Source organism: Coffea eugenioides, chromosome 2, assembly GCF_003713205.1.
Source record: "Coffea eugenioides isolate CCC68of chromosome 2, Ceug_1.0, whole genome shotgun sequence".
Classification (NCBI taxonomy): Eukaryota; Viridiplantae; Streptophyta; class Magnoliopsida; order Gentianales; family Rubiaceae; genus Coffea; species Coffea eugenioides.
In genome coordinates this window covers 53,489,021-53,558,616 of record NC_040036.1, presented here as the reverse complement: position 1 = coordinate 53,558,616, position 69,596 = coordinate 53,489,021, and the positions used below count along the sequence as shown (strand labels likewise).

The following is a 69,596-nucleotide window of genomic DNA, read 5'->3' as shown; positions in this document are numbered from 1 at the left end:
TTTGATTTTGACTTAACAATAACGTCTTTTTAATAGCATTTGATTATTTTTAATGAAAGTCTGTTATAACCATAGAATTTGACTTTTGTTATTTTCAATTAATGATGTACTTTAGTGCTGTAATTATAAAAGTATATTTTCACTTATATGTAATTAACAAATTTTGCCACCTATATTGATGAAAATTTGTGTTTTTGTACTAAAAAATAAAGAATAATACTATAGCAATAAAATCTATGCTTCAAACCAAATAAAAAATAAAAAAAAGCATGAGTTTTTTAAAATTTGATGATTTATTAACTATGACTTTATTTAATTGTGAGCCTCAATATTAATTTAAATTTTTTTTAAATTTGATGATTTATTAAAGTAGTCATAGTTACTTAAATATTAATTTAATTTTTTTAAAAATTTGATGATTTATTAAACTAGTCATAGTTACTCAATAGGTTTTAACTGAAAAAAATTAATGAAAGTTTCTAGTTAGAACAACTATCTAAACTATTACAACTTGAGAAAGAATATATTTACTAGTTCTTTGAATTTAGCAAAAAATTTTCATCCATTATAATTTTTTGATAAATATGTTAAGAAGTAGTGATTAGAAATACATTAGTAAATTTAATTAAAATTTGAAGCTAAAAATTCACTTGTAATATTAATATCGGATCAACTGTTTGATGTCATAAAAAATTAACTATTTGAAGCAGATCCAAGGTGCATTTACCGCTTGTAATATTTCAACATAATTTTCTCATCCATTATGAATATTTTCACAAAAATATTTAAAAGTAGCAAGTAATATTATATTTGTAAAATATTAATTCAACTAAAATGTTGGAAACTAAAAAACGTTGATTGAAATTTTGGTACTGAACCAGGGGGAAATCTAAGGAATTGAAATTTCATTCAAAGTCAATATTTTGAGGAGAGGCGCGGAAACACTTAGAACACTTAGAACGAAATAGCCAACACTACCTGCAGTATCCTAAAGCCAACACTACCAGTATCACCGAACAAAACACACACTATCAGTATCCTAAAGCCAACAGCTAACACTTAGAACCAACCGTAGCACACTGCTCCTCGCCATCTCCTCGCCGAAACATCTCCTCGCCCGTCTCCTCGCCATCTCCTAATTGATCTTGGCTCGGAAATTATCAAATAGAAGACCACATTTAGCAGCAACTCTCTACCAAAAAAGGTATGCCGATTCTCTTTTTCCTCCCTAATTTTCCCCCAAATGTTTTGCCGTAATTTTTTTTTTGCAAAGTGGTCATATTGTTTTGCTCACATTATAGTGATTAATGGTTTTGTTTGAACCCCTGCAACAAGATGAAACCTTTTGGTTGTTGCAACTGTTTCCGGTACTCTTTTTTTTTTTAATCTTTTTTTGCCTTTCGGTCGCTGAGATAGCGTTTGATGTGATGCTGTGTTTGTTGTTTGATCCAAAGGTTTTAACTTTCTCCAATCTGGTAAGCCAAAGACTACATCTTTGGTCCTTATTTAAAGCAAAGTTGCTGTCACTCCCCCCCTGCCCGCGGTTAGAGTAGCTGGACAGAGACTTGCTCCTCTAGTCCACCTTGACTGTCTGAATCTCATAAAACAAACATTTGCCTTCCCAAAATAAGGGAAGATTTAGTTGGAATTTGACTGCTTCACTTTCTGCAGAAATGAAGAAAACAAAGGATTGATGGATGGTTTTAATTAATTTGGCTGGAGAACAGGTCATTGAAATCTTGACGAGTTGACTACTTGTTTTGGAAGTCTCTGTTTGGAATGTACGCTACGTTATGTTAGGCACAATCTTGATTTGACATCTGTCCCTGAATCATAGTATTCCTACATGAAAGTGTAGACTGAGCGGCTTTGTACATTCTGATCCCTATAAATAGACTGGATCTTGGTTTTGGCACAAGTTTTGTAACGTATCCCTCTGTTTTAGGGGTAACATGGAAATGTGTATAGTAGCAAAAGGATTTGTTGAATGGTATCCATTGGAATTTTATTGAAAGACCTATTATATGGTATTCTTCCAGTGGATCTTTTTGGAAGCATACACTGGGGAATTTTTCTGGCCCTGAGTTAATTAGATTTTTTTTTCCTTCTTTTTTTTGGGGGGGGGAAGGGTGTGGTGCGTGGGGTTTATCTGGTCAAGTGGTGTTCACAGTTAATACACTGAAGTTATACAGTGCAAGTTTTTATAGGAAAATTTAACTTGAGGTGGTTGGTAACTTTGTTTCGTCTTGAGTAGTTTTAGGGTTTATTGAATGGAAGGCTGTATGAAACTTAGTAGAAGTCCTGTAAATGGATGTTTTAGGTTGAGTATAGACCTTTTTGGAACTGGTTTCTGGGGACTTTTTCTGGCTCGAAGTAAGTACATGTGATAAGTACTCAAAACTTTCCTTTGTTGTCCATATCCTTCATTTGAAAACTATGAATCGGTGGACTTGCAAATCCATCGATATGCTACTGAAATTCCTCATTCAAGTCTTCCCCATGGCATCAATTCCTAGCTCAAAAAAACAAAAAAAAAAAAAAAAAAAAAAAAAAAAAAAAAAAAAAAAGAAAAGAAAAAAAAAAATAAAAAAAAAAAAAAATACTAATGAATGCAAAATTTTAATCGTCGGTGGACTCCAAGTGTGAAAAAAAATACATGCATGTGAAAATGATTGTGCACTTTATTGGAAAGAAAATGAAAGCCTCGATCACTGCCCAAATGAAAAATGTAAAGCACCTCGTTATAAATCCCCGGGTTCTAAAATTCCTAGAAAAGTGCTTCGCTATTTCCCCTTAAAATCAAGGTTACAAAGACTATTCATAAACAAGGAGATAGCTCAAGATATGAGGTGGCATAAAGAGAGACGCGTTCCCAAGGAAAACACAATGACACACCCTGCTGACTCAATAGCTTGGAAGGAGTTTGATAACAGTCACCCATCTTTTGCCGAAGATCCTCGTAATGTTAGGTTGGGGCTTTCAACTGATGGTTTCAATCCCTATGGAAACATGAATAATGCATATAGTATATGGCCTGTAATCCTTGTTCATTACAATCTACCACCTTGGAAATGCTTAAAGGACCCTTTTTTCCTGTTATCAATGATTATTCCAGGTCCTAAGTGCATAGGAAATGATATGGATATATTTTTTAGGCCTCTAATTGATGAGTTGAAAGAGTTTTTTGACACTGGCTTTGAGACTTATGATGCAACCGTGGGAGAAAAATTTATGTTACGGGCTGCTCTATTGTGGACTATAAGTGATTTTCCAGCATATGCATATTTGTCAGGGTGGAGTACGAAAGGTTATAAGGCCTGCCCTATTTGTTTAGATGATACAACCAGTGTATATCTGAGAAATGGATTAAAATGTTGCTATATGGGGCACCGGCGATTTTTGCCAGCGGACCATAAATGGCGCAGAGAAAGAAAGTCATTTGATGGCAAGAGTGATCTTAGACAGCTTGTTAGAACTTGATCCGGTGAAGAAATCTTTGAACAACTTCAAGAGTTTGATCAAATGGTGTTTGGTAAGGCACCTGAATTGCTTAAAGAGAAGAAAAGAAAACGCATGCAAAATCAGTCAAATTGGTTGAAGAAAAGCATTTTTTTTGAGCTGCCATATTGGAGTACTAACAAAATTAGACACAACTTGGACATTATGCATATCGTGAAGAATGTGTGTGAAATTTTGTTGGCTACAGTGATGGGTACGGGACACAAAAATAGGGACACTTGGCAAGCTAGAGAGGATTTGAAGGAAATGAGATTGAGGGAAGAATTGCATCTTCAAACTCAAGGGGATTCAAGGGTGATGCCCGCTGCATGCTACACTCTTTCACACAGCGAAAGACAAAAACTATGCCAGTTTTTGAGCTCACTCAAGTTCCCCGATGGATTTGCCTCAAACATATCTCATTGTGTTAAGCCAAAAGAGTGCCAAATTTCAGGGATGAAGAGTCATGATTATCATGTATTCTTGCAACGTCTACTTCCATTAGCAATTAGAGGCATGCTGCCAAAGGATGTTTCCCAAACTTTGGTAGAACTAAGCAATTTTTTAGGAAAATTTGTTCCAGGACTCTTTATGTAGATGAGTTAGATGCACAGGAGAAAAACATTGTTGTAATACTCTGCAAACTTGAAAAAATTTTCCCTCCAAATTCCTTCGATGTAATGGTCCATTTAATGGTCCATTTACCTGCTGAAGCAAAACTTGCTGGCCCAGCACAATACCGGTGGATGTTCCCATTTGAGAGGTAGTGTAAAGGCTATTTTAAGACTGAATCTTCCTTTGCTTCATAGGGTCGTACTGCTGTGACATCTTATGGCTGCATTTTTGTGACACAGAAAAATGGGTCAATACAAAGGTTATGTGCACAACAGAGCTCGACCGGAAGGATGCATTGTTGAGCGTTACTTGGATGATGAATGTCTAACATTCATTTCTAGGTACTTGCACAATGTTCCTACTTAGAAGGAATGCTAAAACTTGTTAATGTAAGTGAAATTGTTTTGAAGGCTTGTTTTTCTTCTTGACTTGGTAACAACTAGTTCTGCAACAGGTCATTTATGCACTTTTTCTGACATTTACAATAAATTTTTCACTCATATTTCAGAATAGTTTTGCTTATGATGAAGGAGAACATGTTAAGCCAGCACTTCTTAAGCAGTTAAATACACAGTACAGAAGTCGACGATACAATTTTCACAAGATTTTCAAGAAATTTAGTACAAAAGAGGAAGCACTTGCAAATCGTCCACAATATGTTGAAGAATCTGATTGGATTTACCTTTGTGACTATTTCTGTAGTCTAAATTTTATGGTATAGAGGCCGACTTTTGATCATTTACTATTGTTCTTTCTCATGTTTTTTGTGTGTTAAATTTTGATCACAGCTGAACTTGATAAGTGCAGAAGATAAGTGAGAGGAACAAGATCAATAGATCAAAGCAAAAAACTGCTCATACAGCTGGAACAAAATCCTTTCTTCGTCATAAAGCTGACCGGGTATTTGATTATCTTGAAGACATGTCTTTTGGATTGTTTAGGCAGGTTATTTAACTTCTTATTGTAACAGGAAACATAAGAAGGGAGGGAAGTTGGACCAATAGAACTTTATGACATCACCCATTACAGCAAGAAGAAGAATGCAATGGTTGACGAAACATCTGCTATGAACTTAGTAAGAAAAATGGAATTGGTACTCTAATATTGTTGTACAACTCTTATGAAAGTCTAACTTCAGAATTTACCTTTGTGACAGAGCATGATGAAGGAGAAAAAGTTGGAATCTGAATCCAGTGGTGCAAATAGGACTGAAGAAGACATTTCCATTGAAGTAACTGGACGTGTAACCGGATACGTACATGGTCGTGGTCCCTCCAAAGCTGGAATAATTGCCCAAAAGCTTGCAGAGATAGATGATTTCAAGAAAAGAGCAGAACAAGCGGAGAAGCGCTCAGCTGAGTTGGAAATAACAGTCCAATCTCAACAACAACTTATGGAGAAGCTTGTGAACCAGCAAAGTGAAATGCAGAACCAACAAAGTGAAATGCAAGATCTCCTTAAATCTTTGAAAGCACAGCTGCAAGCCAACAAGTAAGACGATGAAGGCACATCTGAACGAACTGATTGGTAAGCAATTTTCAACTATATATACTTGTCTAAATAGATATAATGGCTGCTATGGTTTAAAGTTAACATAAGTTATTGCAAATTAGTTATTGGTAGGTGACAATATTAACTTGTAATATCAAGACTGAGGAGGGACATTTAAGAATTACTTCTGTCAACACAAGGTTCTAATCAGATGGTGTTTTGATCCTGGGAGTACATTTGTGGCTTTATCATAGCTTTGTTATCATGAAACAATAACATTACACAAAAAAAAAGCTTCAATAGTGTTTCTGTTTCATGATATTAATTTGAGGAGCACAGAAGGGCTAAAGAATAGAAAAGATTATTATTGTCATTTGGCCAATGAGTTAGCTAAAAAATTTTCATGGCCAATGAGTTAGCTAAAAACTTTTGACGGAACAAGATATACAGTCCCAAGTGTTAAGTGAACAATTTAATCAATCTCCGACTTGTGTTGGGATGGGAGAATACTGCATTTGATTACGTGAACATTTTATCAATCGCTGACTTGTATTGTAAGATTACTGATTTGATTACGTGACTATTCTAAAAGGAATATTCCTCTTGTATAGCAGAGTGGTAGTATAGTAGTGATGGACGAACAAAACAGAAGATTTATTCATCTTTGACAGTATTTTGACAGATTAAAGAAACATTGCTGATGCCAAAATTGGTCTTCATTTGTGACAAACCTCCTCTTTACAACCGTTAACAGTCCTTGTTCTTTGGTAGTCAACCAAGGCATCTTGTGTAGTAGATAAGGCCTGCAATTATCACAGTTCCCAGTTTTTCCCTGTTTCCATCCATTGCAGCAAAAACATATCATTTCTTGACATCCAGGCAAAATTTGCAGAAACAAGATTTTTCTACCCCACCGATGTCTTCAGCAATCATATTCGGATCATCAATCCAATCCACCAACTCTTTCCTCCTACACACACTCCTGTGCACTAATTTTTTTTTCCACAGACCATCAATCCATTTACAATCCTCCAGATGGCATGCAGGGTGGAATCCGATTCAGCTCTACAGACTTCAGTTCTAAAGATTGCTTTTTCTTCATTGGGGTAAACAGTTTTGTTATGTCTTACCAGTCATGAGAAGAACTGCCACCTACCTACCTAGTCCTCCTTGCTCACCTGTTACACATACTCTCCCCTTCTCCATCTTCTCCCCTTCCATTAATTTGTGTCTGTCTAGCCTTTAATACCAGTATAGTACTGTTTGGTCTCTCTGCAGTAGATTGTCAGTTTCAACTTGAAGAATTAATGTATTTCTAGTATAGTATTTCACTTGAAGAATACCAGTATAGTACATGCGAAATGTATTTCCTTCAAGTAGTTAAAGGGAATCTTCCTTGTTAGTTAGACTGTTGTGCTGAGTCAACAATCAAGTAGTTATTTTGTTATTCTTGAGCTGTATAAGAATGCAGAAATCTGGATTGGGCAACATGGAAAAATCATTTTGAATAATATCTCTCTTTCTTCTTCCTCAAGTCTAGTTTCTCTCCCCCTTATCACTCTATTTCTGCTGCAATTGCTGCATTCATTACGGTGGTATCAGATTAATGAATGCTTGTTACTTTTGTTGTTTATTTAGCAATTAGAGACTGTTTTGCTTTTGTCACCTGATAATTTTACTAATAACTTTACTACTTTATTGCAGATATATTGCTCATTTTGGAGGTTTCGAAGAAGATTAGCAGTACGGCTTACATGTCGGCTCAAAAACTGTGGTTATAGTGCTGTCTTAAGTTTAGAAAATGTTTCAGAAGCGCAGGAAATGTTTTGGGACTTGGAATATGTTTTTTAGTGCAGCCTTGACTTATATTAGTATTTGTTCTACTCAAACTTATGAAACTATTTGTACTATGATGTTGCACTTATTTATGACATTTGAATATTTAATATATTATTTTGGCATATTCTATTGTAACGGGTGCCTACATTTGTTATTTATTAAACATTGCTGATATTTTCATTTTTTAGATATTATTGTAGTAGGAAAGTCATGTGTAAGGTGTTGTAAATGAGTAGTATTTTTCTAGGCAGGATGTCTTTATTGACAATTGTTATTGTCACTCAATCAAAACTGTCTATTGATAAGGGAATGTTGCCACAGTTGATCAAGGGTTTATTGACAACAAAGTCGTCACTAATTCCCCTATCCCCTCAATACCGTGGCTTCATGCATCACTTGCATCACTGACAAGAGAAGGTGTTGTCACTAGATTTACAGCTTTTACTGATGACATATGTTGTCATAAAAAGTTTCATTCAGTGACGACTCTAAGGGTGCCACAGTTGATCAGGGGTTTATTGACAACAAAGTCGTCACTAATTCCCCTATCCCCTCACTATCGTGGCTTCATGCATCACTTGCATCACTGACAAGAGAAGGTGTTGTCACTATATTTATAACTTTTACTGATGACATATGTTGTCATAAAAGGTTTCCTTCAGTGACGATCCTAGGGTCGTCACTGTATACTTTCATCTTTTACTGACGACATAGATTGTCATAAAAAAGGTTCTATTTACTGACGACTTTAAAGTCGTCACTGTATACTTTTACCGACGGAGATTCAGTGACGACCTTGCGACAACTAAAATGTTGTCAATAATGGTCATCAGTGACGACTTTTTGATTATTTGTGACGAAAAGTAGTTATCACTGATGACCAAAATTCTTGTAGTGATTCTTTCTTTCCAACTCACATAATATGATCCATTAAACATTGAAGGTCCAATCACAGATTGTGCTTCAAAAAATATAGCATTGTTGGTTGTCATTTTTACTCCTAAACTGCTTGAACTTAATCTCTAGGAGACCAATTTCTGATACCAATTATAAGGATCGAAGACAACCTAAGAGGGGGGTGAATTAGGTTTATTAGAAAACTAATCAAGTTATGGGCACTTTTTGCTCAATATGAAATTTACCCTCTTTTCTAAATGATCACACAATAAATCAATCAATGAATGAACAATATCACTTGAAAGAAGTAGAAGAGATAAATAATTTAAAGATCACAACATAACAATAAGTAAATGAGAAGAAAGGAATTGCAAATCAATTGACTACCAAGTTCCTCTTGAACTTGAAGATCAATTCAAACAAACTTTTTCAAATTGATGAAATACAACCAATCTTGTGTACAAAGGAAGGCTCATTTCCTCCTTACTCCAAACTCCACTCGGTCAAGTTAGGAAATTTTACTATCCCTCAGGACAACCCTCACAGAATTACACTATTAAAGTATTCACTCACAAATGAAAAGCTTACAATAAATTTCACACCACCAAAACTACAAATCTTCCTTGGAGAGTGTTTTCTCACTAAAACTACTCTATATCTTTTGTATCTTCAGTGTGCAAAAGTTATTTGAAGTTTCTGACCATACTCTATTTATATGAGACCAAGAAAGTGTTTCATTAATACTTCCAACGGATAGAAGGCAACGGAAGAGTCAACTAGCCATTAGGAGTATCGGACGTCCGGTACAGCTGATGCTTGCGTTCGACAGCAGACAGTGAGTTTGAGAAATCATCTTAATTCTTTCGGACGTTCGGTGATGGAGTTTTTCATGCGTCCGAAGTGCTGCATTGTTTATCGGATGTCCGATATTATCTTCGTGAGCGTCCGACAGTTTTCAACTACCTTTATCTCTTTCAAATGCTCTTGTTCTTTGAATCAGATTTGCTTCATACCTAAAAATATTTCTTGAAGAGATATTAGTATCATCCATTGTTTTGTAAACACCAAAAGCTAGGGACCAAGGTCAACATCTTTTAGCATTACTAAGCAAAAATAGTGCATCTTGAAAACCTTATTTACTGGTATTTTGCCATTCTAATTGATCACATACCTTGCGAGTGGACAACAGTTCGAACCTATCTTGGTTTTGACAAGCCGTGAACTATTGGTGAGTGTTTTCAAGTGCATGACCAAACTTGATACTTGAATGAAATGTTTTGTTAATGTGATTGGATCGTACTTGATTTGTTTGATCGGGTAAGGGTGTATTTTATCGCACTTGACCTAATGTGACTTATTACTATGCACTAGTTACAATTGACTTGATATACATGTATATGACTTGAACACTGCCTGAAATTCGAAAATCCTGTTAGCTAGTTAATCGAGTCGAGTCGGCATGGGTTTGATCGATTAGATAACTAACCCTAGGTCTACTATTTTGTCGAGTGGAGTGTTAGTTCCTCGACTAATTGGTATGCTCGAGTATTACCACCACTGTTCATATTGGAGTTCGGGTCTGGTAGGGGATTGGTTGGTGGATGGAGATTGGAGTTAAATTGGGCTTTACTGGACTGGTTACACTACTTTGAAAGTTAACAGAGTGTTAACTATTTCCTGGCAAGCTGTGGATGAGTTAGCTCGCAGGAGTGACTGTATCTTTTTACCTGAAAATGTTGTACGTGTACTCAATTTGCTATCTGAAATGTTATTGCTCACTTTTATGAACTTTTGCTCGCTACTTTGAAATTTCTAGTTTTGTTTAACGTCCAACTTGCTACTTGGTTGGCATGATGTTTTGGAACCTCACTGAGTTTTGACTCACCCCATTAGTGTTTATTTTCCTTACAGGGGGTGCGAGCATAGGCTTGAGGCTGGTACAGACTGGTGTCGTCTAGTTTTGACTTTTGTGATTGTACTCGCGCTAGTGCTCAATTAGGGTTGGAAGTGCTGCTAGTATTTGAACCTTTTGTTATCTTTGGGAATGTATTAACATTTGAAATAGACACGAGTATAAATGTATATTCTAAGTTTGGGAACTGTTGTTTCATTTACTTTTGAAGTTATAACTTGTTTTCTTGAAATTGAGAGTAAGTGAGTTCTGGCGAGAGTTGGGCAGGTGATTCGCTAAAACTTAGGGTACGCCCTAGGAGAAGGTGGGATCGTCATAGGAGTGCCTACGCGAGCAACTAACAAAACTTAGACAAAATCTATGTCTTCTCCAATTCCCACTCTTACATTCTTACTCCTGTAAGAAAAACAAATTTATGGAATGAGTTAGAAATTCAGTGGGGTTCCAAGAAAACATGCAAGTAAATTAGCAAGCATGATATAATGTACAGCAAAGCAGGTAACCAAATCGATCATGCAATAATGTGCAGTAAAGATCACATTCCTATCAAAGGCTATAGTCTGCTCTCAGGAGCAAGTACCACGGCAGCTTGTCCAGGGTCCGTTGACACTCCATCAGCCATGGAATTATAATGTCCATAGATCATCACTAAACGTTCATCTCCGTCCACCGATCATTCCCCTACCGGGCCCGAACACCACGCAAGTACCCATGATTCGTCAATCTCCTTGACCAAGCCCTTTTCCTGCTTGATTCGACCAACTAACCATTGGATGAGCTTACAGCCACATGTATTCAAGTATTCATGATCTGGGCCCCCAAGTATTCAAGTATTCATGATTTGGGTTTAAAACCCCAAATATTCAAGTATTCACGAGTGGAATCGTTGACTGTGACCCAACACTCATGCAAGTAAAGATTGGAGACGTTAGCTGTCACCTAACACTCCGTATTTAAACATGTCACGAGTTCAAGTCATGAATTCAAGTCACGAGTAAATAGGCTAGGAACTTCGTCCTTTACCCAAGGTTGCCCAACTTACCCGACCGCTCTAAGGCTGGTCTCAAGCAAGAGGTTCAACGATGGCTCAATTCAGCCGTTACCGACCTACATTCATGCATACGCATAAGTAATCCAAGTTCCCACTTACCCGACATCTCGAATAAAGGTCCAAGGGCCCAGTTCAATCGCTGCAAGAAGATATACTGTTGATCTACAATCATGCACATGTACATGCAAGTCTGCATGCAAGATCAAGTATTTCAAGTCAAGATACAGGTCACTTGTAAATCAAATTGCTTGTACATGCATGAACAAGATATCAAAAGTTTAATTGAGTTAGGTCAAGTGAGATAAAGTACACATTCACCTAAAAAATGACAAATCAAGTGCCTAGCAATTTTAGCAACAAGTAGCATGGAACATGCAGTTGGAACACTCACCCATTGATCACAATCTTTTTACTTCAAACCCCTGGTTCTTTCTCTTGGTCATTCTCAAGTCCTGTGATCGGATAACACATCAAGAGCCTAGCTAATTCATGCCAATATAAATGCAAACTATAAATTTCGAAACTTCACTTAGCTAATAAAGCAATTTGCAGGTTTACCCCTATATAGTTGTCAAAAGTACAAAGTTTTCTTATTCAAATCTCAGGGTAAAATTTCATGCATGATAGATCAATATGTCACGTATCATATGAATCAGGAACATGTCAATGATAGTAAAAAATTGTGAAGAAAACAGGACAAGAATCTCGAGGTTCAAAGCTAGTTCAAGAATTATATTAATGACTATCTTCTCACCTAGCCATAGTCAAGTACAATCTTAAAGATGCCACATTATTCCAAACCACAACATTTAAAAGAAATTACTTCCAAGTCAACTAAGTAAGCTCACCCTAAATCATATAGTTTCCAGTTCAATTCAAGAGGAAAATTATATGTTAGGTCAATGATTCAAGTAAAAGATGGTGCGAAAATATTTCCTTTTCATCCACGAATTTGAGCTTAAAACTGTCCAAAATAGTTTAGTTGTTAGGCCAGAAATTCAACGCTTGAAACAAGAAAAAGTGAGATTGTTACCTCCTAAAACCTATCATTTTTCGCTCTTATGCTAGGATTATGGTATAATCAAGTATTTAGGGCATTAACAAGATAATTTCACCGTACAAAAACCAAGAGAAAAACCAAACACAATTGCTCTCTCTCTCAACCAGCTTTGAACAAATTTCCAACTTTGGTAACATTCTTTGAAAAGGTATAACTTGAGTTCTATAAGTTAGAAAATCACAAAACTTACACCGTTGGAAAATAGACTCGAAACACTAACAGGCTTTAGAAGAACCTTCATGAAATTCAGTTCATAGATTAGTCAAATTTCAGGTTATAAATCACTACTATCACAAGTGCAGAAATAGAACAGTCATGATTTTCAAGAAACTTTGCAGATTGTTGTTCCTTATAGAAATTGAATCAAACCCTATATAAAAGTTGTAAGTTCTCTGAGTCTAGTTTCAAATACAATAAACAGAACTCAATTCCAATTTTTCTATACGAAATTATAGCAAATTCCCTAAAACTGCGTAGAGTTTCCTGCGAAAATTTTCAGATTGCTAATAATGTAAAAAAAAATGCAACTTTCACTAACAAAACCTCATTCCCTTAACTCAAATTCAACATACACTTGTAGTATAAAGTCTCATAGTGTATTTTAAGCAAAATTAAACTTAAAATCATCATGAAATTTTGGAAACCAAAGCTAAAAATCCAGCCCCTGTTTTCAGCCAACAAGCACATGGTTTCTCAATTGTTTTTCCAATCATCCCTTCAACTAAATTCCCACAATTTCAAGCAAACTTAGCTAACACATTCATATGGTTTTATCACCAACATAAAAATAGGTATCTATAGCCAAAATCTTAACAAGAAAATCACCATAAGTGCATACACCATCCAAACCCTAAGAACTCAAGCATCAAGTTCAAGTATCATCAAATTCAAGTACCACAAGATTCACCACTCCTTCCTTTTTCCACAAAACTAAGCAAGATGGAAGCTAGATTGGATGAAGTTTTTCTTCCCTTTTTCCTCCCCAAATTTCGGCCCTCTCTCTCTCTCTTTCTCTTAGTGTTTAATTTTGGATGACAAAAAATGGAAAATGGCAAGAAAGCTTGGTCAATGAAGTCTTAAAGAGATAAAACTTGGTTCCTATTGTGACACATGTCCAATTCTCTTAGTTTCTTACTTCAAATATCTCAATTGTCTCTTATTGCACTAAACCCCTTTTTTCTCCACTATATTCCTCACACACCTCACTAAAATTTGCTATCACCGCGCTCACTAACTCCCACATGCATCGATAAAAAAAAATCATGAAGACTACTAATCACGATCAAATCTTTAGACAAATATATAAATAGACAATCAAATTAAGTATTAAATGAGTAAAGTGAAATGCAGTTAGAACGTATAAAATGTGTAAAATGGAAAAATTTTATGTTGAGTCCTCACATCAAGCAAACTCAAAATCTAGTAAATCATCATACATTAACAAAACCTAGTAGTTCCTCAAGTACATCTAGTAGATCATCATGTAAACATCAAGAAAGATAGGTTTCCTAACAAAATTTACTTCTTTACCTCCAAACCCAAGGATAGCAAGCAAATCAAGAAAGATGAAAGGTTTCCTTCCCCCAAAAACTTCACCAAGAGCTTCCCTCCAGGTTTGCTTCAAGGTTTGATGGAGTAGATTAGGGTTTCCCTCTTGTTTTCTCACTAAGCAGACAAGAAATCAAGGCTTGACATTGTGTTTTTCTCTCCCTTTTCTCTCCTCATGTTTTTGGCCCAGGCAAGCAAAGAAAGAAGATGATTTGGATGATATAAAGCTTGGTTGGATAAGAATGAAATGTAGTCTTGGTCAAGGTTGGTTGGCTAGTTGACACTTGGCAAGATTACAAGGTAAGTTTATCTCTGTCTCTAATTCACCTTAATATCTATCTCTCATCCAATGATATCTTAACACCTCTATTCATAAAAATCTTTTTGCACAAAACTCCCTCTAGTTCACTAAATTTATTGTACACACCTCAGTAGTTGGTCATACTTGTATAACTACTATGAACTCAACATGCAACAAATTAAATAGGGCAATAGAAATAAAAATCATGACTCAACCATTAAATTAACCAAAAATTCAAGGCAATTAGGTTAAAATACAAATATAAAAATAATTTTTGGATCCTCACACGTTGAACATTATCTTTTCTTTTCTGTTGGCCTTTAAAGCTAGGGAGGACTTCATCACTTGGTCTTGATCGATAGTTACTTGAAAAAAGGGGAGTATTCTTTCTCTTTTATTTTTTTTCTATCCTTCACATTGGGAACAATGTGAATTTGAAGTGTGGGGGAGGGGAATCAGGTTTAGTGAATAGTTTTGAATTTTGTGACTGTGATTATGTTTGTTGATTGTCAGAAATGTTGGAGTATGTTTTGGAAATACTGCTATGTCAACATTTTTCTTGAATTTGGGTTTATTGGCAGAGAGTTTCGTCCAGTTATAAGAGGAAACTCTATCAAATTTTTTTTCAAAACTCCACTATGGCCCAAAATGTTTTAGCAATGTCAACAAAATTTGATTTTCAAGAAGTTAACTCCGCTACTTGTTGGATTTTGGAATGTGCTTTTGAATGATTCATTTCCCATGACACTTGGAATTAGTTATTATGCGGTTAGAATTTTTGCATTTTAGAAAGTATATTTGGTAAAGTAAGGAAAATTATGCTTATATTTGCTTGTTTAATGAGATTTCTCCTCTTGTTACTTAAATCTACAACTAAGTGATTGATACAGTCAATTTAGTGATACTCTTCCTACTCTATATATTGTTTTAAGTGGGATTTCTTCTTTAAAAAAAAAAAGAAGAGAGAGAGAGAGAGAAGTGTGGAAAATAAGAGTTTTACTCCAATAATTCTTGTACTAAATAACTGGGAGTCTTCATTAACAAATGTCGACTTTAACGTAAAAAGGTGCTAGAATTAGGAGTAATTGAGTGGCTTGAGTATGCGAGTGTTGAGTAATCTGGAATCTTCACCTAAAAATGTTGATTTTCGCGTAAAAAGACGCTCTAGTAACTTAAGTGGTTGTTCAAGTATGTGTGAATAGTTCCCTCTTGAAGCTAAGTTTGGAGGAAAAGAAGAGTGTAGGGGGTTAACCATCTTTGACTGTATGAGTTATTTATTTGTGGAGTTAGGGTTAGGATGGGAGATTGAATTAAGCATGGTTAAATTTGAGTATAATTGTCTCTCTTTTACTAGATATTATGAGTATCTAGTGGAATTTGAATAATGGCATAATGGCAGATTACTGAGTTTGGGATTTGAATTTGAAAAAGCATATTATTTGATTTTGCACTTGAATCATTGGCTGTGTAGTTATTGATATTGCTTGAGGACAAGCAACGATTCAAGTGTAGGGGAGTTGATAATGGTTAAATTTGCCATCTTTTTGAACGTGTTTCATATTGTTTTAGGGAGAAACCAAAAAACAAGGGAGAAGCCCAACTTACTCTACGCTATTATAAGGGAGAAGCCCAACTGAGTCTACTAGAGAACCGACAGAGATTGAACTACTATCGGATCAAATGGGTGCATTACGCACCTATATGAATTTAAACCACTTAAAGTGCCAAATCACATATAGTGGCAATTGGTGGGAGGCAAGGTTTGAACCCTTGACCTCCCATCCCACCGAGTCTTAAAGGTTTTGATGGTGGCATCAATAGAAATACTTGATGGGTTCCTTTTTATTTGTTGAATTTTTACATTTTAGCAACTTTATTAATTTTACAAATTGAATTAAGTGACTAGTACTCGACATATTTCATATTATTTTCTATCCATTGCCTTGTTACTGTTGGGAAAAAAAAAAAACTAGTGAACCAGCCGGTTGGACCGGTAAATCTAGAACCGGTCCACTAGCCGGTCCGAATTTAAAAACACCGGCCTTTTTGTGATTTTGATTAGACTTTGTGGCCTTTTTGCCAGTTTCACTTTCCCTTTTTGGATGATTTGAGGATTCCGTGAACCAAACGAGGCCTAATTCGAACAATCGTCAGTTCCTTCACTCCTGACTACCTCCGCGCCCATGGTGAATTCCACTCTCCCCGTTATAGCTTTTCATTTTTTTTTGTACTTTGCATATTTATTTGCAGTTCTTTTTCTATTTAAAGTTATAAATGCTTTCCTAATTTCTTCTTTAGTATTCGGATAATTTTTTTCTTTGGTAAGAGATAATTTTTGCTATTCTAGGGTTTAGATGAAACCATGCAATTAAATTGTAATTATGTGGTTTTTCAGGATTTATTCAGGAATGCGATAGTGAATCCTGGCCCGCCTGAAGATTTTGCCCTTCAGACAGTGCAAGAAGCTATAAAACCTCAGGTAAAAGCATGCTCCAGAAATTTCTCTTCTTGACATTGTTCTATCGACTGATTAATAATAGTGCTTTCTTTTGTGTTTGTGCGCGTGTGTGTGTGTGTTTTTTTTTTTTTTAATTCCGGACTACTGCAGAAGCAAACAAAATTAGCTCAAGATGAGAATCAATTGCTGGAAAACATTTTGCGCACGCTACTGCAGGAATTAGTGGTATACTGATGTTGCTTTTTAGTGTAAAATTGTCTGTTATTTGCATTATGTATCGTAAATTTAACTATCATGTCTATCCATCACTGCAACACTAATAGGAAACTTCTGTTGATTGAAGCACCGGATATGCATTTAAAAGTTTGTAGTTCCGTAAGCCTTTGTTTTGTTTTTGCAATTTGGATGTCGAAGCTTTGGCTATGTTTTGCTACACCTAATAGGAAAAACAAGAAGAGGACGAAATAGAAGAAAATCTAGCCCATGCTTCAGTTGTAATAGGTTTATTTGTTCTGTAAGGACTTCACTTTCATTCTTGTGGGCTATGGTGTTGTTTGCGCTTGTTCATAAAATGGTATTTTCTGAGTTTATAAAAAAAAAGTTCTTGCATAGAATGTTCGAGAATTTTGAAACTATTTTGAAGTTTGTAAAAACAATTAAGTTTTGTCATTTTTAAGTTCCCAAAAACTTTGTCTAAAAGCAAAAACTGACTAGTAAAAAAGAAAAGAATCTTTTGAAATAAACTTTTTGTTGAATATATTTCAGAATAGATAACTGATTTGTAAAGTACTTTTTGAAGATTTTCCTAAACAAGTTCTGGTATTAGAGTATATCAGAAGAATCATGAAACCGTCTTTGAGATTTCTAAAGCCTTTAAGTTTTGGAGTTTTGTAATTTCTTTTGATTCAAACCTGTTCAGTTTGAAGGCTAGGATGAAGTTTTAGTCCCAATCTCAACTAATCACTTGAAAAAGATTAGACTGATTTGAATGGAAAGCTTTTGTTTTGTGAGGATAGAAGAATGCTATTTTGAATTTTCACTCATTTATTGAAACATTGCACCATCTTGTGCATGTATAGGATATCAACTTGATGTTTGCAGAAAATTTATTGTTCCTTGCCTTTGGTAGTCAGCTGCAGTTCAGTCAGGGGAGAAAGTCATGCAGTATGGGCAATCTGTTGCTGAAGGGGAAAATAGTCCTGGACAAATTCCACGTCTTCTTGGTAAGTGCATACTCTACTTTAGAACTCATTAAGCATTCTGGGCTTCGGCATTGGTAATGAATTTTTTGAACTTGGTTGCATGTTCATTATATTCTCTCTCTCTCTCCCCCTCTCTCTATGTCTCTCTCTCTTCCAACCATAGTCTTTCTCTTTGTACTTGTTTTTCTGTGTCAAATTTACTGAACTTGTGACCATCTCTCTCTCTCTCTCTCTCACAGACATTGTCCTTTATCTTTGTGAGAAAGAACATATTGAAGGCGGCATGATTTTTCAGCTATTGGAAGATTTGACCGAAATGTCCACTATGAGAAATTGTGAAGACATCTTCGGGTACATAGAGAGCAAACAAGAAATATTAGGGAAGGCATGTCAAGAATTTCCAGATTTCTGCACTACTAATATTGGATAGCTTTGTTTGTTGATACAGATGTCCAATACTGCATTATTGCGCATGTAGGATACTCAAATCATGCACCTCTGCTTTGGTTTTGTTGTTTAGGATTAACACTTGCTTTTTCATGCACTGTGTGACGCTTTCTCATGTATTTGGACTTTGGCTTTATTTCATTGTTAGTTGCATGTGCATGTCGTAAATTTGTATGCATGGGTGTAATTTGGATCAATTATCTTTTCTTGGTTAGTACAGGAACCATGGTCATAGGTCTTTTTTTATGTTTCAGAGAGTCTGAGCTTGTATACCTTCCATATTTAATAAACAGTTACTAAACAGTTATTAGCCCTGTTTAATAAACAGTTATTATTTGATAGTTATAATTTTGATTTATTTATACTTTAAGAAGCCCTGTTTCTAGATAAATTCTATGAATGTTGAAACTATGTATGTGATTGATTATCAGACTTACCAACTTGGATTGCTTTAGATGGCTAATTGGGTCTAATTGGGTGTGGTGGGACTTATGGTAGATTTAGATTCACGCTCTGATGGCCATGTGGTGATCATCATTATTTGCTGTTTCATAGGCACATCATTGGTGCATTGCATTTGATTGATAATTTTCGTATTGACATAGACTCTTCCTATTAATGACTGAATATTTGTTTTAATAACCTATGACTAAGACAGTATATACCTAGAAATAACCGAATATATGTTTTAATAACCTATGACTCAGAGAATCCTAGTCATATATAATTTTCATTTTTATGCACACACTAAAATAAGGATAGTCAGATGTTTAGATCGTATTAATTGAAGATAAGGATCTTTCAAGTTCATCATACAACCTCAATTATACCCTACTTGGTAGAATAAGTTTAGACATGCTAACACATAAAAGCCACTATAAACTAATTACAAGAAAATTAATAAGTTAAAATGAATTTGAAATAGATAAAAATGGGAGCTTATGTATAGAAACTCAGTTTGAGGTTTTTGAGATCCAGTAAGGGACGAAAACTTGATCTCATGAATATCAAGTTCTTGATGACCGAAGGGTTATTGTGTGCCGACTCCAGGTCACCATAGCTAATGATATTATACAATTTTTACCTGTTGCAGTGATCCAAGGTGGCTGTTTTTTAAATATTTTCTGGCCATTTTAATTTCTGGGTCTAGTGCATGATTGTCTTTATATAAAAAGTAGTGTGTTTTATCTAAGTAAGCTATTCAAAAAAAAAAAAAAAGTTAGATAACCTATTTGCAGCATGTGTGGTACTTGCAATTCAATTTGGTCACATGCGAGCCTGCCTGGTTCCTCTAACAAATGAAAACTCAATCCTATGATTTTAGTTAGAATTGCACATCTTCACAATCATTTTGATAACAAGTTTATTTGGACATTTAATCTTGTGCATGCAAGCATATGCCTCATTCAAACTTTACCAGCTATTGAGATAAGCCTTGATTAAAATGATCAGATACCTATAAGTTTGCTACGATCTTCATAAAGAACAATGCAAAACATCCACTAAGTTCCTTAGAAAATTATTGCAAAATGGAATATCTTTGTTATATCTTCTGACGTCATTATATGTTGTCCATTTGTTAAAGCTGTCTTTGTTTATTCTTGAATCTTGCAGCCAGAATTGTTTGCTCGAGGAAAGCTTGTTATGTTAAGAACATGCAATCAGCTTCTCCGGCGACTGTCAAAGGTAGAGAGCGGTTTGGTGCCTTTTATAACTTTTTGTTATCCTGTTTTAATTTCAGTTTTTGCCAATCTCCGATATGTGTTAGTTGTCTCCATGCAGTTTCATTATTCTTTTTCTTCTGAAAACTCTCCTGTTTTAAGTTTTGTTCTATGGAGACAGTTTTACTAATTAATTATGAGTTTCCATTGCTCATTTAAATTATTAAAAAGTGGTCTTGATTTAAACAACCTTCTTCTAGAATTGACTTAGAATAGTTTTTAACTTCTGATTTCTTGTCTTCCAAAGTGTGCTTATGGTTCTTCTGGTTAAATGTCTCTGAAAATGACCTGATAATGGAAATGATTGTCAACTATCATAGTTTTGCTTGAACTCTCACTTGCTAGTTGGTTATGTTACTCCTTGAAGCAGCAAAGGGTTAGTGGATATTCTCTTTACTACCTTGTTTTGATTAAGAAAATGGACATAGTATGCTGTGGACAATTGTATGTGAGTTTCACTTGAGCTTAAATCTGATTTTGCAGGCAAATGATGTGGTGTTCTGTGGACGAATAATTATGTTTCTGGCTCATTTCTTTCCATTGTCTGAACGTTCTGGTAGTTTCTACACAGTTTTTTGACATTTACATTTCATGTCTCTTTTGCATATGTCGTCTTTGATGTCTTGTAATCTATTGCAGCTGTTAATATCAAAGGAGTATTTAATACATCAAATGAGACAAAGTATGAGACAGAGGCCCCTGATGGTATATTTAATCCTCAATGTCTTGTATATTTACCTATAAGTTTATTTATTAAAACCAGTGTAAAATACATGTTCAAGTATACTTACATTTATCTCTTTCTTTGGTTTTCAGGTATTTCTATTGATCTGAATTTCTATAAAACACTCTGGAGTTTACAGGTAAGTAAATCACATTGAACCTTGATTCTTTAATAGGTGTCTCGCATGTCAATCAATTCGTTGCTGTTAATGCTTGTTCTCAAGTGAGAGGCACTTTTTTATCTGGTTGATTACATTAGATCTGTTGCATGGATGTCAAGATCTTTAAATTGAAGCATCCTAGCAAATAGGATATGATATTAGTTTGCAAAATTGGTCAAGTCTTTAAAGCATCTTTGCCACATCTTTCTTTGAAACATCGTTAGTGCTCTTAGTTTCTATTGAGATTCTCCCTCCTCCAACAGAAACAGCTATTTTCTACTTGTTTCCCTTAATTTACTGTTAATTGTATATCTCTGTACTCGTATGTGTTTACATATGATTAGGTTCATTCTTTTTGAAGTGGGAAAGAGCTATGCTTTTTCTATTTACAAAATTTATATATTAGAACCGATCTTGATTGTTGATTGGAACCTGAGGTGTATTGGGGACTTAAGTGAAAGAAATGCTTTTGGTACTGGGTGACGTTTCTATGTACCTTGGTCCTGGTTATTGGAATTGGTGGTATAGTCAATCCGTAGCAGTTGATGTTGTAGCGACTTGAGTATGAAGAGTAGACAAGCAGTTTCTGGAAGTCAATTGCAGTAGAAAACCAAAGTCTCTGAATGTGCTATTATAATGGATTTGATTTGGAATGGTGCATTCCTTCTCTTATATGGACTGCAGCATCCTGCATGGTTGTCTACTTGGTCCATGCTTTAGGATCCCCCTAGGCTGTGCAGAATTTAAGGGTGCTAATAAGTTGCGTCTCTTGGTGAGACTTGAATGTTGAACACCATGATCTGAAGTTGAAATTTTTAAGTTGCAGAATTTTTATGTGATGGAGATTCTAAAAGCACGTATGTTCTTTAATCAAGCGAAAAGTGGGTCTTGACTCCAGATATCTTTCTTGGAACATGTGGATCTAAATTTTTGTTTTATTTGTCATCTTGACAGGGCCTTCTGCTTATTCCTGTTTCAATTTGTATGGTCCTATTACATATTTTTATCCATTTTTTTGTATTGATGCCATGTCAATCTGATCAAGCATGTAAATGAGAAAATGATGAGAAAACTTTTAACAAAATAAACAACTATTGTGTGACTCTAAAGTAATTCATATTGTGAGTACCCAAATGATATAGGTCATCTGTAGATCATTTGTTTTCACAAGAAGGTACATGGATACTCACTTTTTTTGAGTTGACTTTTGTTTCTGTGAGTTAATACTGATTTTGAGGAGAACAAGAGAGAAGAAATGAAAACCAACAGGGAACATTGTTAAAACTTTTTGGTTTTGGAAGGTGGAAAAAGTATTATACACAAGTCTAAATCATCAAATGTTGTGCTTTTAAAATTTGAACAAAGATTAACAAGACACAGAATCAGATTTTATTGGTTTTATTTTCTTTTTTTGTCATTACTTCAAAGAAAAATTTTTTAAGGTGCAAAATTTTTTTATTCGTTCTAAAAGGAAATAAATGAACCCAATCTTAATTATAGCTGCACTGCCTCTTCCCATCATGTAGATAGTTTTAGTAGCTTATATATTGAGAGCGTTGAGATGCATTGTACTCTTTATTTTGGAGGCAATTGAAACTCTAAAAATTAGAAAATGTCCCACTAAAGCTGAAGCTAGTACTCTTGATTTATAAGTCATCTCCAGATGGAATGGACACATGATTCAGACCTTACCTGAGTCCACAGTTTTATCATTTAACGGCTGAATGTCTTTTTTATCTGTCTTCTTATTTTCTTGTGTTCTTATAGGCAATGGCATTTAAACTATTATTTATAATGTATCTCATTTTAATTTGATTTTCTTCTATCTGCCTTCATGTTCCTTTTGTGGTCATTATAGCAACTTTGTTGATTGTGGTTTTCAGGAATACTTTTCCAATCCAGCTTCCTTGTCTGTAACACCATCCAAATGGCACAAGTTTAACTCTAGTTTAACGGTATACCATCCTCATTGTCAGTCAGCAATTATTTGATTTGATTTTACTTTATAATGTTGGATACTATCTGTACAGCAAATTGTGTGTAAGTTTAGTTGTATCGCTTTGCAAATTTCTTGCAGACTGTGTTGAGCACCTTTGAGGCTCAGCCTTTGAGTGACGACGAGGGCAATGCCATTAACCTTGAGGATGAGGCAGCAAATTTCAGCATAAAATATCTGACAAGCCCTAAACTTATGGGTCTAGAAGTAAGGATTTTTGAATTTCCTTGTAATTTGGATTTTTAGATCTTAAAGTTCAGTGGCTAATTAAATCTCTCTCTCTCTCTCTCTCTCTCTCTATATATATATATATATATATTTGTCACACAGCTAAAGGATCCAAATTTTCGACGTCACATTTTGGTTCAATGCCTCATTTTGTTTGATTATTTAAAGGTAAGAGTATTTGTATGTGAAAATATAAAAAGAAAGACTCAATCTTATCTTGCTATTTTTAGATTTTTTTATGAGGCTTTCTCATTATGATATCAGCACCCACTAACTCCTTATTTGCAACGTGTTGTACCCAATAAAAAAAATGTCTCCTTGTTTTGTGGGTGCTTTGGTTTTGCTGCTGATAAGCTTTACCATCTTACAACTTACAGGCATTTGTCTATGGCCAATGCTTAGGCATTAACTTTACAACGTGAAACATTAATTTGGTTTTATTGAAGGCTTTAGGTAGATGCTTATGTTCGGCAATTTGGGCTTTTACTTCTTGTAACCTTATGATTTTTCTCTTTTTGGTTCACTCAAAAATTGAGATTGAAATTGAAATTGTGGTGATGGACATAATAGTATCTAGATTGGCTGGGGGGTCTGGAATTGCAATAACACAAAGATTAACTGTTAGCAGTATCCAAAGTTTTCTGAATGTCGTAGACCTGTGATTCTTCTTCGTTCAGCATATTTATCCTAGACTATATCTACCAGACGTAGTTCAAGCTGAGGAGGTTCAAAAGTTCTTTTGTGTGAAGGATGGATCGTAGGGGTTAGGGTTGTTCATTACAATGATGAGGACATGTAGGTGGCTATCCTAGGTTGGTGTTGGGATCACATTCTAGGTACAATGATGAAGACCTTATTACATGGAAGCCCGCAACTCCATCTGGTTGAGCTCAGCCACAGCCAAGCATATTTGAGGGCCAACCTTATTGTTGATGCCCTGGATTTAGGGGTGGCAGAACGTGGAAGCAAAGTGACTAAACCCAAGTTCTAAGACTTCTACACTGGATCTTGAACATATTCTTTTACAGCAAATGCTGGATAAAATAGTAGACTGCTTTTCAATATGAAAAAACCATAGTTTGAAGCATGACTGGCAGGGGGATTAAGGATATAAGAGCCCAGCTTATTTTATACAAGTTTAACGAACTCAGTTCTTTTTTATTCTTTCTCAAAATTGATGTTCATTGACTTTGCACTCTTAAATCTTTTTTTTGGCACTTAAAATTAAAAATAAAAATATTATCATACTCATGAAATTTGTAGCAAATTTTAGTTCCAGATAATATTTGGGATTTCTTCATTAAAGTTTTCCTTCTGTATTCTTGATGCTCATACATCCCTGTGGGACTTTCCAGAAGGTTATATCGTTGATTATAGCATTATAAGGCATGCAGAATGTTTTATTTTTTGGAAATCTCACCATGCATTCATAAATAATATTTTTTTTCTCCTTTTATTTCATGTTACCACAATAATTAAGAGAGTGATTATTTCCCACTTTTCTTGCAGGCACCAGGAAAAATTGATAAAGATTTGCCCTCTGAAACAATGGTTTGTGATCTGTGATATTCTTCTCTTGCCAATATAACCATAGTTATCTATCTTTTTGCATGAATGCATTTTCCCTATACCCAGGGTCTATTAGCAGCTTCGATCTTTTATTGAAACAGAAAAATAATCTCTTTTGATTATTATTATTTTTGGAAAAATCTAGAGACGAGTATAAAGGAAGTCCTTGGAAAGAACAAGAAATGAAACTGAAAAAGCTATAAAAGGTAAATGCACTCTTGGAAATGGACTCACTTTTAACAGTGAGCAGACATTATGGGGAAGTAACTAGTTTGGATAAGAGATCATTTGCAAAAAATTTTTTCATTGCATCATAAACATGTTTTTTTAATGCTCTTTTTATCTTCCCAACAACCTTTTTATCTCACATACATCACATCACAAAAAGTGCTACAGTAATTATTCCAAATAATATCTCAAATAATACTCTATCTGAACATACTCAATTTTTGCTGTTGGGAATCCCTTAGCTGTGCCACTACCATTGGTTAGAAACCTGCCTATAGGCGCTCATGCCCCTATATTACCATCTAAAACTACCTTTCGAAGCTGCCATCATTATGATAGATAAAGACCTGTATCTAGTATGTGGACTTGCATGTGAACACAAATATTTGTTTCTCAAGGTAGGGGGGAGGCGACGGATAATGGCTGTATCCATTTTCATGAGATGGATGGATGTGCAAAAAATGGAGATAGGAATAGTCTAAAATTGTCTCAGTTGTATATGATCTATTAAAATTGTGTCCTTCAATGACAATCTTGAATGCAAGGTGGTTTTATATTCCCATTCCACTACAGACAACTAGGTTTTGGGATTCTACTTTATCTGAACTTACACGCCAAAATCAAATCCTTGACTTTCTGTGAAGGTTGATCTGTCGAAACACAGGAAATGACAAGAGTAGAGTTGTTGGTTTTCAAGACATAAATGAAATGCAAAGCTGGAGCATAAGGAAAAGAAAATTAATGTGCTCGCATTTGTATCACACATGGTTGTGCTCTTTTTGCTTCTTGTCTTTACTATTTATTTTGTTTGAAGTAAGAAACAACATACCGGCACCACTTAACTGCTGACCACATAAAGACACTAACTTACAGGTGCAATAAAACAAGAATGAATAGATTGATAAGCAATCAGGCCTGCAATTTAATAAAGCTTCTAGAAGGTATCTCCTAAAAGAAGTAGAACTAGTTGCCCTTAGTAATCCCTCCCAATTGAATTCACATTCGAGCTAGTATAAGCTCATGATTTGAGGAGGTTTGATCTTCTTTGTTTTTGTCGTGGAGGAGATTAAGTAATTATTTATGAATTGGCAAGTTCCAGAATAGTAACAATTTTTTTTTTTTTTTTTTGAGAATAGTGACAATGTTATTCTGATAAGGTGTGGAATGTACTGGTGCAAGAAATTTAGAATTACTTGCATGGTGAATTAATAAAGTTTTGTTAGCCTTTGCAGGAGTAGGACTAGCTTTAGCAAAGTCCTTGACTGCAAAGGCTTACATATCCTTTTTGTAGTCTCTAATTTAGCGTTTATGTTGTATTCTATTGCATAGCTTTCCTTGGCATCATATTAACTAATTTCAGTTGCTAATCTAGAAAGAAGAAATTAAAAACTGTGAAGAAAGGGTCAAAAAGCTCCTTGACATGACTCCACCTAGAGGCAAAGAATTTCTCAAAAGTATTGAGCATATATTAGAACGTGAAAGGAACTGGGTGAGCAATTTTAATCCCCCTTTCAGGCTTTCTTTGTGAATTACACAAATAGATTTTTTTTTCTTTTTGCCATTTATTATAATTCATTTGCACTCTGATAATTACTCATTAGTGTTTGTTCTACTTTGTTTCTCTTCAACTTCAAGGTATGGTGGAAACGTGATGGCTGCCCGCCATTTGAGAAGCAACCACTAGAAAAGAAACTAACTCAAGATGGTGTGAAAAAACGGTAAGTAGTGCATAATCTATGTGACTAAGGAAAAATGAGCTGGAGATCATAGCTAAACTTTGTATCACTACTCAACTATATTGGATGTCGGATCTGTAGATGGTGATTAAAACTTGAAGACTGAATGTCATTAAAGTGTCTGATATAGCTAAATTGGCAAGGTTTCTGCACTTTGTGCTTTTATAATTAGAAAATTTCATTTCATTTTCCCTTTACTTTATGTCAAACTTTTCTAGGTGCAAATTGATGCTGAATTTGGATTTTTGGTGATTGTTTTTGTGTAAATACATGATCTAATTAGTAAGAAACTATATATCTTGTAGTGAGCAAATGTCCACATATATCTATGAAACCTATGATAGTTCAGTGAAAAGGGTCTTTCCATCCTATACTGTGGTTAATGTTTATAGCATATTTAGCTAAGCTAGAGACAAGTCACTGTTTACTACGCTAGCGAAACAGAAAGAGCAAAAATGAAATACTGAACTAAGAATGGTTATTTCCTGCAGTATGGTAATTTTTAAACATAAAAATAATTTAATTGTCAAAGTATATCTTCTTACATTTCTGATTGGATTGGATATTTGCAGTAAATACCCTCCTGTTCTTGTTGCAACTATGCTTTATTTGTCTTCTGAACCTCATAATTGGACTTTGTGGCGCATGATCTTGTTGCTTAGCTTTCAGTTTGAAATTAGCTGGATAGACATCTAAGTGTATTCAAGTCTTTGGTTTGTAAATATGGCAGAACGACATTTTCACTGATTAAAACGCATGCATGTGAAATAGTCATTGCCATAACGCTGCCTTAAGGACAAATCAATGAACTTCACTAAAAGAATATCATGTCAGAAACTTTATGTGTAGGAGATAACTGGTTAGCACGATCTAGTGGATTTCTGTTAGATTCTTTAAAAGGAGACTGGGAATTTTAGGTTGAAACTTTGAAACTTAAATTTAGAGACCTTGTCTTTTGATGACAAAGATTTGGCCAGTACGAGATCAGTTACGGCAGGGGAAGTAGAAGGACACTAGGGAATTTACTTCAAAACTTGAAAACTTGTATTCATGGAGCTTGTCTTGGAAGACCTTAAATCAGCAACTACAGTATAGCATTACCAGACATTATACAATGATTTTCTGGCTAAATTGGTGTCAGTTGCTCAAGATTTTGAACATGGAGATTGAAAATAATTCTGTGGATGAATAACAAAACATATACTTAATCTGAATGGAAAAAGAACTCGTTGATACTGTCCTTGAAGCAAATCAATATCTACAAAAGGGTTAGAAAGGAATATGATAGGTGATGCATGGATAATTGTTGTGGAGAGGGTTTACTTCCTAGTTGTGAGGTTGGCTTGGTACCCCAAGTTGGTGGTGTGAATTTGGTGGTGTATTATCTGGATTTTATACCTAGCTAAATACCTTCCTGAGTTTATCTTTGGTTCTCGGGCATTGAAACAGGAACACTTGTAACCTTCTCCCAAATATTAATGATGAGGAGGATTGATGGCAGATATGTCAGATGTTTACTAGCATGACAGAGTTGAGAGATGTCGGTCAAAAGATGCCCTCAAGGGAGGAGGATGGATGGTGGCAGAGGTGAAGCAAAAAGGCTTTGTTGTTTTGAGGTGCATGAGGGTCTGGAGAAGATTCTGTTTCTTATTAATTGAAAATTGTGATGACAGAAACATCTTGAATAGGATTGTTAGTATTGTTATGCTGATTGAAGGAACACAGGCTGTTGTTTATGATTGCACTGAAAAGAAGGGAGATGGTAGTTTGATGCTGGCAACCTTCCATCGGAAGAGTACCTCAAGATTGGGATATGAATTTTGAAATGCTTAATTAAAAGCTTTATGCTGCTGATATAGGTCAATTGTCTGAATAGGCTGAATTGGCTGGTTATAGGGGAATTATACTCTTTCAGATTGTCATGTTGTTATTGCGGAGGTGTCACCATTAAAAATGGATGTTGAGGTGTGTTCTTTAGAGGCATTTCAATATTATATTGTCTAAAAGCAAATAGGGATACTTCTACACCAGATACTGACATGTCTTAGCTGTCTAGGACCTATTTATTTGCACACTTGCATCCACAGGATAAAGTTTAAAATGGTTCTCAAGTCCATCTCAGCAGTCAAGCAAGTCCTCTGAAGTGTTTTTCCATAGCTTCCTTTCTTGAAGTCATAACGTAGGCTAGAATGCAATTTATTGATTTTGAGTCGGGGAATTCATGTTATGTTATCGATTTTTAGTGACTTGCATAAAATTGTAGATTTCTTGTAATTGGGTTTCCTTTTAAGGTTGGAATCTTATCCATTGGGATGGGTGCTTTTAGAAAATTTTTTACTGTAGATAATTATTGGAAAATATTTTATAATGTCTGTTTATGAAAACTCCAAAGAGTTTTTGGGTGATTTACACCCAGCCTTGGTTTTTTTTTCATAGATCCCGATTCCGGGTTGAGATTTGGCAAGAAGTTCCTGGTAAGTGGTGAAACGAGGATTAGAGCTATCTGTGGTTCTCACCTAGGTAATTGAGACTCTCTCTCTATATCAGATCTATATGTATAAATCCTGGCAAGGGGAAGGTGAATGTGGAAGGGAGGGAAGGGGGGAGGGCTAGGGGAATGGGACTGCAGGAAGGAGGGGGGAGGGTGGAGAAAGAGGGGAAGGTGGGGGGCTGTGGTTGATGGGCGGGATGATGATGTGTGTGTGCTGGTGTGTTTTTCTTTTTATTGTGTTTTTTGGGTGTTGTTGGTCGGATTTTAGGTGTTCTTGGGATATTTTTTACAGTAGATATGTATGATTGAAGCAAGTTTTTGCAAAACAGCTCCATTTGAAACTGAGAGTTTAGTAATTAAACAAGGTTAGTTATATTTATTGGCGGATAGATAAATCTTTTATTAGGGAATGTTGTTCTAGTAGGAGAAGGATTAGCTTTTGTAAGCTTCTTTTTTGTGAAAAAGTAACTGTCTACTCCTTGTGAGCTAGTGACTTGAGAATATCATAAGATGAATTTTGAAATTGTATTCATTGTGCATCAAGAATGACCTTTCCAAGGCTATTCATCAGGAAATTTGAGGAGGATTACTAGATTTTCTTCTTCTCTTCATCTTTGTAATTGTGTTCAAATTTCAGCTCCTTTAAGGCAAACAGTATGACGAAGCAGGGCACAGTTGAAAGTTTTTGGAATTTGTTTTTCATACAAAAGAAAAATAGTCTACTGAAAATGATGAATATTGCAAAACGCCCACCTGGAAAGCATGCCTGTTTACTAAGAATCACAGAGAGTACGGCCTATTCAGAAAAAAACTTATGGAATCCCCTATTATATTCCCCTTGTGCTTCATTGAATTGTGTCTCACATAGTTATAAATTAAATTATGACCACCTGAGCATTAGTGCTATGTTTATCAACTTTTATATTGATGGAACACAGCATAATAAGGAATGTAAATTATAAAACACCTCTTACAATTATTCCTAAGGATGTGGAACCGCGTGTGGGTGTCATGTAAGAAAAAACCCAAACTTTGGCATCACACGGAAACTACTGTTGCGAGTATTGCTTTCATTACCACCTCTGAATATTGAGGGTGAAAGAAAAGTAGATGAAAGTGATTCAAAGTCAGTAGCCTTTACTTTCTGATGAAGGTTAAGAAGCTATCTAGCTTATCCACTGAGGGTAGAATGTGAATTAACCTATTTTCTGTTGGATCATTGTTCTTTGAAGAAGTTTTTTTTTTCCTTACAATCTATTTGTATGAGATGCATTTAAATTAACAATAAAAACACTAGATCATCTGAAATTTGGGTTAAAAGAATATACAGCATTGCATTTGGTGGCTTGCAATGTGTATGTTGTACATTGAAAGAATGTGACGATAATTGCTATGTATCTTAGGAACTTTTAGTTGCTTTTTTTGACCTATCTTTTTGGCTAATAATGACAGTCGTCCACGGTGGAGATTAGGAAACAAAGAACTTTCTCAATTGTGGAAATGGGCAGACCAGAATCCGGTGTGTTCCTTACCCTTATCCTTTTGTGATTTTTTATTGTGAAACAGTATCAGTAAGATCTTTGGCTTTTTTGTATTATTACTCAATAATATTATCATTTGTTGGTTGCAAGGCTTCATTCTTGGCCCTGGTGCTGAGTACATAAATGTTATTGTTGTGCATAAGCTATTTGTGAAGCATGCACCGATGAATTTTAGTGCCGTAACCATACCTAAAGAACTTCGTAACCCTAAGGCTTTCTCCTGAAAAGACAGTCAGTCAGACTGGAGAGAGCATATTTTGTTATTCCCGAGGCACTTATTCTCTCTATATGCAGAATATGTATAGCAGCTGTGTATAACTACGTCTAACAAGCCAACTGAAAAACTCATTTGGCTTGATTCAACCACTTGAAAATTCTTTCCAAACCACTGCCTGCCAACCACAGAGATGTATCAGTTCTTCATGCTGCCAGCATTTCTTTTTATATCCCTGCTTTCTAGACCTGCTGGATTCCAGTCTATATCCATTATTTACCCAACTTCAACTTCTGCCACCACTTGCTAATTCCAAATCTGAGTCACCCACTCCCTTTTACCAACACTCCCTGCATACGTAGTTTCAAAAGTTTGAGATTCCTCCCGAGTTGTGCTGCAGCACAGGCTGTTGGTAGGCTCATGAGTTTATAGCACCATTTTTTGGCCTTAGAATTTCTGGTCAAAATCTCAGGAAAAATTTTAAAGTGAATTTAAAACAAAACAGAATACTTGAAGAAAATTGCAGAAAACACGGAAATCAGGATACTAGATTAGGATACTCAAAGAATTGCTCCTAGAAATTTTTAGGCATCCTACTCCAGGCTAGATTGCATCACACAACCTCAAAAAGGTGATAAGTGTCTGCAGAGTTGTTATTAATGTAGATATGTGTCTTCTCTTTGTGGAGAAGTACAATGTTTGTGGACTCCTAGACCAAATCAGATTTCCATTAAGATTCACTTAACTAGAATAGAAACAAACTTTTCATAACGTTTCCAAGTCAGAAGAGATTCCTTATTGGATTCCTTGACGAACTGCCAAATATTAATTACTAAAACAAATATTAAAATTAATTATCAAAAAAAAAATTCCATGCGACAGCTAAATTACTGAAATACCCCTAATGATTCAAATTTGGAAAATCTTAAATAAAATAAAATGGCTACTTAAACGCCAATAAGAGGCGTGGCAAGGATGTTGCAGAGTGCAGGCTTTGAGTTGGCATGCTATAGGAGCCTACTTTGGAGTTGGTTTAAGTCCTAACGGGCCTTTGTTTCATTTCATTTAGGTAGCCATTTAATTTTATTTGAGACTTTTTGAATTTGAGCCGTTTGGGGCATTTCAGTGTTTTAGGTTGTATCAGAAAATTTCTGTTTTGGCAATTAATTTTCCGTTTTAGTAATTAGTAGTTGGTAATGTTAGGAAAAGGTTCTTGTATCTATTCTAGTTAAAGTGAATCTTAACAGGAGTTTGATTCAGTCTATGAGTCTGAATATTCTACTAATCCAAAGAGAAGACTGATTTCGACATCAATAAAATTCCTGCAGACGTATCATCGTTTGAGGTTTGTGTGATGCAATCTAGCCTTGGGTGTAATGCCTAAAGTTATCTATAGAGTTTCCTGATCTGGTTTCCTTCTTATTTGCCCGTTTTCCTGCAATTTTCTTCAAGTTGTTTGTTGTGTTTTTTTCTTGATCTTTGGTACCTGTGATTCTTGCCCCCAATATTGAGATCTCCTACAAAGTCTTAAGGTCAATAAAGAGTGCTATTCCTGCTAGCCTATTAACAGCTTGTGCTGTGTCAATTGGTTTAATAATATTCTAGAAGTGAATATGAAGTGAAGGAAGATGTGCATCTAAGTTGGTGGGCCGATTTCAATTTTTACATTAAACTTTTGTTGAATGAAAATGTGTGTTAGGGGAGATGATGAACTGCTGATACCATTTTGTTCATCTTTTTAATGTTTAGATTTTTTGTAATGTCATGTTGGCATGCATGCCCTTAAAATTCAAGTTACATGATTGTCTCATTCCTTGTCATGTCTGAATGGCTCAAACTTACAGAAAAATTAAATATTGCAGTCCAAACATTGGAGTGGCTTTTTTGAGGTATTGTGTTAATAGTGATCAGAACTCTAAATATAAGGCTAGTTTAATGGTGATTTTGGATTTTGACATCTAACAGTGATAGATAACCCACTGAACAAATATATATTAGCGCCTTTGTGGATACATCTAAATTCAATCTGGACCATGTTTACTTTGTCAGCGTACTTATTTACATAGTGCACAAGTATTTTGTTCCATTACAAGTTTATTACATATTATTCACAGTAGAGACCACACAAGGATTGTTAGCAGTTGTCTAAAACAAGTTGAATCTAGTTTTTCTTGTTAAATTTTAGGTGTTCTTATTTGCTTAATTTTTGCCCTTTTTTTTTGAAACTTTTTTGAACAAAAAGATATTTATGAAGATTATTGTAGATTATCTTGGTACTTCATTTTGGCTCTTCGGCTGTAATAATGTTTTGGAATTTTTTCAGTTTAAGTGTTGCTTTCCTTGAGTGGTTGTGTTTTCTCTGTTGGTAAGCTTGCTTATTTACTATTCATGGGTGCCTCATTTTTTCATCAGTCAGGCAATTGATTTCATGAACTGAAGCATTTTAGTTCTTTCTCTTAATAAAATATTGAAGACTGTGTGAAGTAAAGCGGAGTCTACAAGTCATTTCTGCTTGTTAATAACTCATGATATGTTGCCCGCAATTTGTTGATGACAATGAGATACGGTTGACAGGCACTGATGAATTGTGGTAAAAAAAGTATTTTTCATGGAAGTTTAATAAGCAAATTCTTGCATCTCATTTATCTGCATTTATCTGTATCCGGGGCAGTTTTTTCAACTTCTACATTAGATGGCTTCTTCTCAGCTCATAAAATACAAGAAATGGGAGGTGAACATTCCAAAAAAAAGCTTTTTTTTAAGCAAGAAGTTGGATTAGCAAATATTAAGCAAACAAGATTTGGCCTCTAATATTGTGATGATGGGTTGAAATTTATCTTATGTCCCCTGAAGATTGCAATATAATGTTGAATTTTGATGCTTAACACTCGAAAATAATGAATTAGGGGAATACTTTATTTCATTGATTCAAAAGAATATATACAACAGGTTTCAGCCTATATTAGGAAACTATACACAATTATATCCTTAATCCTAGGAATAAGATTTTACCCCAATTTAGCTCCTCTAATCTCTCCTAATTTACACGGTTTTATTACTCAATATTCTACTTCCCAAAAACACAGATTTTCCCACACTCAATATTCTACTTCCCAAAAATACAGATTTTTCCACACTCCCCCTCAAGCTGGTTTGAAGATATCTTTCATCACCAGCTTGCTCACTAACAAATCAAACTGTTTTTTGGGAAGACTCTTTGTAAGCAGATCTGCCACTTGGTCTCTAGTTGGCACATAGGTCATACAGACTACACCTCCTTCTATTTTTTCTTTGATGAAGTGCTTATCTACTTCAACATGTTTCGTTCGGTCATGAAGAACTGGATTGTGAGCAATAGAAATAGCCGCTTTATTGTCACAATACAATTTCATAGGAAGTACTTCTGAAACCTTCAACTCCTGTAATATTCTTCTAATCCATATCACTTCACAAATACCTTGAGCAACAGCCCGGAACTCTGCTTCTGCACTGCTCCTTGCCACAACATTCTGCTTCTTACTTCTCCAAGTTACCAAATTACCTCCCACATACGTACAATATCCAGAAGTTGATCTTCTATCTGTTATACATCCAGCCCAATCCGCATCGGTATAGGCTTCAACTTGAAGATGTCCTCGTGCCTTAAAGAAAATACCTTTGCCAGGTGTTCCCTTTAGGTACCTTAGGATTCTATGAATTGCTTCAAAGTGCTCTGAGCCTGGTGAATGCATGAACTGACTAACAATACTTACTGGAAATGCTATGTCAGGCCGAGTGTGTGATAAATAAATAAGTCTTCCAACTAGTCTTTGAAACTTTTCTCTGTCTCTTACTTTCTCTACACTAGCTGGTTGAAGTTTCAAATTTGGCTCCATGGGAGTTTCAGCTGGCCTGCATCCCATCATACCTGTCTCTTTGAGCAAATCAAGCACATACTTCTTCTGACTTACAACAATTCCCTCCTTGGATCGTGCAAACTCCATCCCGAGAAAATACTTTAAGTTTCCCAAGTCCTTGATTTCGAATTCCTTGGCTAGAAACTTCTTCGAATTCTCTAATCCTCCACAATCATCCCCTGTTAAAATAATGTCATCGACGTATACAATTAAGATTGCAACTTTACCTTCTTTTGAATGCCTATAAAACAAAGTATGGTCAGCCTGACTTTGTAAGAAACCAAATTTTTTAACCGCTTTGCTGAAGCGTTCAAACCAAGCTCTTGGTGATTGTTTAAGTCCATAAAGAGATTTCTTCAGTTTGCAAACTTTTCCAACACCATATTTGTCTACAAAACCTGGAGGAAGACTCATAAACACCTCCTCTTCTAGGTCTCCATTAAGAAAGGCATTTTTCACATCAAGTTGGTACAAAGGCCAATTTGCATTAATAGCAAGAGATAAAAGGACCCGAATAGAATTTATCTTGGCAACAGGGGCAAATGTTTCTTGATAATCTATTCCATGGGTTTGTGTAAAACCCTTCGCAACTAATCTGGCCTTGTACCTTTCTACAGTACCATCTGCTTTGCTTTTAACTGTAAACACCCATTTGCACCCAACAATCTTTTTCTCCCTAGGCAACTCCACCACATCCCATGTATCATTCTTCCTCAATGCTTCCATCTCTTCAAACACTGCAGATTTCCAGTTCTGATCAACCAACGCTTCTTTAATGTTTCTAGGAATCACAAGTTTTGAAATTTCAGTGGTAAAGGCTCTATATTTAGGGGAAAGGTTATCATAGGACACATATTTGGAAATTGGATGCCTAGTACAAGTACGGGTTCCTTTCCTAATGGCAATGGGAAGATCAAGATCAGATTCTTGAGTAGGAAGGTTTAAAACTGGGTCAGATTCTGGAACAGCAGAAGAAAAGAAAGGTAAAGTATTACCTGATGTATTTGGACAGACTTCCCTCGAGGACTTCTCATGAACAGGAGCTGAACTCATCAATGGACCTTCACCCTTTTTAAAAATATTTCTCCTAGTGTATACCACAGGCTCAAGATTGGAACGATTTTTTTCTCGTCGTAATATTTCCATATCTGATAAACCAATATCAGTTTCTGCACTATCAAATTGAGGGATCTTCGTTTCCTTATCTGTTTCAAAAATTATAGTTGGTAAAGCTTCAGTTTCCCAAAAATTTGATTCACTAGAATTCTCCCCCTGAATCAAAGGTTTGTTAAAGAAAGGAAGACCTTCAAAAAAGGTTGCATCCATAGTGACAAAGACTTTCCGTGTGAGAGGATTAAAGAATTTGTACCCTTTTTGATTTGGAGCATAACCAACAAAGACACATTTTTCGGCCCTAGGATCCAACTTGGACCGAGATTTCTTTGGAATATGCACATAAGCAGTGCAACCAAATATTTTTAAAGGCAAATCTGAATTAACTCTTGATTCAGGGAAATTTTTTTTAAAACACTCTAAAGGAGTACTATATTGTAAGACCTTGGAAGGCATCCTATTAATTAGGTATGATGCTGTTAAAACAGCATCCCCCCAAAAATATTTTGGTAAGTTCATATAAAACATCATGGCACGAGCGACTTCCAACAGATGTTTGTTTTTACGCTCGGCAATTCCATTTTGTTCGGGGGTATCAGTGCAAGAAGACTGATGTAAAATCCCTTTTTCTTCAAAAAATGTTCCAAGGATACTATTATAATACTCTGTTCCATTATCAGACCGCAAAATACTTGCTTTTGTTTGAAATTGATTTTCTATCATGTTATAGAAATTTTGAAAAATGGTTGCTACTTCTGACTTCTTATGCATTAAGTATACCCAACATAGACGAGTATGGTCGTCTATGAATGTTACAAACCACCTTTTTCCCAAAGCAGTAGTAACCCTTGAGGGTCCCCAAACATCACTATGAAACAGATAAAATGGTTTTGATGGTAAATAAGGCCTTGGGACATAAGATTTTCGTTGACTTTTAGCAAGCAAACAACTTTCACATTTCAGTTTTAGGGGGTTCACATTCTTAAAAAGCAAAGGAAACCAATGTTTTAGATAAATAAAACTAGGATGGCCCAATCTGTAATGCCAAACCATTATTTGTTCATAAGCAGATACAGAAATATTACTACTAGACTCTTGAGCAATTTGAGCACTAGGTGAATTATCCTCAAGACAGTAAAGGCCATTGATCATTCTAGCTCTGCCAATCGTCATCCTCGAATTCTTGTCCTGAAAAGCACAATGAGATTCATCGAAAATAGCCAAACAATTAGAATCTTTTGTTAGTTTACTCACTGATAAAAGACTGCTGGCCAATTTTGGAACATGAAGAACAGATTTCAGGTTAACATTTTTTGAGATCTGTATTGAACCTTTTCCAGCAACAGGAGAGAAACCTCCATCTGCAACCTTGATCTTTTTATTTCCAGAACATGGTGTATATGATTGGAAGAGTTTAAAAGAATTTGTCATATGGTCTGAGGCTCCAGAGTCTATGATCCATGGAGCAGGAAAGGTTGAGGAATTAGACAAAAAAGAATTGAATAGAGCCTTAGATCCAATACCTGTATGAGCCATAGAAGCATTAGGAAAGTCAGATGAGGTAGAACTGGATTTCAGTAGCATAAGAAGATGCTCCATTTGTTCTTTGGTGAAGGGGCCAGCATCAGCTTCATTAGCAGTAGGAACTCCTCGTCCAGACTTCTCTCCTCCTTTGTTTTTCCAATTTGGAGGTTTTCCGTGCAGTTTCCAACATGTGTCACGAGTGTGACGAGGCTTATTACAATAGTCACACCAGACCTGTGATTTTTCACTGGATTTTTCTCCTGTTCTACGCTGATAAGTTGATGTTTTAAAGGATGAGGCAACCTCTAAAGCTGATCCTTCAACAGCAATTCCAGGACCCTTCTTTCCCAGCATTACATTTCTTCTGCTTTCCTCCCTTCTAACCTCTGAGAACACCTCACCAATTGAAGGAAGAGGCTGTCTCCCAATAATTCTCCCTCTAACTTCATCAAATTCAACGTTTAGCCCTGGCAGAAATTTAAAGATTCGGCTGTCTTCAACAGTTTTCTTATGATGCTGAAAATCCTCTGTTGATTTCCACTCATAGCTGTTGAAGAGATCCAAATCCTGCCATATTCGCTTAAGCGAATTGAAATATTTTGTGACAGTGTCTTCCCCTTGACGTAGATCTCCAATTTTGAGAGTCAACTCGAAAATTCGGGACTGATTTCCCAAATCAGAGTACATCTGATTGATATTTTCCCATAACTCTTGTGCCGTTGAATAGCACATGTAGTTAGAACTGATATCTTCCTCCATTGAGTTTACAAGCCATGTCATAACCATGGAGTTTTCCGCGTCCCATGTTGCATAAGCAGGATCCGTGCATATTGGAGCCTTTGTTTCACCAGTTAAATACCCCATCTTGCCACGACCTCTGATATACATCCGGACTGCTTGTGACCATCGGAGAAAATTATCTCCATTCAGCCGAATGGTAGTAATCTGAATTGAGTGAGAATCAACCCCAGTTTTCAAGGATTCGATTCTGTTTTTTGATGAAGAGGCAGTAGTTTGAGGATTAATGGTAGAGTCTGATGATGTTTCAGACATGATGAAGGGACAGGGGACAATGTGAAAAAACAACTAGGAGGAAAAATCAGGCAAACCTAGCTCTGATGCCAACTCGAAAATAATGAATTAGGGGAATACTTTATTTCATTGATTCAAAAGAATATATACAACAGGTTTCAGCCTATATTAGGAAACTATACACAATTATATCCTTAATCCTAGGAATAAGATTTTACCCCAATTTAGCTCCTCTAATCTCTCCTAATTTACACGGTTTTATTACTCAATATTCTACTTCCCAAAAACACAGATTTTCCCACACTCAATATTCTACTTCCCAAAAATACAGATTTTTCCACATTAACCAACCTGCTTTGTGATTTCTAAGTTTGGCAGCAGTTTGTAACCATATTTTTTGGCTGAATGCTCTAAAACCTCTGATGAAGGTCAAGATAAACGAGTATTTTGGGCTGTGCTTCAGCAAATGCTGAATTTTTGTGACTCATTAAACTTCTTGTGGTTTTGCAGAATGCTTTAACTGATCCTCAACGTGTGCGGACTCCTGCCATCAGCGAGTACTGGAAACCCCTGGCTGAGGATGTAAGCTTGTTGACATATTGCTTATGTTGTAAAATATGTCAAAAGTTGATATAGACTTCATCTAAATGAGAATTACCTATTTGCGAAATTGCAGATGGATGAATCTGCTGGAATTGAAGCGGAATATCATCACAAGAACAATCGAGTATGTTTGCGCATTTCCCTTTTATTTGCATTGATTGGCTGCAAAAGGATCAGTTTCAGCTCATTCCATTGTGTTGCAAGTAATAGTCATGATTAGCTTATAGTTTACATGACATGTACGGTAGAAACTACATATTGCTGTTTACTTTCTGTTCCTACTGGTACTTGAAGATTTACTATGCATTTTGGTGAAGAAAACTAGAAGGAATTTAGATAAAAATGCTGAAGTATTAGGAATATATGAAGCGAAATCTCAAAGCTTGGAAAGAGAATAGCTTCTCAGCTATATGAAAGCCAAGGAGAGCCGAGACAAACCTTAGCTAATAGCTAAAAATGGAAATTGGGTGCTGTACTTGAGATGTGTAATGTTAGGGTCCAATCACGTTGTTTCCCTAATTGACAAAAGATCCAAATACACTTGATGGGGCACATGCCGACTGCTTGTGCACCAGCAACACAAAACAATATCTTAAATTAACGGCAAAAATTAGCATATAACTAACAATATACTTTAAGAATAAAATCCAATTTTTTTAACATGATCCTGCATTGCATTTGTTCTATTTCATACATGTAATTTGGTTACAGTTGTTTCTGGTGACTATTTCATGTTTTTCTTTTAAAATTTCATGATTAACAACCAGCAGCCTAATGTGCTATCTTTTACATTTTGGAATGAAATAGTGATTGCCTCATATGCATGTTCACTGCCTTAAATCCCCCCTTTTGGAAAAGAATGCTGCACTTGATAAAAAATTGTTGTAGATCCATATTGGTTCATTGAAGGGTAGTACTTTTTGGGCATAAGTGCAATTTTAATTATTAATAGATCCACTAGTAAATTGTTTTAAATGCCTTTTACGTGTTCACCTATTTCATGTTACTCTTTGAAGCAAGCAATTTTATCATTTTGTGGTGCAGGTTTACTGTTGGAAAGGGCTACGGTTCTCTGCTCGTCAAGACCTGGAGGGATTTTCTAGAGTACATTATTATTTAAAGCTCTTATGCTAATAGCTCAGAGCTACAGGCATTCAATATTTGTCACTAAAGTCATCATTGGGGTTTGTATGCAGTTTACTGAACATGGAATTGAGGGTGTGGTACCCTTGGAACTGCTGCCACCTGATGTGAGGTCCAAATATCAAGCTAAACCGAATGACAGGTCCAAGCGTGCAAAAAAGGAAGAAACGAAAAGCACCATTCAACCTGAAGAAAATCAGGTACTCATAATGTGCTATGATTTTGGTTGTCATTGTTCAGAACATTGTAACTATGGAGGTGCGAATGTGAACTAAAGTTAACCTGAAATGCCTGATGCCTCTAAAAAATTTAGGGGCAAATCTTTTGCCTCTACCTTTCTGAGTTTGTGTTTTCTTTATCCATAGGTTTTTCACTACTTTCAGAAACTTTTGATCTTTCGCCAGACAATCATTCTTTATAGCTTCTTGTAGTGATGGTATCAAGATATACGTATGAAAAGGATGATCTGAAGTAATGACTTGTTTTCTTCCATGTGTTCTTGCAGTTTTCCTCCCAAATTTTATTCTATTGCTTCCTTTTTATTAAGCCTATTATTTCAGTAACGTGGATATTTCTTACTTGTCATTCTTATTAACCCTCTGAATGTTAGTGTTTGTTTGCCAATTATTTTCATCAGTTCTGCTAAGAAAAAATTTCTACTTCCTAAATGAATAAATATGCAGGTCTCATATTGACATTTTTCATTTATATGATTTGTGCCTCATCTAACTTTATGAGGATCAGAAGTGCCTGATCTCTCTGGTTGGAGGTGTGTGGATGATGAATATGGTGTTAATTTGATCAATTTGCAGTGGAATAAAGAGTTAGGTGTGTGTATTTTTGGATCCAAATACACATATTAGTGATGAGATCATATGTAGTTGATAGTAGTAAGAAGTTGCCACTGGACTTATGTTTATTTCACCGAACCTACTTGTTAAATTTGCCAAAACTAAAGAAGGCAAGAATTTATTGTGTTTTATACAAGTCACTGGCATATTCAAGAGAAGAAAAATAAGAGTTTTTATGTTTTTTCTTGGGAGGTAAAAGGAATATGGGGAAACCTCATCTACTGTCAAAAAACTTGTAAATTGAGCACACATCATTGCAACTTTTGAAACTTGAGATTGCAGTATTGCTGTTTGAGACCCAAATCTTTTGGATTTAATTTCTGAGTGACCATGCTGAACCGTTCTCAACCATCAAATTTCAGGTTAGTATGCTACTTAGATTGCATACGCCTCAGAGGATCATCTATCTGCATATGTGGCAGTCACACCAGCCTGATCCTCTTCAGCGCTAACCATGTAGAATTAATCGAAAGCTGTCAAATTAAAGAGTAACAAATGCACAATATGGTCAAAAAAATTTTTGTTTTGAGGGCTGATAAGTAGTTTCTTTATAATAACTGATAATCATGCAGCAGGCGTCGTCATGCGCCGTATAAAAGATTGAATTGTCTGACCATAAGCCAAAACTTTGTGCTAGACATTCCTTGTCGTACCCGTCAATCACGACCATATACTGTGTTACCCCATTATAAAGAGCCAGTCTCCATCCTAGAATGCTACTGTCCTTGTAAAATGTCTGTTGTAGCCTTCCATTCATGTAATAAGTGGTGCATTGAGGATTATCTAGCATACTCGGATCATTGGTGATGACAATTTATCTTGTATTTGATATTATAGGCCCGAAATTTGTTGTGTAAGAATAATGATATTTGTTTTACCATTTACCTTCTCAGTCTGTTAACTGCTTTGAGTATTCCTTTCTCTTTTCCTACTGCTTTGGCAAGATTGCAGCAACCGATATCAATGTTGAAGGAAGCAAAGCCAATCTTGAAACATCAGCAGCTCCACTAGATACAGATGACACCATTGCAACAGCTAGTACTTCTCAGGGTGGAACGCCTGATGAGATTCAGAAGCAAAGCTCAGAGACTGATGGTGGTCATGATGTACGGATGGAAGCAGATGCAGATGGTGAAGCGGATGCGGAAACAGGGATGATAGATGGAGAGACAGATGCAGAGGCTGATTTAGAAGCAGTTAGCTAAGGAGCACTTGGATCTTAATTTCATTGATTACCGTCATTTAAGCCGAAACCTTAGTGTAGTAGGGGATTGGTTTACAGTTTTGGACTAGATAACAATAGCAGCCTAATACATATTTTAATTGCGGTTTTATGTTCACGTTGCTCTAAATATGGAACCTGTTCTTTAGCATTGGGCTCTCACTAGGGGATCTTTTGCAGAGGTGTAAATTGTCCATTGATCCTGGGAAACTCGTTCCCTTACGGTTGTACTTTGTTGTAAATTACCAACATTAAATCTTCTGTAGTAATATTGTCCTTGTTTGTAGACATCTGATGTTTTCTAATGCCAAATTGTGTTTGAATTAAGGATTAATATAAACAAACCATAGGATTCTTGCCTAAAATCGACTATTATATGATCTTGATAGACTTGATGTCCAATAGTGAATTGTGGTCACGCAGTTTTGGAAGTTGATCATTTATCGTCCAAGAGAGATTGATTGTTTTGATAAGGTCTTTTGTTCAATTGTTAGGCCAATTGTAATTAACTCATAACGTCATAAATATGCATAGTTGGAAAAAGAATGAACATAGTCATGGGAAGTTTGGAAATTCACAAGTAGGGTTCAAGTTTTATAAAATTCGTGCGGAAGTGCTCACTGTTCACTAATTACAAATAATTGGGAGGATTGTGTCAAACTAACATATGACTTAACAGTTTGGCAATTTAGAAGCTAATTGCAACTTAGTCCAAAAAGAATGTCTAATTTTTGAGCAGAGTCTCCTGGTGGCTTGGTGGGTGGCGCAATTACTAGCCAATTCTTCTTGAGCTTTTTGTGGGCAAAATATATCATTGAATTTTACTTTTTCTTTTTCCGTTTAGTGTGCATTCGAAATGGTAATTATTTGAAAACATGTAGAAGACCATCAATTACATTAGAAATCATGGTGGCATTGTCACTATGCACGTGCAAAACTATTTGGAAATCCTAAACAATTTACACCAAAACTTGGGAGTTCAGAGAGCAGATGACAAATCTACTATTGGTTTTTGCAAATAAATGGTCAGAGAGCCACTTAACGAGCGAAAACCTAAGGTGGTAATACCACAATACTTGCAAATCATATTCAAATCCAACGAAATTTATTCCAAAATGTTCGGTTCAAAGAGTATAAAACAGATCAACCATTGATGCTCCATAAAGACGATTGAAAAAGCACCAGAGAGGTGGAGATTAAGTTGGCTCCCACCACCATATTTGGACCCACAAAGCATATCAAAACCCAATTAAGCTTACGTTGAAATGTTTGGCTTAAAGGGTAGATCATAAATCTAGCATTTATTCTGCACAAAGATGGCTAGTGTACTGGGATGGAAACTCAAGTCAATACAACCACTACATTCTATTGATGCTAAAAAATATTCAAGTCCTAATAAGCACGAAGCACCCTAGTTGTCGAAGTTGATTGCTGGTTGAAATTTAATATATGGGTTTAGTTGGAAAATCTCCTTGAAGTCGCTATTAAGCTTATAGTCATTTCAATACCTTAATGTGTCCAACTATCTATGAATATTTAAAAATGAGTGGGACATTAATCATGTGGGGAGTTTCGATGCTTAAATCAATCCACTATCTACGAAGGAAAAATATAAAGTTAAAAGAATAAAAATGACATAGGAAAATGTTCGTCCAGCTATCTACGAATATTTAAAAATTATTCTCATGGGAACCTCCGATACTTAAATCAGTACAATGACTTAAAGGAAAAATATAGGGTTAAAAGAATATAAATGTCATAAGAAAATGTGTAATGAATAGACAATAGACTAACTTGGCCATTTAGCTATTTTATAGAGAGGATATAACGAGCTTTTTACCAAATGGACCTCAATAACCTCGCAGGCCTTAAACTAAAAAATGATCAATGTGTTAATGGCCCATAAATATTATTAGACACATGTCAACATTTGATTGGGCACATAATTTTAGTAATCCAACCTTGTCTTTGTGTTGGTGGGTTTGGGGGGAGCGTAAGAGAAAAGTTCCGACTTCAAAACCTCATACTTACATTAAAAAATAAAAAATGAAAAAAACTTTGCCCAAATTTAACAGTATCTACACCAAAAGTTTCGTCTCAGAGAGTAAATGATGAATCTAGAATCATTTTTGTTTGCAGGTGGCAGGAGCGCTACCAGTCGGGCAAAGACTCAATGCAGCTATTCAGCTCTCAATTTAGATGTTAACGGCCCTTGGAAGTTTTTGACATATCTCAATTAGTTCTCAAAAATAGAATAAAGTGGTCGAACACCTAATGCTTAATGCTCAAAAAAACAAATATATGCTCAAAAGTAAAAACATTTAAAGCTAAACATGTTCAAAAAGTTAGTCATGGAACACACTAATCTTCCTTTCTGGAAAGGAAGAATATTTTTATATAGATGAGCCGACTTTGCAGGATGCAAAAAATGGCCTTTTAGAATAACATAAAAACGTATGCAAATATACGGCACAACTTATTGACAGCTGTACATCCAAAGTCTTTTATTCTGGAGGAAAAGTTAATTGAAGTTTGAGATTTTCTGGAAAAATATGTCTACGACAAGTTTATATTTTGATGTGCTGCATATCAAGAAGGATTACTATACGGTTTTAACTTTTTTTTTCAGGGACAAAATAGAATTTTTCAAACCCCTACTACTAATGGCTTTGTTACTCTCTCTATCTCTCTTCGACTCCTTACCAATACACCTAATGATATTGTTTTAAGACATCCAAAACATATCAATAATTTCTCTCACTACATAGGTTATCCCCCATTGCTGCTAATTTGAGCACCATGTATGTCTATATGTATATATGTGCGTGTATATATGTGTGTGTGTCTACTTTTCCTGGTTGTACTGATGGCAGCTTTCACTATAAAACGAATAGCCATTAGCCTGCCAAATATAAGTCTCATATATCGACAAATTCGGACCAGCTTATTGCATGATAATGATAAACAAAACACCAGCTGCATAAATACTGTTCTGCTAGCTTGTATCATTGGACTCATTGGACTCGTTACCCCAATTAACATGGAATACACTCTAAATAACTTGAATCTCACAAAATACTCAACTACAAAAGCTTACCAGATACTCCCAAGTGCTCCTTTACCACAGAAGAAGCACAGCTTCATATTTCTTCACTTAATTCAATGGAAGCCAAGCAATTTGGAAGCCTTGAAGTGGTCAAACAAGAGGAATTCTTTTTCTCATTGAACGGAAGAAGCTTTCCATTGTGTAAACTCTTAATGATCCAATGACTAGACTGTATCAAAGTGATTATTTAGACACTTCGATATTAGGGAAGAAATCACTACTATGCAGGATAACAAGGAAGAAATCATATCTTTGACTATGCATAAAGTATAAAAAGTTTGGCATGTACTGAACACAGAGCGAGTAGCACTGACCATCATTGGTATCTCATACTCCAAAGCACATTGCTTTAGATGACGTGAAGCCCTGCTCTCATTTTCAACAACAATAGCTCCTAGTGAAATCCTTTCAGTATTGATATTGTCAACCAAAGACTTGAGTGTTTTGAAGACCTTGCCGCCACCATGCTAGACGGCCAATGCAGAAGATTGAACATTTTTAAGATCCACAAGATAACTTTTGAGTAGCAACCAAAAACCAAGCAAAGTAGTGCAACTCAATGATGCCAATGATTACAATTATGTTGGTTCATGGTATTCCAAAACAAATACTATTTTAGTGGCTATTCTGCAAAAGGTGGGGTGGGCAAAAGCCAGACTATATTTCCCCCTATCTCTTCGCATATTCTGGATGGGGACTGTTTCACTAGCCCAAGTCAAAGGCTCTGCAAATTCCCAGTCTATGGAGAGAATTGACATTGATATTCCTTTTTTTCTCTTGTTTCACGTCTTATTCTTCGTGCTAGTTTTTTAGTCTTTTTCAGTTATCTTGTTTCACAAATAGCGCTTCACTTTTAAAACATATGTTAACTTGAGTTCCCTGGGTTCTTCAGTCTCATCCAACTTAGCTTGCCTTTCTTTAGCACTTCTATATCTTTATCCACATGAGCTTGTGGCTTGAAGAATTTCTGTTGTAAAAATACAACTCCTATTTCAATAATTCCATGGAGATGAAATGGATGAGAATAGGTGAGTCTAATGCAAAAGTTTGTCCATGCTTCTAGAGAGGGCTATCTAGTAAGCAAATACACAGCAGGTAAAGAAGATCAGCAGAAAAAAGAATCATTGAAAAAACTGCAGATGAAAGATCAGCAAATTAAGTACAGGGAACCATGGAAAGATCTGGGGATTCTTCAGAATTTGGTCATATGGTTAAATGCAGCAACCTTCATTAGAAATCATGGAGTAGAAGAATTCACCAGAGTTCCCAAACAGAAATCAGAATGACCAGAAGCAAATTCCTGAGTATGGGAGGAATCTAATACTAGGGAGTAGAATTAAAGACTTAAAAAGTTAAATTGATCAGAAACAATTATTGCAGGAAAAACCATTGGTTACAGCTAACTGGATTACTGTTAAGGCATTATAGCAAACTACTTTTAGTTATATTGGAACCTACTATTTCCTTTCCCAGTTGGTTTATGATTTTATTTGATTTCACAAAGACCAAGAATTGCATGTAGATTATGATTATGCTTTAGGGCTAGATGTATGTGAATATAATCTTTCAGCTTTGTGTATTCGTTTTACCTATCCTCAGCTATGCTCAGTAGCTGAATCTAGTAAAATTTTGAGAATTGTCCTCAAAGAAGAACATGAGATATCAATTTCAAGATTACAAAAACGTTCACTGAGAAGAAAATAAAACGGCTGTTGTATTTTCCGAATGCTTCCACAGGAAAGCCCAACATCCTGATACTTTGATATCCTCCTTTCCAAATTATGTGCATTTTACTGAATCTGATTTCATTATGTAAATCTGTGTCAATCTCATTCTGGTAACACAGTGTCTGTTTGATTCATTTAAGCATTATTTCAAGCATAAACTAAGCAGTATGAGAAACGTACCCAGCAAATTTGTTGTTATTTAATATACTAGGACTTCACTTGTTGACATTTGTTATGCACATTTGGTCAGCTTTCATCCAAGGAGATGTATTTTATGTAATGCTGTTGCTCTAGAATCGACTCACTATGATATAAGAAAATATGTAAAAGGAGCCGTGGGTAGACTTCTAAAGGTGAGGTACAATGAGATTCAAAGACAGTTAACAGCCTGTGCAGTTTCCCTAGCCTGAAAGACATTAAAGTGAAAGATACTGAATTACTTCACTGCTGTTTTATGTGTGGCAGGTTTGGGCTTGTCTGGAGAAGTTGTGTAATACATTAAGTCATTCTATAGCCAAATTTAGCTTGAAAGCTTATATACGGAAGGACTGCTATCCATTTTCCTTCTCCAAGAAGCACAATCTCATGTAAACGACACTTATACCATGTTTCAGCTAATAAAAAACCTCATTTGCTTGGAGGGTAAAAAGTTAATATCACCTCATAAAGACTTCAAGTTGTGCTGAGAAGAATGAATTCTTGAGGTACAAAAACTACTGACAATATGGTACAGAAATGACAATCAAGTCTTATAAAACTTTTTTATAGCCACCTCTGTACTATTTTTTCCTAATCAGACAAACTTGCAGATATGCAGAAAAGGAATTCTTTTATCAGCTACCTGAATTTCTTTTCTAGTTCATGAAAGTCAGATTTTTCAAAAAAGCACTCCAATAAGTTGAAGCAGTAGAAAATTGAATTAAAATTCAGAAGTTTCACAATTCTGTTTAAAGATTAGCTCCACAAAATTCTGTTTCACAATTTTTTTCTGCAGTCTTACCCTTTTTTCAAGTTCACAGAAGTTTTCTTCATTTCAGTCCTGATTCTGTTTAAGCACTAATTCCTGCCCATTCTGCCATTTAACTTCAATTAACAACCATTTTCTTAGCCATAGAATGCATCCTACTAAGTTGTTGGGCTAGTAACAGCTTTGTGCTGCATCATTAGTACAAAAGCAACAAAACAAGCTTCATGAGATCAAGACATTGATTGAGTTGCTCATAAGCTAGAAAGTCAGACAACTTTTGAGGATAATATTGGAAGTTATGACTCATTCTGTTAAAAAATTGAACTAAGTGGGATTATAGCAGTAGAAATTAATACTAGTTTTTAATTTCTGTTAATAAGTCAACATAAGTAATAAACAAAATGCTAAAAAGAACAAAGGCACAGAGAAGGTCTAGAGTGGGAAGAAAATGCTGCATAAATAGTTTTGAGGACTGTGTAAGAATTGTTCAAAAATATGACTTATTTTTCCTCACAGTACTAATAGTATTAGGTAGTCGTTCTGTGAAACAATTGGACTGAAGGGGAGTTGATTAGAGACAAAAGGTAATGGAACATAGAACAGAAAGAGTGCAACATAGAAAATGTGGTTGTACGATATCCTTGACCATATCTTGCACAGATTCTTACCTTGATTATTTTTCCCATCTGAATGCAGAAATTGTTCTTCCCATGCAGCATGATGCCAAAATTATCAAAGATAGGCTGCCGAAAGTTGCAACTGAAAGGTAACCTACTTCTGGTGAAACATCCAGCAAAACTTTCGTGTAAAATGCTATATCTGGGGAAAAAATGGTGAAAAAGCTTAGGATTAAAAAGCAATGCTAATGTGTACCAAATAAGAGATTCAAAAAGGAAAGAAAAAACAAAACAAGGAAACAAAACCATGGGAATAAAAAGTTCAGGACTAATGAATAAGTCAAAAACAGTCAGGCAGAGAATATGCTATATGAGGGTGAACACTACATTCATCTTACTGCTCATATAGTGCAAAGCCATGCAGGCAACGGCAATGTACAGACTTGTAAGACAGTGGGGCTACTTTTGGGACTGCTTAAACGAATGGCTATCATAAATTACTCAACTAATCCCATTACACCCTCTATCAAGACTTGGACAATACTTGGGGACATATACAACAGAAAAAGTCACCCAATGACACAATGACTACAACTCTTCATTTATCTTGATATCATTTTAGTTGTTGAAATCATGAGACAAAAGAAGCTAGACATGCCAATTTTCTAACATTTTATTTAATTCAGTAATAAGGAAAATAAGGATGGTACATAAAAAGCTACGTATCTTGCTTTACATTAGAAAAAGTGCAAGACGATCTAAAAAATGGAAGTAATTGCCAGATTCTGGAATTTTGGGGACATACTGCTGAGGAGGCAAGATTAAACCTGCTACAATTGAATCAGTGAGCCAATCAGCTTTAAGCACAAGGGCATTGACAGCACAACCATATAAAAATTTGATTGTTTCCATCTGGCATTACATCAGAAAATCAATCAGAAACCAACGTAGCTAGAAAACTGTACATTTAATACATTAATAATTCACGGTAGTTATAAGATATGCAAATGCATGATGTGCCTAAGATCAAAATTAGATTTAGTAAGAACTGGATTTTGATCTAAATGCATAGCAATACAATCTTTTTCCAGTTCATGTTCACATTACGAAAAAGTAGAAATAAATTTCTTCTAACTAATGAAAATTCTATCATAGCCTTTAGATAAAATTTATTAAAGTTCTAACAAAATCTACCCTATTTGGCAAGTGAGTTTTTTGGGTGTTTGTCTAAAACTTACTGTAGCTTACTGTAGAAGTTTTTTTAAAAAATTTTGAAGTGTGCTTTTTTTTTTTAATATTTTGAAGTATATAGTTTAAAAACTTTGAAAAATTTTTTGAGGTTACTGTAGCTAAAGTTTTTAAAAAACTTGTAGCGGACAAATTTGGCAAAAAACTTGTCTGCCTCAGTACCTTCAAAGATTGTCTGTCAGTGGATTATCTAAGTAAAATACACATTTCCTCCCTCAACTGCATCTAGCTCTCACATTACCCTGTCAACCACTAATCGTGACCCTTGCCCTCCCCGTCAACTATATTACCCATTAGCAAACTAATGGCAAACTAGCAAAATACTGATTACCCAAAGTTTACTTTTAATTTACCCAAAGTTTACTTTTAAACCATCACCTCCTCACTCTTTTCTACTCCAGCATTTGTTCCACTTCCCTCTATTATTCTCTCCCTCTTCATCCTCTTGCCAGCTGTTACTACACCAGGACACCACCACAACATGACAACCTCTGCATCCCTACCACCTCATTGTCATAGCATCCCTAATCTGACTTACACAGGACTCAGGATATATGATTTGATATGATATTGTAGATATTAGGAAAGATTAGATTTGATTAGATTTGATTTGCTTTGATTATAGTATCAGATATTAGAAGATTTGATTAGATTATAGATTAATTTAGATTAGCATGATTTTAGGATTAAATTAGGTTATACTTGTGTATATATTTGTATATTGTGTAGTCTAAAAGAATACTGAAGAAGAGTATTTTCTCTCCCTTTTTAGTTTTCATGGTATCAGAGCTTTAGGCTTTGTTATCAGTTTGTCCTCAGACGTGACTATTGAGTCACTTTTAGTTCCTTCTTGTGTGAATTATAATGGCAGATATGATAAGTAGTAATAGAGAGATGAAAACAATAATTTCTGATGTTACTCCAACACCAAATATTACTAAACACAAACTGAGTGAAAAATTTTTTTTGGATTGGAGTAAAACTATTTGGAAACATCTGCGCAGCATCGAAAAAGATGATCATCTCACTAATGATCCACCTGTTCATGGAGAAGAAAAGAAGGCATGGCTAAAAGAAGATGCCAAACTATTTTTGCAGATCCAAAACTCTATTGATAATGAGATAGTTAGTCTGATCAATCATTGTGAGTTTGTTAAAGATCTTATGGATTATGTGGCTTTCTTGTATTCTGGTAAGGGTAATTTAAATCATACATATGATGTTTGCAAGGAATTTTACCATCCAGAAAAAAAGCAGAGATCCCTTACAAAATATTTTATGAATTTTAAACGAGTATATGAGGAATTGAAATCTCTCATTCCTTTTAGTACTAATGTAAAAACTCAACAGTCTCAACGAGAACAAATGGCTGTAATGAGTTTTCTTGCAGGATTACCAATTGAGTTTGATGCTGCTCGAACACAAATTCACTCTAGCCCAGAGATTGTTTCCCTCCCTGAAACTTTCACACGAGTGTTGAGAACCGAGAGATCTTTGTCTACTTCTAATGTTACTAGTGCTCTTGTGAGTCGAAGTGGAGCTGGTCGAGGAAATAATAGTAGAAACAGTGGCAAAAATGCGACTGGTGGGACTGCTGGTCATGAACAATACAACTCAAATCAACGAGTCTGTTATCATTGTAAGAAACCAGGCCATACCATACGTATGTGTTGGGACCTTCATGGTAGACCTCAACAGCATCCTCCATTTGCAAAGTTTCGCAAATCAGAAGAACAATTATGTGCCTTCTGACAAATCCATACTCATCTCTGCTGATGAGTTTGCCCGCTTTACTGAGTTACAGGCCTCACAAAAATCTGTTAACCCATCTTCTAGTACCAATCCTCCTATTGATCACTCAAGTAAACCTACAACATGCCTTGTATTTAATAGTATCTAAATTTGGTTTAAAGTATTTTGTCACCTTTGTTGATGACTACTCTCGTGTTACTTGATTATATTTAATGAGAAATCGTTCAGATTTATTTAGTATCTTTTGTTCCTTTTGTGCTGAAATAAAAACACAATTCAATGTGTCTGTCCGCCTTTTGCGAAGTGATAATGCAAAACAATACTTTTCTAAACCCTTTAATTCATATATGCTAGAAAATGGAATCTTTCACCAATCTTCACGTCCTGACACACCACCACAAAATGGTATTGCTAAAAGGACAAGATAGGCACTTATTAGAAGTTGCTAGAGCCCTCCTATTTCACAAGAAAGTTCCTAAACAATTTTGGGCAGATGCTGTTTCAATACCCTGTTTCTTCATTAATCGCATGCCATCTTTTGTGCTTGCTGGTGAAATTCCTTATTCAATTTTGTTTTCAACCCAATCTTTATTCCCCATCGAGCCACGTATATTTGGGTGTACTTGTTTTGTTCATGATACCCGTCTCCAGGTGTCTAAATTAGATCCCAAGTCTCTCAAGTTTGTGTTTCCGGGTTATTCACGTCTTCAAAAAGGGTATAAATGTTATTCTCCAATTTTAGATCGTTATTTAGTCTCTGCTAATGTTATATTTTTGAGACACATCCATTTTTTCTTGAGTCTAATGTCTACAGTAGCAAGGGGGAGGAAGATGATATTCTAGTCTACACTGTTACAACAACTGGTCCTACAAGACCACCAATCACTCAAGTGTATTCTCGTCATCCTAAACACAGACTCACATCCTCCACCACCTTCTCCGTCTACAGATCCGAGTCTTGATCCACTGCTTCCTCAGTCTCCAAATTCCAGTCTTAATTTGCCTATTGCTTTAAGAAAAGGAAAAAGACAGTGCACTTACTCAGTTTCATCATTTGCTTCATATGACCATTTGTCTCCCTCCTTGCATTGTTTTACTGCTGCTTTAGATTCAATATCTCTTCCTCAACACTTATTTGAGGCTTTGGAACATCCTGGTTGGCAGGCTGCTATGGAGGAAGAAATGATGGCTCTAGACAATAATGGTACCTGGGATTGGTTCATCTACCAACAGGTAAGAAATCTATTAGTTGTAAATGAGTGTTTGCTGTTAAAGCCAATCCTGATGGTTCTGTTGCTCACCTCAAAGCTCGTCTTGTTGCAAAAGGGTATGTTTAGACATATTGAGTGGATTACTCACACGTTTTTTCCTGTAGCAAAACTCACCCCTGTTCGATTATTTATTTCCCTTGCTGCTACTGATAATTGGTCTTTGTACCAGTTAGATGTTAAGAATGCATTCCTTCATGGAGATTTGCAAGAGGAGGTTTATATGGAGCAACCACCTGGGTTTGTTGCTCAGCGGGAGTTTGGTAAGGTTTGTAGACTCTGCAAGTCATTATATGGCTTAAAACAGAGTCCTCATGCTTGGTTTGGGAGATTAAGTGAGGTGGTTCAAGAGTTTGGCATGAAGAAGTGTAATTCTGATCATTCCGTCTTTTATCAACAATCTAAAGTAGGTCTTATCCTACTTGTTGTTTATGTTTGTTGTTTACTACTGGTAGTAACACTGCAACTATTGCAGCTCTTAAAAATTTTCTTCAATCGCACTTCCAAATAAAGGATTTGGGTATGTTGAAATACTTTTTAGGCATTTGAGGTTACAAGGTGTAAACGAGGTATCTTCTTATGCCAAAGAAAATATGTCCTTGATCTTTTGAAAGCAATAGGAAAGCTAGGTGCCAAGCCATGTAGTGCACCAATGATCCCCAACATGCAACTTACAGCAGATGATGGGGAGTTATTCTCAGATCCTGAAATGTACCGGAGATTAGTGGAGCAGTTGAATTATCTTACTGTGACTCGTCTGGACATTGCATATCCAGTTAGTATTGTGAGACAATCTATGTCCTCACCAAGAACCACCCATTGGGCAGTTTTAGAGCAAATCTTATGTTACCTTAAAGGAGCTTCAGGACGTGGTATACTATATGGGTCATGAATGCTTCTCAGATGCAGATTGAGCAGGTTCTAAAATTGATCAAAGATCTACAACTGGATATTGTGTGTTCGTTGAAGGTAATTTGGCATCATGGAAAAGTAAGAAACAAAATATAGTATTTCGCTCAAGTACAGAGTCTGAATGACAAGTTTTCTAGATCAAAGACCGAATGCCTCTTTTGTGCATCTTTTCCATTTAAATAGAAAAACTCTGTACCTTCTCTCCTCCGTCAGAATATCTACCTCCCTAATGTATTAATTACATATATGCTAATATACATCTAATATAGTAGACCATAATCAGCTCTCCTTGATTAGTGCAATTAGTAGACTAGATCCCATAAGCAGCTGTTCTTGTCTCTAGCAGATCAGATCTCATAATCAGTTGCTGCCCATGACTTCCATAAGCAGCTGTTCTTGACTTTTACTTTTGCTAGCAGGCTGTCCTTGACTTCCATAAGCAGCTGTTCTTGACTTTTGCATTTAGTAGACCAGATCCCAACTACTGCCCTTGATATCCCCCCTCAAATTGATGCTGGTGGATCAAAAAGCATCAATTTGTCAACCAGAAAATTGTGTCTATGACGGGAGAGAGCTTTAGTAAATATATCAGCAGTTTGGAGATCAGTGGTAATATGAGGAAGAGAAATAACATGATCATCATATGCTTCACGGATAGAGTGACAATCAACTTCAATATGTTTTGTACGCTCATGGAATACAGGATTAGCAGCAATGTGAATAGCGCTAGTATTATCGGCATGAAGGGGAGTAGGTGCAAGTTGGGGAAACCCAAGCTCACCTAAGAGGCCTCGAAGCCAAATGATCTCAGAACATCCAGAGGACATAGCACGATACTCTGACTCAGTAGAGGATTTAGACACCCTATCTTGCTTTTTGCTTTTCCAAGAAATAAGAGAATTTCCAAGAAACATGCACCAACCAGTAATTGATCGTCTAGTATCTGAACACCCTGCCCAGTCAGCGTCGCTATAGGCTACCAAATGAATAGGAGAATTTTTGGAGAAGAAAAGACCACGAGAGGAAGTGCCTAGTAAATAGCGAATAATGCGACGAACAGCAGCTAGATGGAGATGCCTAGGCGTCTGCATAAATTGACTAACTTGTTGAACAGCAAATGAAATATCAGGCCGAGTAATAGTTAAATAGTTAAGACTTCCCACCAATTGCCGATAGAGAGAGGGATCTGAGAGAAAATCACCCTCATCACGGCGATATTTAACATTTACTTCCAAGGGAGTATCAACAGACCGACCATCTTGAAGACCTGCCAAAGCAATTAATTCCTGGATGTATTTATGTTGATGTAAGAAAATACCAGCTGAGGTAGAGTGCACTTCTAGGCCCAAAAAATATTGTAGAGGACCTAAATCTTTCATATGAAAAGAACGTTGAAGATGCTCTTGAAGTTGAGAGATTAATGCAGAGTCATTTCCTGTGATAACAATATCATCAACATAAACCAGAAGTAAAACCAGTCCCTTATCAGTCTTGCGAAGAAACAAAGAGGAGTCATACTGGCTCTGAACAAATGAGAAGTTTTCTAGATCAAAGACCGAATGCCTCTTTTGTGCATCTTTTCCATTTAAATAGAAAAACTCTGTACCTTCTCTCCTCCGTCAGAATATCTACCTCCCTAATGTATTAATTACATATATGCTAATATACATCTAATATAGTAGACCATAATCAGCTCTCCTTGATTAGTGCAATTAGTAGATTAGATCCCATAAGCAGCTGTTCTTGTCTTTTGCTAGCAGATCAGATCTCATAATCAGTTGCTGCCCATGACTTCCATAAGCAGCTGTTCTTGACTTTTACTTTTGCTAGCAGGCTGTCCTTGACTTCCATAAGCAGCTGTTCTTGACTTTTGCATTTAGTAGACCAGATCCCAACTACTGCCCTTGATACTGAATACCGGTCTATGGCACAGTCCAATTATAAGCTTATATGGATACGTCAATTATTGTGTGAGATGGGAATCAATAATTCACTTCCAATGAAGTTATGGTGTGACAATCAAGCTGCCCTTCATATAGCATCAAATCTAGTTTTTCATGAGAGAACAAAGCATATCTAAGTTGATTGCCACTTTGTTCGTGATAAAATTCAGCAAAACCTGATCTCAACCAGTCATGTGAGAACTGGAGAGCAATTAGCTGATTTTTTCACTAAGCCTCTAAGTGGTCCGAGAGTTGATTATATTTGGGGCAAGATGGGCATGGTTAACATCTATACTCCATCTTGAGGGGGAGTGTTGAAGATATGTGATCTGATATTGTAAAAATCATAAATATATGATTTGATACTGTAGATATTAGGAAAGATTAGATTTGATTAGATTTGATTTGCTTTGATTATAGTATTAGATATTAGAAGATATGATTAGATTATAGATTCATTTAGATTAGCATGATTTTAGGATCTAAATTAGGTTACACTTGTGTATATATTTGTACATTGTGTAGTCTAAAAGAATAATGAAGAAGAGTGTTTTCTCTCCCTTTTTAGTTTTCACTCTTGCCAGCTGTTACTACACCAGGACACCACCACAACATGATGACCTCTACATCCCTACCACCTCATTGTCATAGCATCCCTAATCTGACTTACACAGGACTCGGAAGGCAATGCAAACGTAATGCTGAAAAACTGTGGTCTCTCCCAACATGGATTTAGATACAAAGCCCCAAAGCCACTTTTGTCACCTAAACTTCCTAATGCACCATCAATTCTCCTAATTAGCTTGAAAAAATAAAAAAACACTTAAAAATTCCCAGTTTTAAACATGATATTTGCCCCTCAAGTTCCACCAATCTCACACTCCCACACTCCATGATATTAACTGATGATATTACTATTCCTAAATTAATGTCATACTTAATTCTATCTCCCGCTCCTTTTTGGAAACTATTCCAGTTTTTTTGGTAACCAAAATTTCCCAAAACTATGAAGACATGGCCTCATAAATTCTGGGGTGTTTGTGTTTGTTAATCCCCAGAATGGACCCAAGGGGTTTGATTGCCAAGGAGAATCTTACTCCAGTTTAGAGGGCTCTGTTTTGACTCTAAGAAGTTGTTGACACCTGAGTGCAGGTGCAACTTGGTTTCAGAAACCTGGTTTCTCATACAGGGATGATGGTGAAGAATATTCTGAAGGATGAGAGGAAGAATTGGGTATGAATGCTAGTGCACTTTTCAGAAGTGAGGGATGGGCTGACTGGCAGGCTCAAGCAGTTGGTGGTGGCTTGTTTTGTCAGTGAAGAAGTTTGGTTGGAACAGGGTGGGATTAAAGGGCTAAACTCAAAGGACTGGAGAGGTATAGTCAGGGGAGGGCAGTGAGGGAAGAGCACAAGTCGGTGGTAATGGGTTCATTTTGTAAGCCCCTGCATGATCATGTTTAGAACTGTATCCTACAAAAATGCTGCTCAGTAACTAATGCTGCTCAGTAACTATTTTGCAATATCAGGCATCTAAATGTCTTTGCCTACAACAACAGAGATGCATAATTCACCTGCCGCATACGATTCTTATCGTATTCTGTTTCGAAGTACCTGTGTTGATCTAAATTTTTGAAATCAATATGATGGTGCCAGTCTTGACGTTTATAGCTAAACTTCAACGATTGCCAAGGTAGAACTACTTCTATGGTCACTTTTAACTAATTCTAGGCTTCCCCTAATACAGAACATGAAAACAGGCAGACTGTAAAGTGTCATCTCCATTATGTAAGTAACAGACAGTTATACTCCCTGAACACCTTCAAAAAATGTCAAAGCCTTTTACCATGTGTATATTAAGTAATTTAGATGCTAATCCAACTAGCTCCAGACACTGTCGAGCACACTTGGTCAGCCAATAAGATGGAGGTAAATGGACATCCCCTGTTGAGCAAAAATACTTCCGAAAGCTACAACAATCCTTCTTCAACCACACTATTAACAAAAGATGCACAAAACTCACTGACTGGGGATAGAAACCCCTTTAGAGATAGAGGCGAGCAACAAGAACACTATTGTAACAAAAATTGGTAGAAAGGTGCAGTTGATAATTCTGAACATTACTTACTCTTAACAGACCAAACATAGTAAGCTTTACCTCTACTGGAGCTTCCCATTACTGATTTAGATCACACAACAAAAGACACTAAATGCCCACCAAATCTTGTTTTACAAACAATAAGAAGAGCTATAAGTTCTGTGTAATTTGCCTTTGGTACCTACTATCCAAAAGTTCCAAGTTTAATCACCATCAAAGCTACCCTTTCCTAAATCGGTTTAACAAATTTTATCACAGTCACCTTCTAACTTTGCTAAAAATTTCTCTTTTCAACCAATAACTTTTCTCATTCATACATTCACTTTGCCCAGGTCAAAGAGAACTCAAAATAAAGTGTTGACAAGGTTGCTAAGGAGAGAGTAAGAAAGAGAACAGGATCTCCTTGGGCATAACCTTGACCTAGACTTATGTTCTCCTAATGCTGAGCTAATAGATACATTATTTGATGTAAGCATTTCAAAATAGATTACTATTGATTTAGCAAGAGGAAAGAGGATTTTATGATGCCATGCAGAAACAAAAAACGTGAGCTGAACTCCAAGTTAACAAATTAACAACTGAGCAAGAGAAGCTCTGATCAGTTGATTTCTCTGCTTTAAATCCGGGTCTAGGACAATTTGATAATTGTTCACCAAGAAATCTGAGAGGTGCTTTCTCTTAAGGTCTACATTAGGAGAAAACCAGCTCCAACATGACATGAGATTGAAATAGGCCCAACTTGGGAACTCTGCAAGCCCCAATTCTGTTGGACAGTCCAAGAGTGATCTTTTAGCATCCCCGGCCCAAATTTTACTTGTTAATATTGGCTAATTGAGGCCTTGTTTTTGAGTTTATGCATTGTAACACTAGCACTTCCAGAAAAACACTTAGCAGTAAAGCTCTTTGAACTAAATAACCAAGCTAATGTTACATAGTAGATTACTTCATAGTGAAGTAGAATCAACTAATGGTTGTATACAAGGTCCAACTGCTCTAAAAAAGGGATGCAGCTCACTGTAAAGAAAAGCTTTTGTCAAAAATAACATTTGGTGAGATACAAACCTCTAAGGAACGATTCCTTTGTTTCCTAGGAAGAGTTTGCTAGTTTCCTTTGATCCCAATGTCTCAAAATCCCTTTTTTTTTATTTCATCCATACTATTGAAATAGATTTGTTCCCTTAGCATCTTGCATTCAAAATTTAGTTTAGATTCAAGAAAAAACCACTGCATCAAATCAGTAAATTCCTAAAAAAGTATGAAGTCCCACTGAAACTGACTGAACTGACAAAAGTTCTGTCAAATTATACAGCATACGCTCCTAGATACTCCATGAGCAAGACTAAATAGTAACTGGCATAATAGTACGAGTAGCATATACCTTAAATAATCCAACCTGAAGTCAAATTCCAAACTATGCTCAACTTCCTCAGGTATTTAGAATGTTACATTAGTTCCATCAGTCTGAAAGAAACTCTGCCCCAATCAGATGAGACAGTTCAGTCCCTTTTCGTTTTGTCCTGAATTACATGATACCTTACGCACTCATGCCCCCCAACCCAAATTCATAGTTGGAACTTCCCAATGGTCAAAGATGCAATAGAAAAAGTTCTAATAGTAAATGAAGAGTGGAAATGTCAAACCTTAATTGTAAGATAGATGTACATCTCCATCACTAACCTTCTTTGAGCTTAGGACAATAGGAAGCTTGTGAGAACTGAATCTTGAGATTCTGTTGCCTCTGGATTTTGGAGAAGGGATGTCAGAAAGAATTATGCCACCATATTCTTTAATTAGACCCTCAAATTGCTTTTCCTTTTGAATAGAAAATCCTGTTAGCAAGAACTCCATATTCCGGAATAGAAGCCTTAGCCATTTATTGCTGAAACAATTTCTTTGACACCTTCTCTGCTCCTGACCTCCAGAGTCGCAATGTCGATTAGTAGTTCTCAATTTTTTACTAGCTCTACTTGTATGAGCTACAAAAAATACAGCAATAATTCTCATGATAATCTCTTAAACGTTTAAACTAAGGCTAAAAGACTGAACGAAATCTTTCTTACAATCCTTTAGTGATGCTCGGTGCTTTGAAAGTTTCTTCTTTGGGAAATTATTGGTGCCAGCGTCCACAAAATGTACACGCTTCCTTGCTGGTATTTGGGAAGAATTTTGATTTTCACAAGTAGACTGCACCTTAGGCAGCTTTTTGTTATGCGCAAAAACCTCAGAGCCACCCTGCATTGCAGACTTTTCTTGTCTGTGGTCAAGTATAGGAGTTGACATCTTCTCATTATTCCATAAATACATGGTAAAAGGACCATTCTCCACAGGCTTGTTGAAGCTTTTAATGCCAGTCAAATTGGAGAAAGGATTCTCCATCATTGACAATTTTGGCATGGTTTCAGTTGGAAAAGTTCCACGGCAAGAATTTTCTTTCGCCAAAGAACCACCAGGATTACCAGCCATTACGCTATAAGGTTTCAGAGAGGTGAACTGGCGATGAACCACAGGCAGCAATTCAGAATAGGTCACTGGGACAATATGCTCTTCAGCATGAACCAACTCAACTGCAGTAGATGTCCTCTGCAAATTGTCTGTTGTATATTCTGGCTTTGCTATGGAACAATTTCCAGAAATGTCACGTTCATGTTTCAAAAGTGCAGTGGAGCAAATGTTTTCCAATGAGAAACTACAGGCAACAACCGAGCAAAGAGGATCACCAACTGATAGGCTTGAACATCTCATGACATCCTGAGAGTTTATTTCCCTGTCTTCTTTGTTGCAATAGATTTCAGAAGGAATGCTTGCTTGAGAACTGGGGTTGGTTCTTTTAGATCGTTTCTGAAGAACTGAGTTCTCATCTAGAGCAACATCAGCAGATTCTGATAAATAGCTCATCTCATTCACAAAAGGTTTAGGAATGCCTTGAATCTCTCGATGTTCCATTTGAGCAAAGGGCTTCTCGTCCACCTAGGTATTGTGAAAATTCATTATTCTAAAGAATCCAATTGGAGAAAAAGTTTATACAAAAATAAGTCTCTAACTTCTTGTGGATTATAATTTACTAGCTAAAAGGTTAATGCCAAGTGCATACAAACTATAAGTCAGTGAAGTCCTTAATTTCTAGAAAAGAGCATGCAAAAGAGAAATAAACAAAGCAAGTCTAAAGCACTGAGACAAGTAATTAATTTCTATATAAACTTCTGGAGTTTGTTGCTGGGTATTTGATGCTAAAAAGTACCAGAAATTCACGTCTAGAGCACATAAGTTAATGCTGCTAAATTGATGGGATGAAGTATAAAATGTTCATACCAGAATTAGTGAAAACGACTTTTTATAGCTGGAAAGAAGAAAAATCAGCACAATACAATCAGAATGCAAAAATATATCGCTGGAAAGAACCAAATTTTAGCAAATGGTAGACTCTGAATCACATGCTGAGGTATCCACTCGTGTTATAGACTAACAATTATAAAATTTTGCAATTTCCTGCACAAAGGCTAACAAATTTTCTGCAGCCCTACGATCGCATACAAAGGCTCTATCCTTGTAAAACATGCTGTGGCCTCTGGAGTTACAAATGGAGCAAGTTTATTATTGCATCAATACTTTCCATTCGCATTTTGATATTTCGTATTGCTTCTCAAAAGCACAAGTTTAAAAACCAGAGAAAAATGTATGAGGAAGTATTCTCCCCATGGAAATTTAAGCTTTCACATTTCTTACAGTGTAAACAATTTGTAAATAGCAATTACTAAAGAAGGTATAACAATGTAAATGGAAGAAGGATGGATCTGTAAAATGTAATTTACTCTAATAATCACCTTCCATGCCCAACCACCTAACCAACGACTTTGAAATCTTCTCGGAAGAAAATTCACTGCAGTACTATATTTTTCTGCAAAGAGAAATGAAAGAAAAAGATAAGCAGAAGTACTTTGTCTTGATGGAATGATGAAGAGCCAGAAGGAAGCACAAAGTTCACCAGAAGCTTCAGAAGTCCTAGTGAAAGAAGACTGTGCATGTGCATGACGGCAATCATCCTTACCCACACCATAGTCAGCTAGCTGCATCGAGGAAGCAAAATTTAATTATTTTTTAATAGAAGTTATGAATGTAATAATTCCAATAAAATCGTTAATCTTATGTTATTCTTGTAATTTTATTAACAATTTCATTGATCAGCTAAAGCGAACATATGCTTTACATGTTAAACTAAATTTGAACCTTACAAGTGATCTACCTCCACTGAAGCTGAAACTTGAAAATTTTCCTGCTCTGAGCAATCCACTGGAGAACTAGTGGAACAATCTTTACTGGCTGAATCCAAGCATACAGAAGAGTTCTTCAGAAGTTCCTTGCATCTATTACCACAGAAAATTTCTGAAGCTGAAATCTCTTCCACTTTCATTTCATCATGTAAGCCCTTGTCTGCTATTTGTACCTCAACATCATCAAGAGTTTTCACAAAACCAATAGCCTCTTCATGTTCCGAATTTCCTTCATGTCTATGATTTTCCGAGTCGAAAGTATCTTTAACCTGAGATACGTCGTTTTCATGTATTGAGGGATCAACTATTGACAAACCAACATTCTCATACGCATCTTCCACAGTCAAATCATGCATGACTGAATGGAAATCCATTTCACCTATGTGCATAGATGAACATTGAGAGGTCTCATTCCAAATATCGAGCCGTGCTTGCTTCAGCTGAATTGCAGCTTCCAATACCATTGTAGCCAGAAAAGGTTTTGTAACTATTCCAGTCATAATTTCGTGAATTACCAGAGCTTCAGATGCTGCAATAGACAGTTCCACTGCTTCACTGATATCATCAACTTGACAAAATCCAACATTTCCTTCGTGCCTCGGAATATGGTTTTCATTAAGACATCTAGAATTTGGAGAATGATTGACAAAGAGAGGATTGCATCCCACATCGGAGTGGTTGATTTTCCCTTCCGAAACTACTGACATTCCAACAGGTTGCTTCAAGACTGCCCTATTTGAAACAAGCCCTTGTACTTGAGATGAATCTTTTAGGGGATTTGCCAGGCACTCAGAGTTAGAATCAGCTGATAGGTGAAGATGGAAATTAATCACCTACAAATGACAAGAGACTTCAACTTACTGGATAACAGCTAAAAAATCACCAAAGAGGTACAGAAAGAAAGGTGGCAACAATAGCTGGTAAAACAAAGAAACTACTGCTAAGTTCATGCTCTTTTCCAAATTCTCCATTGAACCTTTCTGTTTTCTTTTTGATGGACATTCAAAGATAAAAAAAAAACTAAATAAGTTGTAAGAAGAATTCTGGTAAAACCTTTCAGCCCTAAGGCAAAAAGAAAACACATCAACAACTATTAAGCTTTGACATGTCTGCTGTTTCTCACTCTTAGCAACCATCCCCACAACCGTCACAACTCTGCCTCCAACACCTTCTTTTTGTCCTTGTAGCTATTGTTTTTCTCCTTTTCACTGGCCCAGTTACAGATAGCTTGAACTACACCCATTTTACAGCCTAAATGGATGTCATTTCATATGAAACGTATTCTCTTTTCATCAGGCTTCTTAAACTTATTTCTGTTGACAAGCACAACTTAGTTTGAAGATTTGCAGACGTGAATGGGAGAAAAAAATTTTAGTAAATCAGTAATTTTCTCCTTCCCAGTCTCTTCAATGAGACGTCGCAGCATTAATATTAGAATGATAAAGATCCCTTCTTAGTTGCTTTAATTCAAGAGGAAATTCAAGTACAGATAGAGATATGTATAACTCATCAATTTAACCTGAAGCTAGGAAAATAATAATAATACAACTATAGTTTCACCAAAAACTGGACAGTCTCAATGAGAAGGTAGGCCCCCCCATCATTATGATGATAATTTGATATCTACATAACAGCATTGCAATGGTTATTGATACAGGTATAAAAGAGAAAATCATACCAGAGCATTCAAAATGATGGATTATCAAACACACCAATTTCCAGAAGCTTGTACAAATAGCATGCAAAGGGTAGAATTAGCTCTAGACCATCAGGAATTTGAGTGAAGAGTGAATTTAACAGCTAAAAATAGAAGAATATTAGCAGCCTTAATAAAATTGTTTTGGGAAAAGAATTGCATCACTGAAATAAAAGCATCTCCTTGTGGTGAAAAAGAGAGGTGTAACGTGGGAAACTCTAGCAAACATTTTATCTGGTCTGTGAGACGACAATCATTCAAACCCACTATTCGCATAACCATGAGGCCAACTCTCATATTTAAACTAAGTATTGACATAACCATTCGTCCAATCTCATTTTCGTTGAATCCATATCACTGATTACAATGCTTGGTATGTGACTCAGGAAATGACGATTGTCACCGCAATCAGATAATAATGCATAGTAATGCCATGAAAGCAAATTTATTATCTTTTATATAGCAGTTTTTTTTCCCTTCTCAAAATTCTAAAACATGCAGAGGCAGTTCACATAAAGCCCAATCATACCTATTTAACCTCATCCTAAAGCTTCTGCATTGGCCTCAAACAAGGTTAAGCAGAATCTTAAATTGACCATAAATAAATCTTGAAATGGTCAAAATCAGACTAAATAAGTGCAGAACAACTCATAAAGCAGTTTATCAAAGCTAAAATCCACTCAAATAAACCTTGAAAAAGAAAAAAAAATAAGAAACGAAAAACTGAGGATAAAACTATAAAACTAGACATGCAAAAGCCAGTTAGATTTTTCCGCAAATAAAGTTTAAATGCACTTTCTTTGTATCCATAGAAAGGTGTTGTTTTACTCGAATGCATATACATAAAGTCAAAGACTATCATCATATTCGTTGTAGCACCAGAATGTCTTAATGTTAAGTAACACAATTCTAGTGATCGATAAGACCAGAACTTGACACCATTATCTAGTACTTTCCAAAGCATTATAAGCTCATAATCAATTATCTAGAAAATCCTATACCAATAAGAGTAAATTTTTAAAAGAAAAAAATGCATAAAAGTATCAATTTTAATAGCTGACCAAGCCCATATTTGTCTCACAGCTTAACATGTTTAGATATCCAAATGTCCCAAGAAAAGTATCAGACAAAGAGAAATCCCCAAATTCTTTGACAAATAGATAAACAACAAAGATACTGATGCCAAAGATTAAATACTTCAAATGTAAAGCATAAGACTATAGTCTCTGGTTTCACTTAAAACCACATCCAAGAACAAAATCTGTTCACAAAGAACATACAGTATTATCAAGTATGAGATATTTACTGAAAAGATTTCTTTTTTGACAGGAACACTTCATTCTCTCATGAACGCATAAAGAACTTACATTATCATTAGACGCTGCAAAGCAATGAGGTGAAATTTCATCCTCAGATAACAACAAATGACAACTCTTATAACCACCTTCACCACTTGTTGACAAATTGGCATTTTCCTCCTTGTTGATCTCTTGCTGCAACAATTGCAATTCCTGTAACATTGGAATCATAGTTAATGATTAATATCATCTTTCAACCCTGACTGTAAGCAACAAATATGGCCGCAATCTCTGAATGAAGTCTAGTCATATTTTCTCCTTTTTCATGTGTTGTGGTTTTAGCAATTAATGGTTGAATGTGGGAGTTTGATTTAGGTGATTTAAATTTTCTTTACGAAGTTAAGCTCACTATGAAATGCTAAATCATATTTCCAAAGATGAATGCCTCTTCTAGAATTATTGAGGCTGTTTATGTAACACCAGAAACTGAGTTTTATTTGAGGAAAGACCGATCAAGTGAACTTTTGTGGAATGAAGAATATGATTCGGTAAAATTTTTTGCCTGACTTTTAAAAATAGAAAAAGAAAGGAAAGAAAACTTCATGAGATGGCTTATAAATAGAAATTAAATTAAACACGAAAGGAGACAAAATATTCAGCTGGGAAACTTTTCGATTGAATGTTTTGGGAAATCATATATTAGGTGTAAGGATGACACTAAGAAGTTTAGAGAAAAAATAAAATAAAGGATGACATTAAGAAATAGACGGAAAAAACAATTCATGAGGTGGTTTATATAAATCAAATTTGAGAAGAATAGGTAATAAATACAGAACTAGGAAATGGTTCAATTGATTATTTTGGGATATTACATGTTAAGTATGTGTGATGTTAGAATTGATATTAAACAAGGAAAACCAAATGACTCACTAATCAGTCCACCAAAACAGAATGAACAAAGGTTGAGAAAATGTTGGGAAACAATATAGATTCAAGAAAAAAATGGTAAATGAAATATTAGAAAGCAAATGTGTACAGTCAGCACCTACATTTGGAAAAAATTAATTCCTTCTCAAAACATTACAACAAAATAAAGCTTAAAAAAAGAAGAAAAATAACCAAGAATATTTATGGAAACAAGGAAACGGCATATTCAAGATCAGTAATCAACTTTATGTACCTTTGTTCACATTAACAAAAGTTTTATTTCTCCAAAACCAGCAATGTTTAAGTTAATATAGTCCTGTTCAATATACATCCGGTAATTCACAAAAGAAAAGAACTGCAGTAGAATAATACTATGCCAACAATACTTCTATAGTCATATATACAAATTTGGGTTGTTTATTATGCAGGGTTCAGGATAAAAATATATGGTTATGAACAACCAAGAACAATTGGACAGCTGACTAAGGAATAAAGAAGAACATCTGGCATCATTAGTGTTGCATTTTCACATCTTTCACCTATAGCTTGAATTCTTTACTCTGTATTTTGATTTGTTTGAGCCTTATAGTCTTCACTGTAGCAAGATAAGGAGAATTATGTGCAATTAAATTTGTAAATTAGGCTTACAATGTTTTAAGTATGCCTTAATTCAATCTTTCGTTATCTATGCAGCAAAACTGTCAACACAAGCAGCAGAGATATGTATCACTCTTGTAATGTCTAGGTGAGCAATAAACAGAGAAACATCCATATCTCAAACTCCTGCTGGTTAAACCAAATTTTATTTTGTCAGACTTTTTTTTTTAATTTTTTTTGGCTTCAACTTTCGAAGATTAGAGTATAATCAAGTAGGCAAAATTGATTTTACTTGTCCAAATATAGAGATTATTCGTCACCTCTTGGGCTTCTGACAGACTTCTTGGTCCAACTAAACAAATTCCAAAGCACCAAATAGTTCATAATCTATCTGATTCCCCGGCAAGCTATTCCACTTTTGCAGTCTTAACAGCCTAATACTATATGCTCCTTGATGCTGAATTATCCCATTACATATTAAAAATTTTCTGATTAAGGAGCCAGATGAACGCATAACATCATTAAGTATGCCCTAGTTTCTATAATGAAATGATCAACCAAAAAATGATAATATTATGCATCCAGGCTCTGGAGTTGGAAAATCTCTCCACTGTCAACTTTAAGAATTTTGACCAGGACAATAATTCTTTCACAAGGGCAATAATTCTCTGCCTGTTCATATATTTGATGATTCCATTTCTTGAACTGTATAGTGGCATTAACTACCCGCTTTCGAACACCATATTAAAAAAAAAGTAAATAGGCAAACATAAGCATCAATTTGATTGGTCCCAGAATAATCAGTCAAAAAATAACTTTACATAATCTGAGAAGACAAAATTATTTTTAAAAAAATGGCAAACCTTAACACGTTGGTCGAAAGGGGTCTCTCCTCCATTGATGCCCTCATTAAATGGTTCCACATTCTGTTGCTGAAGCCAAATAGGGAGCCAAGCCGCATCCTACACAGCAAGATTATACAACATGCTTAACAGGTTATACCAGCCAATAGTATAGAAACCGGAAAGTGATGTGAATAGAATCAATCGACGTCATCAAAATTCGAGAACTTAAAATCGAATATCAGCCATTGAAATGGAGGGTTTCTAGTTGATACCTCCGAGAATTGAGCAGGGCGAAACGCTTCTAAGGCTGGACTCCCCATCGAAAACCTTTTGAGTCAAAAAGAATCTGTGTCTCTTTCTTTCTGGTTACCAAACTGCGCCAATAGTTGGCGCCAAAACGGCATTTCTACAACCTACGTTCCCCGGGCAAATGGTTTTTTTTTTTTCAGTAAAGATGGGTTTAAGGTCCAACAGGAAACTGCCGAGACGAGAAATTTTAATTTGGAGCAATTACTTGGCATGGCTAACAGCTGGTCCAATGAAAAATTTTCATGTGGATATAAACATCAAACTTAGCTATTTTACATAATCAATCGGGTCGGGAGGATAAATAAAAAGACTTTAAATTCAAATTCTTCCACTTATACTAAAAAAATAAATAAATAGGGTCCATTTGATATATTAAATTGAATTAATTAGGCCTTGTATTTGTACATGGAATTCTATTATTTTTTATTTTTTCCAGAAACATGAGCTTTGTTTATATTCTATATTAAAAGATTTACAAAAGATATACATTTATTGGGCAGGTACTCAAGCATCATCCTTAGCTTTCATTTGCAGCCAAGGGGGGAAACATTATTGTTTCTAGCAAACATCATACTTAAGTTTTGAGGCAAATTTTGCCATTGAAGACATGGTTTCCTTGTTTTCTAACAAAAGGAAATACGTAATCGCTATGGCCATTCTTTAGTCTAGTTATGTCCTATATAAAACATTGAGGTAACTATTCTTCGTGTGTCCAGAGTTAATTTTTGCCACCATCTACTTGCAATCTGACTGAAATAAATCGTTGTTCCATTCTTTCTGTTATGCTCTATGTATTGTTATTCTTAAGGCCCACGCTTCTGCATAATTATTGATACGAACCCCATTGAAGAAACGAAATTCGCGAACAACAAGTCCGAACCTTTGGTGATTGACACAAGTTTTTGCCAGCAAAATTCCTATACGGACCCTTCTAATCCCCGTAATTGCGAACGTTGATACGATCTTGACCCACAAGCAAACAAACTAACGAACCCTAAGAAAGCTAGTAGACGCCACAATCAAGAGTGATGTCTTAATTGATAAGTCAAATGAACACTCAAGAAAATTCTGAAGTGTTCAAGGTTGCTCGTAGAACCAAGAGAGCTTTCTCTCAAGTTAATTTTCTGGAAAATATTTCATGTGTATTGATGAAGAAAGAACTAACGGTTTTTAAGGTGCCTTACATAAGAAATCCTAATGAAATTTGGACAATCTAGAAGCAACAATTTGGACCTTTAAATCCGGCCCATAAACCCTACTACTAGTTGTGACGCCCCCACTTCTCCCAAGGGCGAACCCAAAGGTATCGGTGGGATATCTGCCCAACTCTCGCCAGGACTCGATACCATTCCAATCCAAATTTAAGATAAATAACCAAATAAAAAAAAAACGAACTGAAAACCAAGTCGCTTCCTTATACAAGTGTTCAGTCGTACATCACAAGTTTTCAAAATACATCAATTTTTCCAAAATGTACAACTTTCAAAAGTCGTCTAGTCAATACAACCAAAAATGCTAATCAAAAGAGCTATCAAGTAGGCTTCTTCATAATTCCTTCCATCTCAGCTCCTATTAAGAAAAACAAATCTAACGGGGTGAGCGTGTGAGAACCCGTAACTTTTCCATTTTCTAGGTTTTATTATCTTTCTAGGTTTTCTTATCTTCAATGGTTTGTTTTCTGCACTTTCTGTATCCGGAAAATTTTCTAGAT

The 69,596-nt window shown here is 35.7% G+C and overlaps 2 protein-coding genes across 7 annotated transcripts; one reads left to right on the top strand and one right to left on the bottom strand.

Moving 5' to 3' along the window:
* Nucleotides 1–16,278: 16,278 nt before the first annotated feature.
* On the top strand, nucleotides 16,279–42,601 carry LOC113762418 (THO complex subunit 1). 2 transcript variants are annotated; one of them, XM_027305867.1, is made up of 21 exons: nucleotides 16,280–16,398; nucleotides 16,608–16,691; nucleotides 16,821–16,895; nucleotides 17,800–17,893; nucleotides 18,112–18,257; nucleotides 19,934–20,005; nucleotides 20,524–20,596; nucleotides 20,680–20,745; nucleotides 20,857–20,903; nucleotides 22,808–22,879; nucleotides 23,002–23,127; nucleotides 23,251–23,316; nucleotides 24,658–24,699; nucleotides 26,318–26,434; nucleotides 26,581–26,663; nucleotides 30,625–30,691; nucleotides 39,003–39,074; nucleotides 39,169–39,219; nucleotides 40,140–40,199; nucleotides 40,292–40,438; nucleotides 42,034–42,601. In XM_027305867.1, exons 1-21 carry the CDS (start codon nucleotides 16,396–16,398, stop codon nucleotides 42,292–42,294), a joined length of 1,824 nt encoding a protein of 607 aa, XP_027161668.1. In that variant the 5' UTR covers nucleotides 16,280–16,395; the 3' UTR covers nucleotides 42,295–42,601. The 2 variants fall into 2 exon arrangements, with proteins under 2 accessions (XP_027161669.1, XP_027161668.1); XM_027305868.1 differs by lacking the exon at nucleotides 16,821–16,895 and having other exon boundaries at nucleotides 16,279–16,398.
* A 1,838-nt stretch (nucleotides 42,602–44,439) lies between these two features.
* Nucleotides 44,440–67,994, bottom strand: LOC113760482. 5 transcript variants are annotated; one of them, XM_027303074.1, is made up of 13 exons: nucleotides 67,849–67,994; nucleotides 67,595–67,693; nucleotides 65,277–65,420; nucleotides 62,186–63,046; nucleotides 61,928–62,009; nucleotides 61,767–61,840; nucleotides 60,006–60,912; nucleotides 59,623–59,921; nucleotides 49,534–49,640; nucleotides 48,780–48,930; nucleotides 45,732–45,884; nucleotides 45,409–45,586; nucleotides 44,440–44,522 (listed from the first exon to the last, which is right to left on the bottom strand). In XM_027303074.1, the coding sequence occupies exons 1-12, from the start codon at nucleotides 67,894–67,896 to the stop codon at nucleotides 45,452–45,454; spliced, it is 3,060 nt and encodes a 1,019-aa protein (XP_027158875.1). In that variant the 5' UTR covers nucleotides 67,897–67,994; the 3' UTR covers nucleotides 44,440–44,522; nucleotides 45,409–45,451. The 5 variants fall into 5 exon arrangements, with proteins under 5 accessions (XP_027158875.1, XP_027158874.1, XP_027158872.1 ...); XM_027303073.1 differs by lacking the exon at nucleotides 44,440–44,522 and having other exon boundaries at nucleotides 45,218–45,586; XM_027303071.1 differs by lacking the exon at nucleotides 44,440–44,522 and having other exon boundaries at nucleotides 45,505–45,884.
* Between the last annotated feature and the right edge of the window lie 1,602 nt (nucleotides 67,995–69,596).

Excerpts from the sequence above, each read along its gene's own strand:
- LOC113762418 (XM_027305867.1), top strand. Across the intron at positions 22,880-23,001 it reads AGTTTAACTCTAGTTTAACG|ACTGTGTTGAGCACCTTTGA; the intron begins GTATACCATCCT and ends AATTTCTTGCAG. Across the intron at positions 39,220-40,139 it reads ATCATCACAAGAACAATCGA|GTTTACTGTTGGAAAGGGCT; the intron begins GTATGTTTGCGC and ends TTTGTGGTGCAG.
- LOC113760482 (XM_027303071.1), bottom strand. The coding sequence starts at position 67,896 with ATGGGGAGTCCAGCCTTAGAAGCGTTTCGCCCTGCTCAATTCTCGGAG. Across the intron at positions 63,047-65,276 it reads TTGCAGCGTCTAATGATAAT|GTGATTAATTTCCATCTTCA; the intron begins GTAAGTTCTTTA and ends TGTCATTTGTAG. Across the intron at positions 61,841-61,927 it reads TAGGACTTCTGAAGCTTCTG|AAAAATATAGTACTGCAGTG; the intron begins GTGAACTTTGTG and ends TTCTCTTTGCAG.